At 40.6% G+C, this 72,089-nt stretch overlaps 1 protein-coding gene across 1 annotated transcript; it reads right to left on the bottom strand.

Annotated features, from left to right (window-relative positions):
- Window positions 1–45,744: 45,744 nt before the first annotated feature.
- On the bottom strand, window positions 45,745–67,678 carry LOC130706821 (UDP-N-acetylglucosamine--peptide N-acetylglucosaminyltransferase 110 kDa subunit-like). The gene is made up of 2 exons (XM_057539442.1): window positions 67,618–67,678; window positions 45,745–49,030 (listed from the first exon to the last, which is right to left on the bottom strand). Exon 2 carries the CDS (start codon window positions 49,019–49,021, stop codon window positions 45,881–45,883), a length of 3,141 nt encoding a protein of 1,046 aa, XP_057395425.1. The 5' UTR covers window positions 49,022–49,030; window positions 67,618–67,678; the 3' UTR covers window positions 45,745–45,880.
- Window positions 67,679–72,089: the final 4,411 nt, after the last annotated feature.

The raw sequence follows: 72,089 nt of genomic DNA, 5'->3' as shown, positions 1-72,089 counted from the left end.
AGTAACCACTGACACTGCAGAAATACAAACGATCATGAGAGTTTACCACAAGCAACTCTATGCCAATAAAATGGACAACCTGGAAGAAATGGACAAATTCTTAGAAATGCACAACCTGCTGAGACTGAACCAGGAAGAAATACAAAATATGAACAGACCAATCACAAGCACTGAAATTGAAAATGTGATTAAAAATCTTCCAACAAACAAAAGCCCAGGACCAGATGGCTTCACAGGTGAATTCTAACAAACATTTAGAGAAGAGCTAACACCTATCCTTCTCAAACTCTTCCAAAATATTGCAGAGGGAGGAACACTCCCCAACTCATTCTACGAGGCCACCATCACCCTGATACCAAAACCAGACAAAGATGTCACAAAGAAAGAAAACTACAGGCCAATATCACTGATGAACATAGATGCAAAAATCCTCAACAAAATACTAGCAAACAGAATCCAACAGCACATTAAAAGGATCATACACCATGATCAAGTGGGGTTTATTCCAGGAATGCAAGGATTCTTCAATATACGCAAATCAATCAACGTGATACACCATATTAACAAACTGAAGGAGAAAAACCATATGATCATCTCAATCGATGCAGAGAAAGCTTTCGACAAAATTCAACACCATTTATCATAAAAGCCCTGCAGAAAGTAGGCATAGAGGGAACTTTCCTCAACATAATAAAGGCCCTATATGACAAACCCACAGCCAACATCGTCCTCAATGGTGAAAAACTGAAACCATTTCCACTAAGATCACGAACAAGACAAGGTTGCCCACTCACACCACCATTATTCAATATACTTTTGGAAGTTTTAGCCACAGCAATCAGAGAAGAAAAAGAAATAAAAGGAATCCAAATCAGAAAAGAAGAAGGAAAGCTGTCATTGTTTGTAGATGACATGATACTATACATAGCGAATCCTAAAGATGCTACCAGAAAACTACTAGAGCTAATCAATGAATTTGGTAAAGTAGCAGGATACAAAATTAATGCAGAGAAATCTCTTGCATTCCTGTACACTAATGATGAAAAATCTGAAAGTGAAATTAAGAAAACAATCCCATTTACCATTGCAACAAAAAGAATAAAATATCTAGGAATAAACTTACCTAAGGAGACAGAAGACCTGTATGCAGAAAATTATAAGACACTGATGAAAGAAATTAAAGATGATACAAATAGATGGAGAGATATACCATGTTCTTGGATTGGAAGAATCAACATTGTGAAAATGACTCTACTACCCAAAGCAATCTACAGATTCAAGGCAGTCCCTATCAAATTACCAATGGCATTTCTTACAGAACTAGAACAAAAAATCTTAAAATTTGTATGGAGACACAAAAGACCCCAAATAGCCAAAGCAGTCATGAGGGGAAAAAACAGAGCTGGAGGAATCAGACTCTCTGACTTCAGACTATACTACAAAGCTACAGTAATCAAGACAGTATGGTACTGGCACAAAAACAGAAATATAGATCAATGGAACAGGATAGAAAGCCCAGAGATAAACCCACGCACATATGGTCACCTTATCTTTGATAAAGGAGGCAAGCATATACACTGGAGAAAAGACAGCCTCTTCAATAAGTGGTGCTGGGAAAACTGGACAGGTACATGTAAAAGTATGAAATTAGAACACTCCCTAACACCATACTCAAAAATAAACTCAAAATGGATTAAAGACCTAAATGTAAGGCCAGACACTATCAAACTCTTAGAGGAAAAGAGAGGCAGAACACTCTATGACATAAATCACAGCAACATTCTTTTTGACCCAGCTCCTAGAGAAATGGAAATAAAAACAAAAATAAACAAATGGGACCTAATGAAACTTCAAAGCTTTTGCACAGCAAAGGAAACCATAAACAAGACCAAAAGACAACCCTCAGAATGGGAGAAAATATTTGCAAATGAAGCAACTGACAAAGGATTGATCTGCAAGATTTACAAGCAGCTCATGCAGCTCAATAACAAAAAAACAAACAACCCAATCCAAAAATGGGCAGACGACCTAAATAGACATTTCTCCAAAGAAGATATACAGATTGCCAACAAACACATGAAAGAATGCTCAACATCATTAATCATTAGAGAAATGCAACTCAAAACTTCAATGAGAGTATCATCTCACACCGGTCAGAATGGCCATCATCAAAAAATCTAGAAACAATAAATGCTGGAGAGGGTGTGGAGAGAAGGGAACACTCTTGCACTGTTGGTGGGAATGTGTATTGATACAGCCACTATGGAGAACAGTACGGAGGTTCCTTAAAAAACTAAAAATAGAAATACCATACGACCCAGCAATCCCACTACTGGGCATACACCCTGAGAAAACCATAATTCAAAAAGAGTCATGTACCAAAATGTTCACTGCAGCTCTATTTACAATAGACAGGACATGGAAGAAATCTAAGTGTCCATCATCGGATGAATGGATAAAGATGTGGCACATATATACAATGGAATATTACTCAGCCATAAAAAGAAACGAATTGGAGTTATTTGTAGTGAGGTGGATGGAGTTAGAGTCTGTCATACAGAGTGAAGTAAGTCAGAAAGAGAAAAACAAATACAGTATGCTAACACGTATATATGGAATCTAAGGGGAAAAAAAAAGGTCATGAAGAACCTAGTGGCAAGATGGGAATAAAGACACAGACCTACTAGAGAATGGACTTGAGGATATGGGGAGGGGGAAGGGTAAGATGTGACAAAGTGAGAGAGTGGCATGGACATATATACACTACCAACCGTAAAGTAGATAGCCAGTGGGAAGCAACCGCATAGCACAGGGAGATCAGCTCTGTGCTTTGTGACCACCTAGAGGGGTGGGATAGGGAGGGTGGGAGGGAGGGAGATGCAAGAGGGAAGAGATATGGGAACATATGTATATGTATAACTGATTCACTTTGTTATAAAGCAGAAACTAACACACCATTGTAAAGCAATTATACTCCAATAAATATGTTAAAAAATTAAAAATTAAAAAACTACAATGAGATATCATCTCACACCAGTCAGAATGGCCATCATCAAAAAATCTAGAAACAATAAATGCTGGAGAGAAGGGAACACTCTTGCACTGTTGGTGGGAATGTAAATTGATATAGCCACTATGGAGAACAGTATGGAGGTTCCTTAAAAAACTAAAAATAGAACTACCATACGACCCAGCAATCCCACTACTGGGCATATACCCTGAGAAAAACATAATTCAAAAAGTGTCATGTACCAAAATGTTCATTGCAGCTCTATTTACAATAGCCAGGACATGGAAGAAATCTAAGTGTCCATCATCGGATGAATGGATAAAGAAGATGTGGCACATATATACAATGGAATATTACTGAGCCATAAAAAGAAACGAAATGGAGGTATTTGTAGTGAGGTGGATGGAGTTAGAGTCTGTCATACAGAGTGAAGTAAGTCAGAAAGAGAAAAACAAATATAGTATGCTAACACATATATATGGAATCTAAGGGGAAGAACAAAAAGAGGTCATGAAGAACCTAGTGGCAAGACGGGAATAAAGACACAGACCTACTAGAGAATGGACTTGAGGATATGGGGAGGGGGAAGGGTAAGCTGTGATAAAGTGAGAGAGTGGCATGGACACATATACACTACCAAGCGTAAAATAGATAGCTAGTGGGAAGCAACTGCATAGCACAGGGAGATCAGCTCGGTGCTTTGTGACCACCTAGAGGGGTGGGATAGGGAGGGTGGGAGGGAGGCAGATGCAAGAGGGAAGAGATATGGGAACATATGTATATGTATAACTGATTCACTTTGTTATAAAGCAGAAACTAACACACCATTGTAAAGCAATTATACTCCAATAAAGATGTTAAAAAAAAAAAAGGAATGATTTCAGTGAGCCCAGACTCTTGCATCTTCCCATACATAGAAAAGCGCTATATTCCTTAACTTGAGATACAGTAAGTCCCTGCAAACGACCCTTCAAGTTTCGAACTTTCAAAGATGCAAATGAGCGTTCCATCAACGTTAGGTGTGAGTGAAACTGCAGCTTGCTCTCCACCTCCTATTGCTGACGATCCTTCAGCTCTACCATCTCCCACCTCCTCTCCCTCCTCCAGTCAGTAACTCTTTTTGCCTGTTCACTCGATGCCAGCCCCTGTATGCCAGCTGTTGTACTGTACTACTGTACTTTTCAAGGTACTGCACTGTAAGATTAAAAATGTTTTATTTATTCTTTGTTTTTTTATGTATTATTTGTGTGACGAGTATTATAAACCTATTACAGTACAGTACTATTATAGCCGATTGTGTTAGTTGGATACCTAGAGTAACTTTGTTGGACTTACAAACAAGCTGCACTGATAAACGTGCTCTCAGAATCAGAACTCATTCTTATGCACGGGACTTACTGTACCTAGTTTTCTTTTATTAACAGTAATCTTTTGTTCCTACTACCTGCCCCTTGTTGCAAAACTCCTATATATCCTAGCTCCCCGCCTCGCCTCCTCAGAGCAGTTTTCTCAGGGTTACTTGAAATGCTGCCTCCCGGACTTGAAGTCCTCAGTATGTCCACTGAAGAAAACACAACTCTCAATTTTCAGGCTGTGAATATTTTTTTTCAGTTGACAATACCTTACCCCTTCTATAACTGTTATGGTAACCTACTGTGTTAGGTGGGTCCCTACCCTAGGTTTGATTGACAACACATTACTGCCAAGAACGTATGAAAGAGTTTATTACTTCCATAATGGAAGTGTCTGGGGAGGGCAGGGAAGGCCTCTTAAGTAGGTGGGAAGTGCCTTGACAGAACAAGGAAAGGAGCCTGGCCTGAGTTTTTTGTTTTTTTTTTTTTAAATTTTTATTGGAATATAGTTGATTTACAATGTGTGTTAGTTTCTGCTGTACAGCAAAGTGAATCAATTATACATAAATATATATCCACTCTTTTTTAGATTCTTTTCCCATATAGGTCATTACAGAGTCCTGAGTAGGGTTCCCTGTGCTATATAGTAGGTCCCTATTAGTTATCTATTTTATTTAATTTAAAAAAATTTTTTGGCCGCGCCACACAGCACATGGGATCTTAGTTCCCAGACCAGGGATTGAACCTGTGCCTCCTGCATTGGAAGTGGAGAGTCTTCACCACTGGACCACCAGGGAAGTCCCCCTATTTTATATATGTTAGTGTGTATATGTCAATCCCAATCTCCCAATTTAACCTTCCCCACCCCCCTTTCCCCCCAGTAACTGTGTTTGTTTTTCACATCTGTGACTCTATTTCTGTTTTATAAATAAGTTCATTTGTGCCATTTTTTTAGATTCCACATATCAGCGATATAATATACTTGTCTTTCTCTGTCTGACTTAACTTCACTCAGTATGAGAATCTCTAGGTCCATCCATGTTGCTGCAAATTTTGGCCTGAGGTTTTTTGTTTGTTTGTTTGTTTTAATTGAGATTAGGAGGTGGGCTAGTGTGAGATTTTGCACACAAAGGCAGGGGCTACCAAGGATTTAATCTCTTACCAGCACCAAAGAAGTAAGCACCCAGGGCTTCTTGTCATCTTGTACAGATGTGGGGCACCAGGAGAAGGAAGGATGAGGCTTTAAAAGTTGTCAGCAGTCAAACATTAAAAAATGGAGTCAGACTTCTAGATTCTCATCTGGCATGTAAAGAGCTTAGAAGGGGACATTCCTATAATCCTCACCAGAAAAAAGCAAACAAACTTAAAATTAACGACTCGGATCTATCAAACCATTAATCACAGGGCCGACTGCTGTCTCCAAAATTGGAGAGACAGTAAAATAGAAATTTTGAAATATGCCCACAATATTCTGCTCTTAACAATGCCTGTCCTCAAAAGATTCTGTTTTACCAGTGCCTAACTGACATGGTGGGAGGGTGAACTAGGAGATAGATGGGCCCCTGGGCCAGACAGCTGGTGTTTGTCAAGTGGAGCAAAACTGAAGTTTTGTCCTCAGCCAGACAAGAATGATGCCCGTTTCCCTTCCTCCACTGATATGGAGGGAATGAACTGGCAGTGGGGAATTTGTTGCAGCAAAAATAGAAATGGAGTTTTTCCTCTCCTGAGAACAAGGAAAGTAAAGGGAACAGTGATCAGCCTAGAGAAGAAACCAACAGGCCTGAAAGAGTTAATCACTCCTAGCTATATTTTAACTGTTACTAATCTGTAGTGTCTGTAACTAGATTCATCCTTCACAAAGCTAACCTATCACTACCTGACACTATGTGAATTACATCCTGCACCTATCACCCCCTAACTCTGTGTGATGTAAATTACATCCTGCACCTGGTGTTTAAGCTCCCTGCACTCCCTTGTAACAAGTCACCCCTTGTCGCTTTTTGCATTTCAGAAAGAAGGTCACAGGCCAATAAGCCAGAGACAAACAGGCCCAGTTACCGGGTCGGGCCGCCTGACGCCAGATGTGACTGTTTTGAAATAATGCAAGAAGAAGAAAAATGCAAGACCTTCATGACTTCGATCCTTATCATACACCCCCGGACTTTGAGCCCCACCTATAAGATCTCCTCTGATTCCTCGGGAAGTGAGGGCACAGTTCTTGAGGCACTAGCCTGCTGTGGTTTCCCCTTTGCCTGGCAAAGAATTAAAAGCTATCTTTCTTTTCCTCCAAAAACTCTGTCTCCATATTCCTGTTCAGCATCAGTGCACAGAGAGCCAAGGTTTTTTTGGCAACAGGGGAAATTGCTAACTTGAGTCTCCTCTAGCCTTTCTGCTTGACCTAAGTTGAGGGAGAGAGGGACCTCAGAAAGAGTTGTGAGGTTGAGAGTTTTGTTTTGTTTTGTTTAAACCCCAACAGCAAACGTGTGGTGTGTTTTCCGAAACCACTTCACCAGCTCTCCAATTCCAACTGGGTGTCTTACAACTCAATTCTACCACTAACCAAAATTAACACCAGATTCCACAGTTGAAGGGCCCAGTCCTGTTGTTGGGGGAACCTCTGACCATAACTGCCCACCCTGGCCAGACACGATAGTAACCACTTGCAATGAGTTATCTTACAACAGGAGGTTCTGGTAAGGAATACAGAACTAACAAGCTACCACCAACCGTAAGAATTCGGGAAAGGTCAAAAGGAGAGAAGAGATGCCAGTCCATATATCTTACCAACCTCCCAGAATCCTTCTCACTGGAATCCATCTTGGCTGAGCGATGGGCATGCCACCAGGAAGGACCCTGAGTCAGAATGATCGGCCAGAGACAACCCAGAAACAAACCCCATTACTATAAAACGTGAGACTTTGAGCTATGTGGCAGAGCAGTTCTTCTGGGTTCCCTTACCCTGCTGCTCTCCACCTGGGCGCCCCTTCCCAATGAAATCTCTCGCTTTGTCAGCATGTGTGTCTCCTTGGACAATTCATTTCTGAGTGTTAGACAGGAGCCCATTCTCAGGCCCTGGAAGGGGTTACCCTTCCTGCAACACAACAAGACTGCCCCCATGTCAGATGCCAGCTGCAAATGCAAGGCCCAGGCCACACACATTTCTGGATGGCTGACTACAAATTCAGAAGTTCCCTATAACCCCTCATGTTTGTTCATTTGATAGAACGACTATTAGAACTAAGAAAAATGCTTTACTTATTATTATCAGTTTATTTTAAAAGATACAAGTCAGGCACAGCCAAATGGAAAGGGTGCACAGGGCAAAGTAGGGGAACAGGGGTAGGAAGGTTCCATGCCCTCTCCTGGCATGACAGCCTCCCAGCACAGTGATGTGTTCACCAACCCAGATATCTCTGAATCCCAAAGTTTAGGGGTTTTGATGGAGTTTTCAACACTGGGGGCTTGAGGGTGGGCTGGGCTGGAAGTTCTAAGCCTCTAATCATAGCTTGTTCTTCCTGGTAACCATCCCCCATCATGAAATCATCTATGGGTCTGGAAACAGTTGCCTCATTAGAATGTAAGATGCTACTATCACATGGGAAATTCCAAGGGCTTTAGGAGGTCTTTGCTAAGAACCATGGACAAAGACCAAATATCTTTCTTATACCATAGAAGGTCACAGTCTATGGTCACATACTGAGACCCAATCATGGGACTATAAAACATTTCCTTTCCACCCTCAACGTACCACCACATCAAGAAGACACCTAATAACAGTATAAAACACTGACAGAACTGTATGTTTCAGAACTTATTTACAAGTCTCTATAGTACTCCTAAAGATGACATGGGAGACAAAAGCAAGGACACCTGAAGATATTTTAGCCTCTGACAGACACAGCAAATAATAAACAACTCCAAACCCTAGTCAGATAAACCTAAAATCTCATACTACAGGCCTAAAAACCTCAGTTCCTTTTCACGGTACGTCATGTCTGGTATTCAACAAAAGATTAAAAGGCACAATAAAAGACTTAAAAAACACATCTCCTAAAAAAATAACCAAAAAAAGGAGGGGAAAAAATGAGAGAGAAAACCCCCCCCCCAACACATCTCTGGGATTAGGACAAGCAAAAGAACCTGATTCAGATGTAGCAGATATATGCTGGAATTATCAGACCAGTCATTTAAAGCAACCATGATTCATATGCTAAGTGCTCTAATGGAAATAATGGATGACCTGCAAGAACAGATAGGTAACATGTGCAGAGCTGGAAACTCTAAAAAAGAACCAAAGGGAAAGCAAAGAAATTTTTAAGAAAACAAAAGAACAGAACAAAAATAAAGAATTCCTTTTTGGGGGGGACCTGACCATTACAGTGGAAATGTGTGAGAAAAAAGAATCAGCAACCTTGAAGAGCCGTCACTAGAACTTTCTGAACTGAAATGCAAAGATAAGAAAAGGGTAAAAAGACAGAACAGAAATCCAAGAGCTTTGGGACAATTAAAAAAGGTGTCACATATACAAAATGGGAATACATGAAGCAGAAGAAATAAACAGGATACGTAAAACGATGATGAGTGAGATTTTCCCCCAGATTAATAATGGATACCAAAATAGAGATGTAGGCAGCTCAGAGGTCACCAAACAGGATAAAAACCCTAAAAATGCACACCTAAAATATATATTCAAACTCAAGAAAAATCAAAAACAAAAAAAGTCTTGAAATGTCAGGGAAAAAAAACCTTAGTTACAGAGAAACAAGGATAAGAAGTAAATTGGACTTTTCTTTTCAGAAACCATGCAAGCAGGAAGAGAGTTTTGTGAAACACAGTGTGTTGAAAGAGAAACCACCCAACTAGAATTTTGTGTCAAGCAAAATTATCTTTCAAGTGAGGGAGAAATAAAGACTTCCAAAAAAATTGAGGGAATTTGTCACCAATACCCCTGCTTTGCAAGAAATGTTAAAAGAAATTCATCAGGAAGAAGGTAAATGATAAAGGTTAAGTGTTAGAGAAGGAACAAATGAAGGTAATAAATTGTTTGTTTTTGTTATTCTTAATTAATCTGACATAACATTTTGTTGAAAATAATAATAGCAGCAACATATTCATTAATTATAGCTTTTGGATGAGTGAAATGAATGACAGAAATGTTACAAGGGGCAAGGGAGAGAATTTGCACATCCAGTGAAATGTTATGGTATTACTTCAGAGAGGAGTTGGGTTAGTTGTAAATGTATACTACAAACTCAAGGGCAATGACTAAAAATGTAAAAAAAAAAAAAAAGTTATAATGATATGCTAAGAGAAGAGAAAAAATGGAATCAAGTAAAATGTCCCCTAAAAGGTAGAGAAGACAGAAGAAAAGTGGAAGACAAAAGAGAAACAAAGAACAAGGGCAACAAATAAAAAATGGTAAAAATATGGTAGATATTAATCGACCTATATCAATAATCACTTTAAACATCAGTGGTCTAAATACAATAAGTGAAACAAAAAAAACCTGTCACAGTGGATTAAAAAACAAAATAAAACTAAACTGGGCTTCCCTGGTGGCACAGTGATTAAGAATCCACCTGCCAATGCAGGGGACATAGGTTCGATCCCTGGTCCAGGAAGATCCTACATGTCATGGAGCAACTAAGCCCGTGCGCCACAACTACTGAGCCTGCGCTCTAGAGCCCGCGAGCCACAACTACTGAAGTCCGCGTGCCCTAGAGCCCGTGCTCCGCAACAAGAGAAGCCACCGCAGTGAGAAGCTCACGCACCGCAATGAAGAGTAGCCCCCACTCGCTACAACTAGAGAAAGCCCGTGTGCAGCAAAGAAGACCCAACACAGCCAAAAATTAATTAATTAATTAAAAAAAAAAAAAGAATACCAAGGGGGTCAGCATGGATGAGTGGCTGGAAGGCTGGTACCAGGAAGTCATGAGGACTCACACCAACCAGGGCTTGGAAATCCAAAAAAGGGCTGCAGACCCTACTAATTGCTCGCTAAATGCATCAGGAGCCTTGTACACCAGCTGCTTGGGATACTCTGCCTGCAGACGCTTCCAACTGGCCCATGGGCACACCCAGTGCACCATATACATCAGCCCACACCCTCTGTCTGGCTCCTCACGTGACCCCCAGATGAGGAGCGCAAGACTGCACAGTAAACACACACCTGTAGCTCATAAGCACACACATGTAGCCGGCTTGACTAGGTGGGATTGGGAAGACATACAAACATGAGCATTTCAGGGGAAGCAAACACAGCACCCAGCCTGGATGTGAGGGATCAGGGAAAGGCATAGAATCTTAAGAATTCTGTCCAAAAGAGGGAACAAGAGGCATGAAGTGGGCATCCACAGAAAAAGCCTGAGAGAAGCTCAGAATATCCATCTGGGTTGAATGGTGAAGGTGTTTCTCTCCCAAAGCCAGTCAGTAAAAACTGGAAGAGGTGACTGTTTCTTCAAATGCAAAGACAGCAACACAACACTTCGTGGAAAATGAAGAAGGAAAAAAAAATGAAGATTGTAAGGCATTCTGCTAGCTCAACAAGAAAAGCCACAACATGGACATATATACACTACCAAACGTAAAATAGCTAGCTAGTGGGAAGCAGCCGCATAGCACAGGGAGATCGGCCCTGTGCTTTGTGACCGCCTGGCGGGGTGGGATGGGAAGGGTGGGAGGGAGGGAGACACAAGAGGGAAGAGATATGGGAACATATGTATATGTATAACTGATTCACTTTGTTATAAAGCAGAAACTAACATCATTGTAAAGCAATTATACTCCAATAAAGATGTTAAAAAAAAAGAAGAAGAAAAGCCACAAGTATCTATTGATTCCAGAAAATAATGATGCTGGTTATTATTTCCATGGCAAGAAACTGTTTTGTAAACAATCATACTTGAGCACTTCTGCTCTGCAAGCCTAAGCCCTGGAATTATTGATACATTCGAAAACACCCAAAAGTAAGCAATAGACTTCAGAAACACCCGCTAAGGGCAGGAAAAAAGGGAAACAAATTTTAACACAGGCAATGTACTAATGTTATATTTTACTTTTCTGAAATTCACCTTTCTTTAGTTTACAGTTACTGTAAAACGGTGACTAAAAAGTGAATAAAACTTTTTAGGGTGACAAACCCATGGAGGAGCAGGAACATTTCTCAAGGGGTAGCTACACCCAAGGGCTTCCCATAGGATACGGATGTCTGTGCCCAGGAAAGACCCTGGGGGGAGACACCCAAGGATTTCATACAGCCTAGTTACAGGTGGTTATTCTCTGCTTTCCTCTCGTGGTAAAGTATCCACAAACCAAAAACTACACCTTTAAACATGAGCCATTCATTGGCTGTGGGAAAATGACAAAATTCCGCATCCCCCTCTGCCAAAGAGTAGCTGTGGGACCTTGTGTAAGAATTTAACTTCTTGGATCCTTCAATGTTTGCTTCTAAAAAGTGAGCTTAATATTTATTAGGTGTTAGGATTAAATGAGATCTGTGTAAGGTGTATGCACAGTCCCTGATATATGGTGAGCATTAAATAATTTTTATTTCCATTAATAATACTATTGATTTTATTACTAAATAAATGAACGCATAAATTTTCCGCCCTGGAAAAAAAAAATACCGCGTCTGTTTGACATGCACCACGGAGGACAAATATTTGATAATGATGCTGTGAATTAGAGACACAGTTGGCTTTGGGAAGGCGGGGAGGGACCTGGAATTTATGGATTTAATGCCAGCCCTAGGAAGAGCTAGGCTAGGGCGACAGGTTCGTGGATTTGAGACTCTGCTTCCCCAAACATTTGGAAAACTCCAGAGAAAACGGGTCCTCTTGGGGAGAAAGGTGGCACTGGGGTCCCCACAGACTAAAGCTCCACCCACACTTAAAGACCAGACACAGAGTCTGAAGACTCTACCCGAGGTCAATGCACAATCTGAGGAGAGACGGGTTGCGGGTGCAGAGCTGCCCAGAGAGGCTCTGGGACCAAAGTCACCACGCACAGTGATGGGACAGGACGCCCGAAGTCTCGGCTGCTGGCCCAGCCCCCACGCTGAGAGCTGGAGGGGGCTTAGGTCTGAGCTGAGCCCCGGGCGGACTTAGGTCTGCAGACTCCGGAGTTGACCGCAGCAGGGTTCGGGTCCCACAGTAGCAGGTTCCGACTCAACCCCTCCTCCCTGTCCTGGGACACCTGGCCCCTCAACTCACCATTTCCTGGCTTCTGGGGTCCCCCTGGGGTCCTCCCTTCCACTCCTGCCGCCTCTGCAGTTCACAGCATCATATACGCTGCAGAGAGACACCTGGGAACCGGGAGAGCAGATGAAACGCGACACTGAGCACCTCCAGGAGCCCCTATGTGGTCGGCTAAGTGTTGCCCCACCCACCTTCCCATGCTGCGCCCCTGATTGGACAATTCATGAGAACCCACCCCCTTTCCCTGAGTGACAGCAGGGCAGAAGGTCACGTGGTTGAACATAATGAGTTTCAGCCAGTGGGCTGGAACTTGCCCCCTCCAGGGAAGTTTGCTTTTAAACAAGACTTTTTCATAGGTGTTCCTAACCAATATTATGCATAATCACACAGTGAAAGCCACAGGGCTTATGGGAAAAATGGGATTGGGTGGGGTTCAACACTCAAAACTTGTCACTGACACTGAAAAAGAAAAGGAATCTAATAAAACAGCATCTTACCTATATTGAATGGTTAAGAAATACAAAAGCACTACAAGAAACAGAGCACCTTACCTTGAAAGAGGCCTGTCCTTTGCTTGTAGAAGTGATCATTAGAAGTATTGACACTTGTGAGTTACAATGAAGAGGTGGAAGGAGAGTTACCTAAAATCACACAGAAAGTCAGAACCCAGATGGATATGGGGATCCTTCATAACACCTGAGAGGCACTGAATGAGCTGGCAGTGTCTTGAGCTGTGCGCATGTGTTCTGTGTATTTCTGAGCAGCTAGGTTCACCTGGGTGCAGTTTTCTGCAGTTAACTCCAGTTTCTCTTGTGTGCCTTGCAGACGAAATTGCACATAAGCAAACATAAAATTTACATTATATTCAAATTGTTTCCAAATTTATCTATACCCAGAAAAATATCATGTTTTCAAAAAAGCATTATAGCAGAACTGACTGCATGTAGATATAATTTTTTTCTGAACCATTTGAAAGTTGAAAATATCATGACACTTCACCATTAAATATATCAGCATGAATCACCCAGAATCAGGACATTGTCCTGTGTAACCATAATACCAATACCACGCTTCAAAAGTTGAGACTATTTTGGTATCATCTAATATTCAGTCCATATCAAACCAAGCAGAACCTGTGGGGACTTTACAGGGATACCCCTGTATCCCCCACCTGATGTTTATATTGTAGAAAATCTTTAGCCTCCTAGGCCTTCCCGGAGTTCCAAAGAGCAAATTTAATAAGAGAAGGGGGAGAATGCTGAAACAAAGGAAAAGGGTCAAGCAAGACAAAATAATAATAGTTTAGCCAGAAAACAAAGTCAAGGACCTGAGTTCCTCCTCAAGGGTATATTTAATAATCTGAGCTGTATCTTTGAGTTGTTGTTCTGATAATAAAACTCCCACCAGGTGGAAGAAGTTAACTGTATGCTGACCACAAACACATGGACCCCAGAGTGGCTGGAACCAGAAAGTTGATGCTGTTAACTCCTGAAATACCACCCTGTTACCTCACCATCCACCAATTAGAGAATTGTGCAGCATGACCCTCTTCCTCACTTTGTCTATAAAACATTTCCCTTAAAGCCACTGGGGAGTCCAATTTGTTCATAAGTCCAACAAAGTTAGCCTAAGTACCCAAGTAACACAATTGGCTATGTAGTACTGTACTGTAATAGATTTATAATACTTTTCACACAAATAATACATAAAAAAACATCTTTTTGCCTCCACTTTCTCAATTATTTTCACTTTTTTTTTTCATTTTTATCCCTTGGTGCTTCTTTGCTGTACCAGCTACATCACTGCTGCTTTTACACTTGCTTCCAGACATCTGGGCTTGAAATAAAGATGCTGTGCTACTGTACTCGATACGGTACTGTACAGTAAAGTACACAAAAGCATAACCACTTGTAGAGGATGCACGCACGTGACAATGTATGCCAGACACGTGAACTAACTTACATGATTGGACATGCAAACCCATGTTCGTATCTTTGAAAGTACTCAACTTCAAGGTTTGTGTGTAGGGGACTTACCGTATTCCAACTGTCTTCAAATATTTCCTTTTTGTAGGTGGCTTTTTTCAAACTAGGATTCAATCCACCTTCCTATAACAATTAGGTTATTGACTTTTTAGTGTCTTTTGATTTAGTCCTACTCAGAACCTCACCTCCCCCCCCCCCCCCCCCCCGCCCCACTGTTTTTTATTATGTCATTGACTCTTAAAGACGCCAGAACAGAATCTGGCTTTGTCCGCTTGCTTGAAATATACTCTTGAATAAAACTATACTTGAAAGGAATTATTCATAGAGTAAGTCTTATTAAATGAGAAAATTGGGTAAATTGGAAAAAAATGTTAGTGGGCAAATTGCTCCTCAGGCAAGTTCTCAGATGAGGCATTGAAGGATAAACGTGCCCAGGAGTGTCCTCAAAGGTGCCCTGGTAGGAGGAAGAAACGGGCTCAAGCCAAGACTAGTTGTTCTTCCTGACTACCTATTTCTCGCATGTTCCCATGCCAATCCAACCCAGCATAAGGGTTTTGAAATATTTCAGGGTTGAGCAAGAAAAAAGATATGACCACACACAAGGTGGCAGCAGCACACACAAGGTTTACTAGGCAATACTTGGACCAGTATGCATGCAGGGGAAGTACCTGGGAGCATGACATTTTGAAGAGGTTATGGCATGGAAATCACTACTCAGAAGGGTAGAAGGGCAAGGGAACTCTCACTAGAGAGAAGGGAGGTGGTCAGTGAGGAAACTTACATGTCTAGTTGATGTCACTCAGCAGCCTCGTGGGGATCTCTGGCTTAGACAGCTCTAAAGGACATCAGGGATTAAGGCATTTTACAGCCACAGGGTTTATCTTTTTTATGGAATCACATGTTGTGTGCAGTTTCACAGGGTATGCAAAGCAGGCAGATTCTAAACGAAATGGCAACTTTATCAAACAGTAAGCCTCTATATTAACAAGGGATTGATTCTAGAGCCTCTGTATTCTTATTCAGTATTTTGGTTTTTTCCTCTGATAATGAACTCTGGAGATTATTTTGGTATATTACTATTTTCCATATTCTCTCTCATGTTCCCCCACCTAAAATGTCTTAGTTCTCCTTGAAAAATTCCCTTCCTTGTGAATTTGAGAATCTACATCTTTACTTTCTAAAAATTACATTATGGTTTTAACTATATTACATTAAATCAAATATTTTGGGTGAAAATCAGCTCTTTCCAATATTGTAACCATTGATAAAGATGGTATGTCTCTACTTAATCAGGGATTTTATTTCCTGTCATATTACTTCATCATAATATGTTCTCTTTTCTCTATTGTATTTGTTAATTTATTTAAAAATATTTATTTATTTGGTTGCTGGGTCTTAGTTGCAGCAGGTGGGCTCCTTAGTTGCAGCTCCAGGTCTCCTTAGTTGCAGCTCCAAGGCTCCTTAGTTGCAGCACATGGGCTCCCCAGTTGCAGCATGCAAACTCTTAGCTGTGGCATGCATGTGGGATCTAGTTCCCTGACCAGGGATTGAACCCGGGCTCCCTGCATTGGGAGCACGGAGTCTTTATCCATTGTGCCACCAGGGAAGTCCCTGTTGTATTTGTTTAGAATTCATTGATTTGTCATTATTTTTATGATTACCTTCCTTCCAATCCTCCAAATTTACTCTTCTCTTCTTTTTAAAATTTCCTAAGGTGGAGCTCAGATTATTGATTTCAGACATTTCTCCTCTTCTAACATAAGCATATAGTGCAATAAGTTTCCCTCTTGGCACTATTTTATTTCCATTCTACAAACTTTGAAGTGCTGTATTTTCATGTTCATTACTTTTGTCTATTTAAAAAATTTTTTTTGAGGGTTTCAATTTTTACCATAGGTTATTTATAAGTGTGTTGAATAATTTCCAATTATTTGGAGATTTTCTAGTCATTTTTATGTTATTGCTTTGAAATCGGTTCCATCATGGTCAGTGAACATCCTCTGTATGATTTCAATTCTTTTATATTTCTTGAGTGCTTTTTTAATGGCCCAGAATATGTTCTATTTTGGTGGATGTTTTATGGGGGCTTGACAGTAACGTGTATTCTGATGTTGTTGAATGGAGTGTACTATAAATTTCAACCCAGTGTTCTATAAATGTCAACCCAGTGTTCTATAAATGTCAACATGATACTGATGTTTGATAGTTGCTCAGTTTTCCTATATTCTTGCTGACTTTTTGTTGAGTAACACTGTCACTTCCTGAGGGGGGGTACTGAAGTCCCTAGTTATAACTTTGGATTACTCTATTTTTACTTTCAGTTATGTCAGTTATTTTTTTAGATTTTGATTTTATCGTGAATATTTTCAAAAGTACAGAAAACCTCAAAGAATTTTAGGTGAACACCTGCATACTCACAACATAGATTTTACCATTTTTAATACTTGCTTTGTCTCATAGCTATGAACAATATATCAATGAAACCATGTTATGTTTTGATGTGTCTCACTCTTTTTTTCCAGCTTTATTAAGGTAGGATTGACAAATTCAAATTATGTTACTTAGGTTGTACAATGTGGTTTCTTTTCTTTTTAAGATACACAATATCATGATATATCTTTTTTTGTTTCGTGTATTGGGTTGGCCGTTCGTTCGGGTTTTTCTATAAGAGCTTACAGAAACCCAAAGGAACTTTTTGGCCAACCCAATATTTTGATTCTCTGTTGTAATCACTATGTTCTTGGTGGATTGACTTTTTATCATCAGGTAATGTGCTTTTTTGTCCCTAGTAATTTTTTTTGATACAAAATATACTTTATTTCACGGATACAGATACTCGGGATTTTATTATTACTATTGGGTTGACCAAAAAGTGACTGGTTTTTAAGTAAAAATAAAAGACACATTTTTCATTTTCACCAAGGACTTTATTGAACAATGTATTCACCTTTTTGTTCCACTACCCTCTGCCATTTTCAGGCAACTTCATAATTCCATCTTCCCAAAACTTTTTATCTTTTTGAGCAAAGAATGTTCCAGGTGCCTTTTACAGTCTTCCAGGGAATTGAAATTTTTTCCATTAAGAGAATTTTGTAAAGATCGAAATAAATGGAAATCCAAAGGTGAATACGGTGGATGAATCAGAACTTCCCAGCCAAGCTGTAACAGCTTTTGCCTGGTCATCAAAAAAAATGCGGTCTTGCGTTATCCTGATGGAAGATTATGCGTTTTCTGTTGACTAATTCTGGACGATTTTCGACAAGTGCTGCTTTAAGTTGGTCTACTTGGGAGCAGTACTTGTTGGAATTAATCATTTGGTTTTCCAGAAGGAGCTCATAATAGCGGACTCCCTTACAATCCCACCCTATGCACAACATCACCTTCTTTGGATGAAGACCGGCTTCTGGTGTGGTTGGTTCATTTCGCTTGCTCCATGATCTCTTCCATTCCATGTTATTGTACAGTATCCACTTTTCATCACCTGTCACAATTTGTTTTAAAAACGGAACATTTTCATTATGTTTAAGTAGAGAATCGCATGTGGAAATACGGTCAAGAAGGTTTTTTTCGATTAACTTATGTGGAACCCAAACATCAAAGTGATGAACATAACCAAGCTGGTGCAAATGATTTTCAACACGTAATTTGGATATTTTGAGTATGTCGGCTATCTCCTGCGTGATATAACATTAATTGTTCTCAATTAATGTCTTGATTTGATCGCTATCAACTTCAACAGGTCTACCCAGCCGTGGAGCATCATCCAGCAAGAAATCTCCAGCACGAAACTTTGCAAACCACTTTTGACATGTTTGATCAGTCACAACACCTTCTCCATACACTGCACAAATCTTTTTTTTTGCATTTCAGTTGCTTTTTTACCTTTCTTGAAATATTAAAGCATAATATGCCGAAAATGTTGCTTTTTTCTTCCATCTTTAATATTAAAATGGCTACACAAAAATTCACCAATTTTGATAAGTTTTTTTTGAATGGACACTGATATAACAGCTGTCACAATACAATCTAACAAAACTGTTTCGAATGAAGTTAAAGACAACCAAGTACTACTAGAGCCATCTTATGGAAAAAACAGAATGAACATACGGCCAATCCAATATTATTATTGTTTACATGTTATAACTTTTCCAATACATACAGTAAATTTACACTTGTTAAAATTGAAATTAGATTTGAAGAAAACTACGTTCCATTTATTTTTGAGGGGTATCCCACTGTAGTAACGAGTCCTGTTGATTATCCATTCATGCAGTGAAGGATGTTGGAGTACCATCCAGGTTTTGGCAATTATAAATTGAGCTTCTAAGAAGCATTTCTACCTGCAGTTTTTCATGAATGTAAGTTTTTTTTTTTTTGAATGTAAGTTTTTATTCCTGAAAAGCAACTATCTTGAGTGGGAAAGTTGCATCAATTGTTGTGTGATATAATAGTATAAAAGAAAATACTGCACTGATATCTCAAGTGATTGTACTATTTTGCACTCCCACCAGCAGTGGATGAGAGATCCAGTTGCTCCATGGCTTAAACAGCTTTTAGTATCGTCAGCAATTTTCATTGTGGCCATTTTATGGGTATGTATTATGCAATTAATGTGCTTCTAATATGGAAGTTTGAAGGCATAAATAATATAATGATTCCATCCAGTAATCCCACTCCTGGGCATATATCTGGACAAAACTATAATTCAAAAAGACACATGTACCCCAATTATCATAGCAGCACTATTCACAATAGCCAAGTCATGGAAGTAACCTAAATGTCCATTCACAGACAAATGGATAAAGAAGATGTGGTACATATATACAATGGAATACTTCTCAACCATAAAAAGGAATGAAATAATGCCATTTGCAGCAACATGGATGGACCTAGAGATTATCATACTAAGTGAAGTCAGTCAGAAAGAGAAAGACAAATACCATATGATATCACTTATATGTGGAATCTAAAATATGACACAAATGAACTTATCTGGGAAACAGAAACAGGCTCACAGACATAGAAAACAGACTTGCAGACTTGTGGTTGCCAAGGGGAAGTGGATGTGGGGGAGAGATGGATTGGGAGTTGCGGATTAGCAGATACAAACTATCATATAGAGAATGGATAAACAATAAGGTCCTACTGTATAACACAGGGAACTATTGAATATATTCAATATCCTATAAAAAACCATAAGGAAAAGAATATGAAAAAGAATATATATATGTATAACTGAACCACTTTGTTTTACAGCAGAAATTAACACAATATTGTAAATCAAATGTACTTCAATAAAATAAATTAAAAAGAACATAATGATTCTACATTAAAAAGGAAGATAGGATAATATATTTTGAATGTTTCTATTTGTGAACAGCAAGGAACTGTAAAACTGTCAGAAATTCCTAAAATTTAAAAACTGCAATGAAGGTAGAAGGACGTGCTCTCACTCCCTCTTGTGAGAACACCAGAATCACAAATAACTGCTGGACAATCATCAACAGGAAGACACTGGAACTCACCAAAAAAGATACCCCACATCCAAAGACAAAGGAGAAGCTACAATGAGGCTGTAGGAGGGGCACAATCACAGTAAAATCAAATCCCATAACTGGTGGGTGGGTGACTCACAGACTGGAGAACACTTATACCACAGAAGTCCACCCACTGGAGTGAAGGTTCTGAGCCCCACGTCAAGCTTCCCAACCTGGGGGTCCGGCAACGGGAGGAGGAATTCCTAGAGAATCAGACTTTGAAGCCTAGTGGGAATTGATTGCAAGACTTCGACAGGACTGGGGGAAACAGAGACTCCACTCTTGGAGGGCACACACAAAGTAGTGTGTGCATCGGGAACCAGGGGAAGGAGCAGTGACCCCGGGGAGACTGAACCAGACCTACCTGCTAGTGTTGGAGGGTCTCCTGCAGAGGCGGGGGGTGGCTGTGGCTCACCATGGGGACAAGGACACTGGCAGCAGAAGTTCTAGGAAGTAATCCTTGGCGTGAGCCCTCCCAGAGTCTGTCATTAGCCCCACCAAAGAGCCCAGGTAGGCTCCAGAGTTGGGTTGCCTCAGGCAAAACAACAAGCAGGGAGGGAACCCAGCCCCACCCATCAACAGTCAAGTGGATTAAAGTTTTACTGAGCTCTGACCACCACAGCAACAGCCAGCTCTACCCACCACCAGTCCCTCCCATCAAGCCTCTTAGATAGCCTCCTCCACCAGAGGGCAGAGAGCAGAAGCAAGAAGAACTACAATCCTGCAGCCTGTGGAACAAAAACCACATTCACAGAAAGATAGACAAGACAAAAAGGCAGAGGGCTATATACCAGATGAAGGAACAAGATAAAACCCCAGAAAAACAACTCAATGAAGTGGAGATAGGCAACCTTCCAGAAAAAAAATTCAGAATAATGATAGTGAAGATGATCCAGGACCTTGGTAAAAGAATGGAGGCAAAGATCGAGAAGATGCAAGAAATGTTTAACAAAGACCTAGAAGAATTAAAGAACAAACAAACAGAGATGACCAATAAAATAACTGAAATGAAAAATACACTAGAAGGAATCAATAGCAGAATAACTGAGGCAGAAGAATGGATAAGTGACCTGGAAGACAGAATGGTGGAATTCACTGCTGCAGAACAGACTAAAGAAAAAAGAATGAAAAGAAATGAAGACAGCCTAAGAGACCTCTGGGACAACATTAAACGCAACAACATTTGCATTATAGGGGTCTCAGAAGGAGAAGAGAGAAAGGACCAGAGAAAATATTTGAGGAGATTATAGTCAAAAACTTCCCTAACATGGGAACGGAAATAGCCACCCAAGTCCAGGAAGCGCAGTGAGTCCCATACAGGAGAACCCAAGGAGAAACACGTCGAGACACATAGTAATCAAATTGGCAAAAATTAAAGACAAAAATTCTTGAAAGCAGCAAGGGAAAAATGACAAATAATATACAAGGGAACTCCCATAAGGTTAACAGCTGACTTTTCAGCAGAAACTGTACAAGCCAGAAGGAAGTGGCATGATATACTTAAAGTGGTGAAAGGGAAGAATCTACAACCAAGATTACTCCAACCGGCAAGGATCTCATTCAGATTTGATGGAGAAATCAAAAGCTTTACAGACAAGCAAAAGCTAAGAGAATTCAGCACCACCAAACCAGCTCTACAACAAATGCTAAAGGAACTTCTTTAAGTGGGAAACACAAGACAAGAAAAGGACCTACAAAAACAAACCCAAAACAATTAAGAAAATGGTCATAGGAACATACATATCGATAATTACCTTAAACGTGAACGGATTAAATGCTCCAACCAAAAGACACAGGCTTGTTGAATGGATACAGAAACAAGACCCATATATATGCTGTCTACAAGAGACCCACTTCAGACCTAGGGACACATACAGACTGAAAGTGAGGGGATGGAAAAAGATATTCCATGCAAATGGAAATCAAAAGAAAGCTGGAGTAGCTATACTCATATCAGATAAAATAGACTTTAAAATAAAGAATGTTACAAGAGACAAGGAAGGACACTACATAATGATCAAGGGATCAATCCAAGAAGATATAACAATTATAAATATATATGCACCCAACATAGGAGCACCTCAATACATAAGGCAACTGCTAACAGCTATAAAAGAGGAAATCGACAGTAACACAATAATACTGGGGGACTTTAACACCTCACTTACACCAATGGACAGATCATCCAAAATGAAAATAAATAAGGAAACAGAAGCTTTAAATGACACAATAGACCAGATAGATTTAATTGATATTTATAGGACATTCCATCCAAAAACAGCAGATTACACTTTCTTCTCAAGTGTGCATGGAACATTCTCCAAGATAGATCACATCTTAGGTCACAAATCAAGCCTCAGGAAATTTAAGAAAATTGAAATCATATCAAGCATCTTTTCTGACCACAACCCTATGAGATTAGAAATGAATTACAAGGAAAAAAACGTAAAAAAAACGGGCTTCCCTGGTGGCGCAGTGGTTGAGAATCTGCCTGCTAATGCAGGAGACACGGGTTCGAGCCCTGGTCTGGGAAGATCCCACATGCCACGGAGCAGTTGGGCCCGTGAGCCACAGCGGCTGAGCCTGCGCGTCTGGAGCCTGTGCCCCGCAACGGGAGGGGCCGCAATAGTGAAAGGCCCGCGCACCGCGATGAAGAGTGGTCCCCACTTGCCGCAACTAGAGAAAGCCCTCGTACGAACCGAAGACCCAGCACAGCCAAAAATAAATAAATAAATAAATAAATAAATAAATAAAAAAAAGGTAAATTAAAAAAAAAAAAAACGTAAAAAAAACAAACACATGGAGGCTAAACAATACATTACTAAATAACCAAGACATCACTGAAGAAATCAAAGAGGAAATAAAAAAATACCTAGAGACAAATGACAATGAAAACACGATGGCCCAAAACCTATGGGATGCTGCAAAAGCAGTTCTAAGAGGGAAGTTTATAGCTATACAAGCCTACCTCAAGAAACAAGAAAAATCTCAAGTAAACAATCTAACTTTACACCTAAAGGAACTAGAGAAAGAAGAACAAACAAAACCCAAAGTTAGCAGAAGGAAAGAAATCATAAAGATCAGAGCAGAAATAAGTGAAATAGAAACAAAGAAAACAATAGCAAAGATCAATAAAACTGAAAGCTGGTTCTTTGAGAAGATAAACAAAATTGATAAGCCATTAGCCAGACTCATCAAGAAAAAGAGGGAGAGGACTCAAATCAATAAAATCAGAAATGAAAAAGGAGAAGTTACAACAGACACCGCAGAAATACAAAGCATCCTAAGAGACTACTATGAGCAACTCTATGCCAATAAAATGGACAACCTGGAAGAAATGGACACATTCTTAGAAAAGGTATAACCTTCCAAGACTGAACCAGGAAGAAATGGAAGATATGAACAGACCAATCACAAGTAGTGAAATTGAAACTGTGATTAAAAATCTTCCAACAAACCAAAGCCCAGAACCAGATGGCTTCACAGGCGAATTTGATCAAACTTTTAGAGAAGAGTTAACACCTATCCTTCTGAAACTCTTCCAAAATATAGCAGAGGGAGGAACACTCCCAACTCATTCTATGAGGCCACCATCACCCTGATACCAAAGATAAAGATTTATTCCTCAGATAAAGATTTAACAAAAAAAGAAAACTACAGGACAATATCACTGATGAACATAGATGCAAAAATACCTCAACAAAATACTAGCAAACAGAATCCAACAGCACATTAAAAGGATTGTACACCATGATCAAGTGGGGTTTATCCCAGGAATGCAAGGATTCTTCAATATACGCAAATCAATCCGTGTGATTCACCATATTAACAAATTGAAGGATAAAACCCATATGGTCATCTCAATAGGTGCAGAAAAAGCTTTCAACAAAATCCAACACCGAGTTATGATAAAAAACTCTCCAGAAAGTAGGCATAGAGGGAACCTACCTGAACAGAATAAAAGCCATATATGACAAACCCACAGCCAACATCGTTCTCAATGGTGAAAAACTGAAACCATTTCCTCTAAGATCAGGAACAAGGCAAGCTTGCCCACTCTCACTACTATTATTCAACATAGTTTGGGAGGTTTTAGCCACAGCAATCAGAGAGGAAAAAGAAACAAAAGGAATCCAAATCGGAAAAGAAGTAAAGCTATCACTGTTTGCAGATAACATGATACTATACACACAGAAGCCTAAAGATGCTACCAGAAAACTACTAGAGCTAATCAATGAATTTGGTAAAGTAGAAGGATACAAAATTAAGGCACAGAAATCTCTTGCATTCATATACACTAATGATGAAAAATCTGAAAGAGAAATTAAGGAAACACTCCCATTTACCACTGTAACAAAAAGAATAAAATACCTAGGAATAAACCTACCTAAGGAGACCAAAGACCTGTATGCAGAAAACTATAATACACTGAAGAAAGAAATTAAGGATGATACAAACAGATGGAGAGATATACCATGTTCTTGGATTGGAAGAATCAACATTGTGAAGATGACTATACTACCCAAAGCAATCTACAGATTCAATGCAATCCCTATCAAACTACCACTGGCATTTTCCCCAGAACTAGAACAAAAAGTTTCACAATTTGTATTGAGACACAAAAGACCCCAAATAGCCAAAGCAATCTTGAGAAGAAAAAAAAAAAAAAAAACGGATCTGGCGGAATCAGTGCCCTGACTTCAGACTCTACTACAAAGCTCCAATTAAGACCATAAGTAATTAAGAGAATATGGTACTGGCACAGAAATAGAAATATACATCAATGTAAAAGGATAGCAAGCCCAGAGATAAACCCACGCACATATGGTCACCTTATCTTTGATAAAGGAGGCAAGCATATACAATAGAGAAAAGACAGCCTCTTCAATAAGTGGTGCTGGGAAAACTGGACAGCTACACGTAAAAGTATGAAATTAGAACACTCCCTAACACCATATACAAAAATAAACTCAAAATGGATTAAAGACCTAAAATGTAAGGCCAGACACTCTAAAACTCTTAGAGGAAAACATAGGCAGAACAATCAATGAAATAAATCACAGCAAGATCCTTTTGACCCACCTCCTAGAGAAGTGAAAAGAAAAACAAAAATAAACAAATGGGACCTAATGAAACTTCAAAGCTCTTGCACAGCAAAGGAAACCATAAACAAGACAAAAAGACAACCCTCAGAATGAGAGAAAATATTTGCAAATGAAGCAACTGACAAAAGATTAATCTCCAAAATATACAAGCAAGTCATGCAGCCCAATATCAAAAAACAAACAACCCAATGCAAAATATGGGCAGAAGACCTAAATAGACATTTCTCCAAGAAGATATACAGATTGCCAATAAACACATGAAAGGATGCTCAACATCACTAATCATCAGAGAAATGCAAATCAAAACTGCAATGAGGTATCACCTCACACCAGTCAGAATGGCCATTATCAAATTTTACTTAATTTTTAACTACTACAAAACTATATATTTTTTTAAAAAGGCATATTCAAGTGTGTCACATACAAATGTTACTACAGAAGAAGCCAACAACATGCTTACTGGCCTCTTCAGGTTAACTCTCTTGGTACAGCCCTCAGAACAAATGAAGCTCCCCCTTGTTACTTACAAATGGAATGGTATCCTTAGATCACAAGGCAACTTGTTTAAAAACTCTATTTTTTTACCATTTCCAACAGTTTATCATTGTAATCAAGAAAAATCTTGATAATATGCAAGAAGTAAGAAATCACAGAAATCAATTGGTTGCTGAAGCTCACGTAAGATAATTGTCATTAATCCCCTAATTTTAATTTTTGGCGTTCATCAAAACAGGCTTGTTTTTTCATTGAATTTGAATAAATATGATAAATCTGAACTAATACAATGTTTACTAAAAATATTCTTCCTATCTGTTTTATATATTTGTGATTCTTCATAAGATTCCTTCTGAAAAGAGGGTTCTACTCCTAAAAAAAGTCTTTTAAAAAACTGAATGTAAAGTGTTACACTCCTTCTTTTTCTACTGACTTTCGTTTCTGAGATTGTTAAGCAAGTCTTCAATTTATTGGACTCATTTAAGATTCTAAAACCATCTTTTCTCTCTTCTCACACACATCCATATTTTTCTCCCTGCTCCCCACTTCTCCCTCTGAGCTTGGTGTTTGTGTAAGACAATAACAGGAACAATCTGATTTGGCAGGATAATAATCAACCAAAATGTGTCTCTTCTGTTTCTCATTTTGCTTGATTACAAGATCAAAATGCTAGAATGGGTGAACTATTTTGAAGTCTGGGCTTTGAAAACACCTGTTTAGTGATGTGGATGTGTGAATTTTTCTATTGAACAATAATAGCAGCTTACTCTGTCACTTTCACACTTTGATTACAAAAACAGTGGTCTGGACATATCCTGGCAAAATATATTCGGAGGTTATGGTAGCAGTTGAAATTCTCATGGAAGAATAAAAATGTGCATTAGGACAATTTACACTTATTTTATTTGTTATACAATCTTATATAAGCAACGATCAACTCCTCTGTCCTAAGTAACTTTTTAATATGTTATGTGAACTTCATCAGCAGCCTCGTGATTGGGTCTCAAGCACTAATCAGGCCCCTCACAAGTACATTGGATGCTTAGACATCTTGCCTCCATCATGAAGAGTAAGTAGGATCATAGTGACTAATCACATTAGCATGATTTAAGAATGCAGAGCGTGAATAGCTTTTCCCCCCAAGATTTGTAATAAAAACATACGCACAATAAGACTGCAATAATTCATTACACCATTGGCTTGTTTATATTATAACATATTTATGTGCCCAGAAGAATGAAACCAGAAAACCACCGTTAACAAGCAGAGGAAAGAGATTGTCTTTTTAACTGAATTCAGGATGAACACGTAAAAAAAAATATTTCAAAGAAGGGAAACTGCTATCTTGTTATGTCCTCTAAGACATTACAAAACCCAGTCTCACTAAAGATCTTTTTAGTAACCTATATTTTGTACTTCCCACTAAAAACCACTTTCTGCCCATAAAGCCAAACAGTGAGTTCCAGGTGAAGTCACTGCAAATCACAGAAGCATGTCACTAAGGGAAAATTCATTCCCGTGAATTTTCATTGGAAAATTCCTATGTTTCCCATGAAAGCAAAAACCCTTACCTTCGGGGGAAGATATCCCATTTACAAATAGTATATTGCCACCCAAATGGATGTAAATTCACTGACTCCCTCTCAGGACTTGGGGTGTCTGCTTTAGGGCTGAATTGGTCTGCTAAATATTAGCTAGGTACTGAGCAAGGTGCCTTAGATGCAACTATGAAAAATGACAAACGGTTCTTGCCTTCTACAAGCTTACCATCTAGTGAGGAAGGCACTAGATACTAATGATAGTATCAAGAGTTCTGTCCTGGAGGGTGTAATGACAGTGTTGATACCTGGAAGGTAACAGGAGTTCAGGGGAAAGGACATAATGATGTAAAGTATTCCAGGCAAAGTATTCCATTACAAGGAATGTTGAAGGAAATGAGAATAGTTTGTGATCAAATGATTATTGAATATTTGTTGAGTGCATACAGCTAACCTATAGATTACAAGGGAGAAAGTGGTGAAAAACAAAGCTAAAAGGGATTCGGGGGGCCAGATTTATCAACATAAACATTCAGGGGCCAGGGGCCTATCAGTGCAAAAGATAGACATGGTATCTGCCCTCAGGGAGCTAATAGTTTAGTAGGAGAAAAAGATTTTTAAAAATCAACACTAATGTCAAATTGGGATCAATACAATGAAGAAAACAAATGGGTGTGAGGAGAGAGTAACAGGAAGAATCTGCTTAAGATGGGCTCAGAGGAGACATCTCTGAGGAGGTGAGATTTGCAGGATGAAAAAGGGTCAGATCATGAAGGGCCTGGTGAACCTTATTAGTGAGTTGTGGGTTTTGTGGGGGTTTTTTTGAATTTTTTTTTTTTTTTATACAGCAGGTTCTTATTGGTTATCTATTTTATACCTATTAGTGTATATATGTCAATCCCAGCCTCCCAATTCATCCGACCACCCCCTCCCCCTTTCCCCCGTGTGTCCATACGTTTGTTCTCTACCTCTGTGTCTATTTTTGCCTTGAAGACTGGTTCATCTGTACCATTTTTCTAGGTTCCACGTATATGCGTTAATTTACGATCTTTGCTTTTCTCTTTCTGACATACTTCACTCTGTATGACAGTCTCTAGGTCCATCCATGTCTCTACAAATGACCCAGTTTCATTCCTTTTTATGGCTGAGTAATACCCATTGTATATATGTAGCACATCTTCTTTATCCGTTAGTCTGTCGATGGGCATTTAGGTTGCTTCCATGACCCGGCTATTGTAACTAGTGCTGCAATGAACATTGGGGTGCATGTGTCTTTTTGAATTATGGTTTTCTCTGGGTATATGCCCAGTAGAGGGATTGCTGGGCCATATGGTAATTCTATTTTTAGTTTTTAAAGGAACCTCCATACTGTTCTCCATAGTGGCTCTACCAATTTACATTCCCACCAACAGTGCAAGAGGGTTCCCTTTTCTCCACACCGTCTCCAGCATTTGTTGTTTGTAGATTTTCTGATGATGCCCTTTCTGACTGGTGTGAAGTGATAGCTCATTGTAGTTTTGATTTGCATTTCTCTAATAACTAGTGATGCTGAACAGCTTTTCACATGCCTCTTGGCCATCTGCATGTCTTCTTTGGAGAGATGTCTATTTAGGTCTGGGAGTTGGGGTTTTATCTTGATGGTTATCCATGTTTAAAGGTTTTAAGTAGAGGAGAGATGCAATCAACTTGTATTTTAGACAAATCATTCTGGCTGCTATGCAGAGTCTAGAAATGAACAAAGCAGAAGGAAGAGGTAGGGAGGTCAGCTGGATGGCTTTTCCAGTGAACTGGGTGAGAAAGAATTTCCTAGTGCCAGAATATTTTAGTAACAGTGCTATTAGGTAGACGTCATATTAAACTATTTAACAATCAGTTTGGCATGAGCACTAACTCATCAGGATGGATGGTAGCTTCAGCACTGAGCAGGGTCTGCAGACGTCTCTCTGCTGGGCCAGGCTGGATAGACAGGTGGAACCCAGGGGTGAGGCCAACACAACTGGGGCTTAGACTAGCAGCTCTATGCAACCAGTATGGAAGTATTTCAATATTTCACCACCAGACGCAACTGTAGTAGTCTGGGAATTTGGTATAGAGAGCCAGGGAAAGATTCAGGAGATGGTCAGGAAAGAGAAGGCTTACATGTGGGGAATGCGTGAGGTGAGCAAAAGGGAGGGGTTAGCGATTAGGCTCTGGGCTCTGCTTGGGCAACCAGGGAAACTCATTTATTTATTCAGCACTTTATGTTTAAGACACCTGAGAGATTTGAAATGTCAAGAGGGCCGTTGGATATGTGAGGCAGGAACGCGGGAAAGATGTGGGCTGCAGAAATAAATGTGGGAGTTTTCAGTACATCATTTGAAGCTAAAGAGTGGATGAATCCCCAAAGGAGAGACAATAGAACCCAGGATGGAGGCCTGAGCAACTCTGCCATTTAGAGTTTGTCAAGAGGAAAAGGAGCCTTTGATGGCAGAAAGAGTGGCTACTATTGTACAAGGAAAACGAATCCTGTGAGGTTTCGGAAGCTAAGAGCAGAGAGTGTTTCCAGGAGGAGGGAGTGGCCGGCTGTGTTCTAAACTGCGGAGAGAGTGAGTAAGAAAGAGAGGACTGGAGACTCTCAGGGATTTAGCAGCACAGAGATTGTTGGTGACCTCGATAAGAGCAATTTCAGTGGGCGGTGAGCACAGAGGTCAGACTGTCTAGCACTGGAGGTGAATGAGAGGTGGGGAGGTAGAGATGGTGTGTCCAAGACAACTTCTTGCAGTGATGTGGGACTTGGATTTTTTTTTTTTTTAAAGGGAAGAGGCTTAAGCAAGTTTAATTGCTAGTAGGAGAAGCAGTAAGGTATTTTAATAGATTCCAGGGGTCAGCAAACTAGGGCTACTGCCTGTTTTTATAAATAAAATTGTATTGGAACCCAGCCACTCCCATTCATGTATGTATTATCGATGACTGTTTTTATGCTGTAACAGCTTACTTACTTTAGTACTTGTGAAAGACACCCTGTGACACAAAACCAAAAATATCTACTCTCTGACCCCCTTACAGAAAAAGTTTGTTAGCCCCTGGTTTAAACTAAAGTATTACATGCCCTTTTAATTTCCACAGAAATGCAAATAAATACAGACCATATATAAATGCATACATAATGACATACACTAACAATTTCCCAAGTCAAAAGTGCTACAGAAATTCTCCTTCATTCGTTTACAAATTTATCAATTAAAAAAAAAAGACAAAAAGACATAGCTACTGCTCTTCTACGCATACTACAGTTCTGTTGTTGACAATATAAAGTAAACACATTTTATTCACTACAGCACACCTAGTACCTGGTGCTGAGCCTGACATGTGGTAGGTGCCCAATAAACACTGGTTGAAGCAAAGAAGAGAAGGAACCAGGTGCTGTACTAGGGAATTGCCTGGGGCAAGGGGTAGGGGAGCTTTTGAGATTGGGGTAAATAGCAGAGGATTCCCTGTGTACATGAACTTAGAACCATCCCAGTGAGGTTTGTGGGGGCTGGAATAGATCACACTCCTCTAGAATTAATCTGGAAAGTGAGGGGGAAATGGCCTGGAGAGATCTGGCTAAAGCTGAAGAGTATCCTTGATGTGAAAACAAAATCACAAAGTGGCAGTTTGTAGTTTGGCAGCAGGAAAGGGCAGTCTGCACAGTTCTTTATTTGTTGTGATGAAACAGAAAGTAGAGATGAGCTGAATTTATGTACAGTTCAAGCCACCTTATTCCTCAGGAGCATGTGTTGCTCTGTTAAAAAGTAGGTTAAAGTAACAAGTCAAAAAATGAAAATTTCCAAAAACATTTTGTTTAACTGAAAACAAGCATATACAAGTTGCCCAATCTTTTGACACAGGAGCAAGGCTTTTGAGCACAAGGCATCACTCTTGAATAAAGAACACCCATAACATTAACTGAGATTTAAAGTATGGGTGTCTTTAAAGGAGAATGAAAACTTATAGATAAAGGGGAAGCGATCTGAGTGCAGAATTCTTCTAGAGTTTTCCCACAATCTTTTGCAGCTATATCGCTCACACTTTAGGAAGCTTTTGACTTGTTCACTAGAAAAAACTCTTTTCTTTGTCTTCATATTTCATCTATTTATGTAATATTTAATGATATCACATCATTAAAATAACAAAATGCAAGTGTCCTAAACAGACGTAGGAAACAACTGCTTCACAGGGAGGATACAATTCATATCAGAAGGTAACCTACTAACCTTGTTCTGTGGTGGGAACGCTGGGGTACAAAGGGAATAGGCGGTGATTCTGGTGACTCCAGGAAAAAGAGGCAAGTTAAGAGGGTTTCTCAGGACTTCCCTGGTGGCGCAGTTGTTGAGAATCCGCCTACCAATGCAGGGGACACGGGTTTGAGCGCTAGTCTGGGAAGATCCCACATGCCACAGAGCAACTAAGCCCATGTGCCACAACTACTGAGCCCATTTGCCACAACTACTGAAGCTTGCATGGCTAAAGCCTGGGCTCCACAACAAGAGAAACCACCACAATGAGAAGCCCATGCACCACAACGAAGAGTAGCACCCGCTCTCCACAGCTAGAGAAAGCTCACGCATAGCAACGAAGACCCCACGCAGCCAAAAATAAATAATAAATAAATAAATTTATTTTAATAAAAAAGACTGTTTCTCTGTGAGTGTGGTACAAGCATGTTACAGGGCCCCAGCTGGTGCTGCTTGAGTCACTGACAGGCTGCCAGCATGGCTGGGTCCCCTGAATGTTGACTTGGGGCAGCTGTCCCAAGTCATCACACTCTAGGGACTGTGCAGTATTGTGCCCTGGAAAGCATGCATTAAACACTTGCTTTAGCTTCTTCTGGAATGTAGTATGTGGAATAATAGATGACTCCTCTTAACAATGCAACTACCAGAGAATTACAACTGATGAGAGACCAGCCTTATATATCCCATAGCAGATTTAGCTTTGCAAGGCACATTTAACGTTCTCAAACTGCTGAATCTAGAGAGAGACAGTAAAATCTCTGTAAGCATATTCTGGCAGCAAGTCACCGGATAACTAACAAAGAACACCCAAAATAGCAGGCAAAGATGACTGAACAATATAAAAGTCGAGAATCTAAGCAGTGGTTACTATATTACCATGAACTGAGACTCGGGAGCCCACGTTTTGCAGCAAAGGCCAGCCAGCTTTCTAATTTATTTTATGCTAAAATTGGGTTGATAAAAAATGACCCTATTCTCTGCTGTCAATACTTTGGAAAAATTTTCCCATAGTTTGGAAAGGAGGGAAATAAGATTTCCCTGAGAGAGTTAACTGTAAAACCAAGAATGTCATTGATTACATATAGATATGCAGTCACTCAAGAGATCGAGTATTTCCAATATGAAACCTTTTCATATTGTTCTCTATCAAGGCCTTAATTAATGGTAGAACTTGAAGGGGCCTAAAAGGTTCAAATGTTAGGACTCAGAAAGGTTACATGATATGTTCAAGGTCCTAAGGTCAATTATGAGTTAATCCAGCCTATGACCTAGGTCTCCCAGGTCCTAGTCTAATGTTTTTCTCATTATAACACCCACCTTCTAGTTGGAATTTTCTGATTAGCTGGGGTCACTGTATCCTTAGAGATATGGTTACTATAGCTGAGGACCAAATTACCCTACAAATCAATGAGGTAAAACAACTGTTTATAATGCTTATTGGGTCTGTGGGTCACAATTCAGACAGGGGCTGTGGAGATGACTTGGGGCTAAGATCCCCTGAAGACTCACTCACTCACTCACTCACACGTCTGCTGACTGATGGTGGCTATTGCTGGGACCTCAGCACCTACAAGCAGCCTCTCTATGTAGCCTGAGCTTCCTCACAACATGGTGACTGGCTTCCAAGAGTGGGCATCACGAGACAGTCAGGCAGAGGCTCTATTGCCATTTATGACCCAGCTGGGAAGGCATGCAACATGACATCCACCCCATCCTCTTTTTGTTGGGGCAGTCATAAAGTTCTACCCCAGTTCAAGGGGAAGGGAATAGACTTCACCTCTTGACGGGAAGTGGCAAGGTCCTGGAACAGCGTGTGGGGTCAGAAATATTGCTGTGGCCACTTATGGAAATGACAATCTGCTACAACTAGAATTAAATGCCTTCTTTACAAGAAAAAATTAGAGGGAGAAAAGAGGCAGCAGCAGAACAACTAACAAATCACACCTGAAGTCTGAGTATGCCTGCTCCCATTTCTCTCCCTCTGGGGAACTTTGCAATCTGTGCTTACTGCAAATTGAATGGGAATAAAGCATGTTAACTCAACATGATTGAAGCTTTTATTTCATTTAAATGTCTAGTTTGGTGTGTTGGAAAGTATGTTTCCAGCTTTTATGCTAGGGATAAGATGTATCCTTCACAATGAGGAAAAGGGGAAAAACTATTTTAATTGAAGAACTTATTTTTTAAAATAGATCATGTACTAGACTATAAAGAAAACATCAACAAATCTCCTAAAGCACAAAGTGCACAGACATTCTCTGACCACAGAGCAATAAAACTATAAATTAGGAACATTTAAACAAAAATTTCCCACCCACTTGGAAATTCAAAAATACCCTTCTGTATATCTCTTGGGCATAAAAGGGGAAATATGATTGCAATCATAGAATATTTAGAAAATAAAAATAATGAAAACACTACAAATCAAAACTCCTGGGATACGGCTAAAGCTATATTTTAAGAGGCACATAAATCAGTAAGGAATGAATAATGACAAAGCCAGCAGGAGCAGCAATGGCTAACACTTTCTATTCTAGGAGCTTTATATGTATGGACTCATTTAATCCTCACAGCAACCTACAGGTAGATGCTATTATTTTCATTCTCATTTTACACAGGAACAAATTGTGACACAGAAGGGATGAGTGATTTGCGCGAGATCATGCAACTAGCCCTGTCATTCCAGGCACTGGGGTTACACAGTGACCTAGAAGGCAAAGTCTATGCTCTCTTACAGCTGTGAGCTCCTCATTACTGCTGGGCAGGTGTGGGAGTGCCAGCTTCTCACGAGGCCTTCACAGATGCCTTCCTGGATGGGAGGGGCAGAAGTGCCTCGTTACTGCCGGTTGGTGGCAAAAGCCCTGAAGCTCCCCTAGGCCTTCTCTGGCAGTACCCCATCTGGGATGGGAAGAGAGGCCTTGTTACTGCCAGTGGGGGTGGAAGTCCAGGCTCCCCGTGTGGTCTCCACTGGTACTGTGGAGAGGGGAGGGAGGAGAGTGTGTATCATTCATGCCTGGTGGGGATGAAAATCCCAGCTCCCTATGTATCCTTCTCTGCCACCACCTTGGAAGGTGTGTTGGGGTGCCTTGGTACAGCCTAGCGGAAGGCTGAAGTCTAGTCTCCCCTCTAGGACTTGGCTGGCATGGGTGGGAGTGGGGCCACAGTTTTGTTTTGTTTTTTTTCTGTGGTTTTTGGCTGGAGTAGAGCTGCTTAGATAATTCTAAAAGTTTTCTATTTCACTAGGCTGACCTATTCCTGGTTCTCTGGCTAAGCAGAGCACGCTTTGGTTGAAGGTTTTTTTTTTTTTTTTTTTGTCTGTGCCTGTTGGCGCTTGCAGGTTGCTAGCTTCTTCAGCTCCAAGTCTGGGATATATGAGGTAAACAAACAAATAAGGTAGGAACTAGCCATGTGTCATTCCTCAGGTCTCAAAGTCCCTAGCTGATCTGCCTTCCTCTCTCTACCTTTCAGCCTTCTTATGTTTCTTTTATATGTAATGTCCAAGGGTGTTCGTTTCACTTAGCTGGAGGAATATGGGAAAGTACATCAACTTCATCTTCACAGAAGAAGTTGTCTCTTATGTTAAGAAAAAAAAAAAATCTGACAGGATGTGTTCATTCTCAGAGCAGGAGGAGAGTCAGAATGACAGAAAACCACTGATAGGGGTGGAGGGGAGAAAAAGGGGGTGGGATCCTGTGCACAAGTGGAAAGGATGGCCCTAGATGTGAACATGGAGAGTTCATCTGAAGTCACAAGAGGAAAAGATGAGCATCTATTAAACGTGCAGGGAGATTGGTAGTGAGTGGATGAGGATGTCTCCATGGAATAAGGGAAGCCATCAACTGAGAAAAGGGGCTGGGGTCAGGGAAGGCTGGGGATTTGCAGAGAGAAGCTGCTTTGAAAGGTGGTGGAGAGAACTGACTAGAGGAATACAGAAGGATTTCTCTACATCCTGAAGCCACATAAATTTAGAAGGAAACCAGTTAGCCTAGTTGCTTGTTTTCCTCCAGAACTAGGTACAGAGTAGGCAGATAAATGTGGGTTTAATCAATAACTGTGCCAGATCAGATGAGAGAAGCAGGAAGAAAAAAAAAAAAAAAAAAGACATGGAGGGTGAGAGGGCAGACAGCAGAAGCAAGAAAAACAACAATCCTGCAGCCTGTGGAACAAAAACCACATTTACAGAAAGATAGACAAGATGAAAAGGCAGAGGGCTATATACCAGATGAAGGAACAAGAAAAAACCCCAGAAAAACAACTCAATGAAGTGGAGATAGGCAACCTTCCAAAAAAGAATTCAGAATAATGATAGTGAAGATGATCCAGGACCTCGGAATAAGAATGGAGACAAAGACCGAGAAGATGCAAGAAATGTTTAACAAAGACCTAGAAGAATTAAAGAACAAACAAACAGAGATGACCAATACAATAACTGAAATGAAAACTACACTAGAAGGAATCAATAGCAGAATAACTGAAGCAGAAGAACGGATAAGTGACCTGGAAGACAGAATGGTGGAATTCACTGCTGCGGAACAGAATGAAGAAAAAAGAATGAAAAGAAATGAAGACAGCCTAAGAGACCTCTGGGACAACATTAAAAGCAACAACATTCGCATTATAGGGGTCCCAGAAGGAGAAGAGAGAGAGAAAAGACCAGAGAAAATATTTGAAGAGATTATAGTCGAAAACTTCCCTACAATGGGAAAGGAAATAGCCACCCAAGTTCAGGAAGCGCAGAGAGTCCCATACAGGATAATCCCAAGGAGAAACACGCCGAGACACATAGTAATCAAAGTGGCAAAAATTAAAGACAAAGAAAAATTATTGAAAGCAGCAAGGGAAAAACGACAAATAACATACAAGGGAACTCCCATAAGGTTAACAGCTGATTTCTCAGCAGAAACTCTACAAGCCAGAAGGGAGTGGCATGATATACTTAAAGTGATGAAAGGGAAGAACCTACAACCAACATTACTCTACCCGGCAAGGATCTCATTCAGATTCGATGGAGAAATCAAAAGCTTTACAGACAAGCAAAAGCTAAGAGAATTCAGCACCACCAAACCAGCTCTACAACAAGTGCTAAAGGAACTTCTCTAAGTGGGAAACACAAGAGAAGAAAAGGACCTACAAAAACAAACCCAAAACAATTAAGAAAATGGTCATAGGAATATACATATCAATAATTACCATAAACGTGAATGGATTAAATGCTCCAACCAAAAGACACAGGCTTGCTGAATGGATACAAAAACAAACCCATATATATGCTGTCTACAAGAGACCCACTTCAGACCTAGGGACACATACAGACTGAAAGTGAGGGGATGGAAAAAGATATTCCATGCAAATGGAAATTAAAAGAAAGCTGGAGTAGCTATACTCATATCAGATAAAATAGACTTTAAAATAAAGAATGTTACAAGAGACAAGGAAGGACACTACATAATGATCAAGGGATCAATCCAAGAAGAAGATATAACAATTATAAATATATATGCACCCAACATAGGAGCACCTCAGTACATAAGGCGACTGCTAACAGCTATAAAAGAGGAAATTGACAGTAACACAATCATAGTGGGGGACTTTAAATATATTTATTTATTTATTTATTTTGGCTGTGTTGGGTCTTCGTTTCTATGCGAGGGCTTTCTCCAGTTGCGGCGAGCGGGGGCCACTCTTCATCGCGGTGCGCGGGCCTCTCACTGTCGCGGCCTCTCCCATTGCAGAGCACAGGCTCCAGACGCGCAGGCTCAGTAGTTGTGGCTCACGGGCCTAGCCACTCTGCGGCATGTGGGATCTTCCCGGACCGGGACACGAACCCGTGTCCCCTGCATTGGCAGGCGGACTCCCAACCACTGTGCCACCAGGGAACCCAATAGTGGGGGACTTTAACACCTCACTTACACCAATGGACAGATCATCCAAAATGAAAATAAATAAGGAAACAGAAGCTTTAAATGACACAATAGACCAGATAGATTTAATTGATATTTATAGGACATTCCATCCAAAAACAGCAGATTACACATTCTTCTCAAGTGCACACGGAACATTCTCCAGGATAGATCACATCTTGGGTCACAAATGAAGCCTCAGTAAATTTAAGAAAATTGAAATCATATCAAACATCTTTTCTGACCACAATGCTATGAGATTAGAAATGAATTACAGGGAAAAAAACGTAAAACACACAAAGACATGGAGGCTAAATAATACGTAACTAAATAACCAAGACATCACTGAAGAAATCAAAGAAGAAATCAAAAAATACCTAGAGGCAAATGCCAACGAAAACATGACGACCCAAAACCTATGGGATGCAGCAAAAGCAGTTCTAAGAGGGAAGTTTATAGCTATACAAGCCTAACAAAAGAAACAAGAAAAATCTCAAGTAAACAATCTAACCTTACACCTAAAGAAACTAGAGAAAGAAGAACAAACAAAACCCAAAGTTAGCAGAAGGAAAGAAATCATAAAGATCAGAGCGGAAATAAATGAAATAGAAACAAAGAAAACAATAGCAAAGATCAATAAAACTAAAAGTTGGTTCTTTGAGAAGATAAACAAAATTGATAAGCCATTAGCCAGACTCATCAAGAAAAAGAGGGAGAGGACTCAAATCAATAAAATCAGAAATGAAAAAGGAGAAGTTACAACAGACACCGCAGAAATACAAAGCATCCTAAGAAACTACTACAATCAACTTTATGCCAATAAAATGGACAACCTGGAAGAAATGGACAAATTCTTACAAAGGTATAACCTTCCAAGACTGAACCAGGAAGAAACAGAAAATATGAACAGACCAATCACAAGTAATGAAATTGAAACTATGATTAAAAATCTTCCAACAAACAAAAGTCCAGGACCAGATGGCTTCACAGGTGAATTCTATCAAACATTTAGAGAAGAGTTAACACCTCTCCTCCTCAAACTCTTCCAAAAAATCGCAGAGGAAGGAACACTCCCAAACTCATTCTATGAGGCCACCATCACCCTGATCCCAAAACCAGACAAAGACACTACAAAAAAAGAAAATTACAGACCAATAGCACTGATGAATATAGATGCAAAAATCCTCAACAAAATACTAGCAAACAGAATCCAACAACACATTAAAAGGATCATACACCACGATCAAGTGGGATTTATCCCAGGGATGCAAGGATTCTTCAATATACGCAAAATGTGATACACCATATTAACAAGTTGAAGAAGAAAAACCATATGATCATCTCAATAGATGCAGAAAAAGCTTTTGACAAAATTCAACACCGATTTATGATAAAAACTCTCCAGAAAGTGGGCATAGAGGGAACCTACCTCAACATAATAAAGGCCATATATGACAAACCCACAGCAAACATCATTCTCAATGGTGAAAAACTGAAAGCATTTCCTCTAAGATCAGGAACGAGACAAGGATGTCCACTCTCACCACTATTATTCAACATAGTTCTGGAAGTCCTAGCCATGGCAATCAGAGAAGAAAAAGAAATAAAACGAATACAAATTGGAAAAGAAGTAAAACTGTCACTGTTTGCAGATGACATGATACTATACATAGAGAATCCTAAAACTGCCACCAGAAAACTGCTAGAGCTAATTAATGAATATGGTAAAGTTGCAGGATACAAAATTAATGCACAGAAATCTCTTGCATTCCTATACACTGATGATGAAAAATCTGAAAGAGAAATTATGGAAACACTCCCATTTACCATTGCAACAAAAAGAATAAAATACTTAGGAATACACCTACCTAGGGAGACAAAAGACCTGTATGCAGAAAACTATAAGACACTGATGAAAGAAATTAAAGATGATACCAACAGATGGAGAGATATACCATGTTCTTGGATTGGAAGAATCAACATTGTGAAAATGACTCTACTACCCAAAGCAATCTACAGATTCAATGCAATCCCTATCAAATTACCAATGGCATTTTTTACGGAGCTAGAACAAATCATCTTAAAATTTGTATGGAGACACAAAAGACCCCGAATAGCCAAAGCAGTCTTGAGGGAAAAAAACGGAGCTGGAGGAATCAGACTCCCTGACTTCAGACTATACTACAACACTACAGTAATCAAGACAATATGGTACTGGCACAAAAACAGAAACATAGATCAATGGAACAAGATAGAAAGCCCAGAGATAAACCCACGCACCTATGGTCAACTAATCTATGACAAAAGAGGCAAAGATATACAATGGAGAAAAGACAGTCTCTTCAATAAGTGGTGCTGGGAAAACTGGACAGCTACATGGAAAAGAATGAAATTAGAATACTCCCTAACACGATACACAAAAATAAACTCAAAATGGCTTCGAGAACTAAATGTAAGACTGGACACTATAAAACTCTTAGAGGAAAACATAGGAAGAACACTCTTTGACATAAATCACAGCAAGATATTTTTTGATCCACCTCCTAGAGAAATGGAAAGAAAAACAAAAATAAACAAATGGGACCTAATGAAACTTAAAAAAAAAAAAGACATGGAGGGTGTGTATAAAGGAGTGATTATGATGATGAAACACAAAGTCAGTACCATAGCATGGCACAAGTACAGAAGGCACTATTTTTATTGTATTTTGCAACACAGAGACCCAGCGTAGACTCTAATGTGGATGAGGAAGAACCTGAGTAAAGGGCCAGTGAATATTTGGGGGTGATTGAATTGGGAGTCCTAATAGGGCTGGAGAATTGTTAAGGTGGGACTGGTAAATTAGAGGCACCCAAAGATAGGAGATGATGGCCATAGAGAAGATATTTGAAATTGAGATTTAGGAGGTGAAATAGATATTGGAAATGAAAGATCTAGGATATGAGAAGGTGTAGCTGAAGTGAGGTGGGGGGTGCTTAGCAAACTACATGCCCTTAACAAACTTCCCATTGAGAATAACTAAAAACAATGAATAAAATATAGAAATATATATATTTTTAAATGCATCAGGGACCTGCTAATAAAGTAAGGCCAAAAGGAATTCAAAGCAAGGCCCAAGTGAGATGACCCAGGCACTGCTAATGGCCTTTGCACTGAGGACTTTTGACAAATCAGGGGATCTTGAGATCCAGTGTTCACAGCCTTGTGAAATATGGATGATAGTTGACAAAGCCTAGGTCCAGCCCAAAGAGGGCAGCATAAAAGACAATCCTACATAAAGCTCGAAAGGGTATACTAGAAATAAAATTGCCCCCATTGCAGACAACAAGGACATTTGCTTATGTTAAAATTTGGCGCTGGTAAAGGAGAAGAAAAATCTTTCCTGAAAGTTTCTAAGTACAAGCTAGCCCTCACGTGTGAGTTTTGTTGCCAGAGTTGCACTACCTGGGTGGTCTGGAAAACCTTCAAGCTGAGAATTTAGTTTAAAGTGGCCCTCCTTCAGTAGTACCCATGAGCATCTGGCAGAAACACATGCAAATCCTTTTTAAATGAACTCCCTTCTATCTAGGCTTCAAAGAATTCCCATAGAAATATGAATTCACAATTAGAAAAGAAAAGCATCATGAGCGAGACCCAACAAAATAACAAGCAACTCACATCACCCACAAAAAGTCAATCAGGTGTTGGAAATATCAGATAGTATAAAATTTATATACAGTTTATAATGATTAGAGAGCAGAAACTAGGGAGTCATCTGCAGGAGATAAGATTTTTACATATACATAAAAATACATATTAAAGTTGGGGACTTTGCTGGTGTAGTCTTTTTATAGGTTTTATAAACCACTTGAGCCTATATCAGTCATTTTAGTGTCTGACATGTTTGGAACTATCAGTGCTTTGTTGGTTTCTGGCTTAAATTCTTTTTCTGGTCCGTTTCCTTCTTCCCTTCCCCCCACTTTAAAAATTTTCCTATACATAAAAATAGAATTAAGATTTTTTTTAGTAAAGTTGATACTTATAAGGTCAATATTTTAAAAATGCATTTCTATATACCAGCAACAAAAAATTAGAACGTGTAATAAAGACAGATGCCATTTACAGTAGTATCAAAAATATTAATTACCTAGGAAGAGATTTAACAAAATATGAGTAAGACCTATATACAGAAAATCATAAAATGACTGAGAGAAATCAAAGGAAATTTAAATAAATGGGAAGAGATACTATGTTTATGGGTAGGAAAATTCAATATTATAAAGTTGTCATTGCTTTTCCAAGTGATCCATAGATTTCTTTTATTACATTTAAAATCCCAACAAAGTATTTATTTTGACTGGTGGGCATTGAGGAATGGATAGTGGAACTTGGCAAGTTGATTCTCAAGTGTATCAGAACGGACACTGAAAATCAGTTGAGAAAGTATGAGCTTTAAATAACTGATGCTGAGACAACTGGGTATTCATATAGAAAAGAAGGTATCTGAACCCCTACCCCACACCACATGCCAAAAATCAGTTCTAGGTGTCTAAAAGACTCAAAATTAGGTAGAGTTTTTAAACTTTTTGAAAGTAATAAAAGAAAATGCCCTTTTCAATTAACGGATGAGAAGAATCTCTGAAGCGAGACAGAAAAACACAGGGAATAAAGTAAATTACTATTAAAGTCAATTACATTAAAATGAAGAACTTCTGTTCATCAAGATATACCATAACAGAAGTGAAAAGATGAGTCACACACTGGGAGAGGGTATTTGCTATACCCATATGACAAAGGGTTAGTATCCAGACCATATAAAAACTATAAGCCATTCAGAAAACTACAACCTAATTTATTTTAAAGGGGAAAAAGATTTGACTGGGCATATCACTGAAGAGAGAACACAAATGGTAAAATAACATATGAAAATATGTTCAACTTCATTTGTAATCAGGGAAATGCAAATTAAAGCCACAGTGGCATATTATTTCAATCTCATCAGCTTGACAAAAATTTTTCAATGTGGAATACCAAGAATTAGAGATGTGGAACCACTGAATTCTTATACAGTGTTTGTGGGAGAGTCAATTTATTTCAACCATTTTGGAAGATAATTTGCATTATCTATTAGGTTGAAGGTATGCATGCCTTTTGACTCAGCAATTCTACTCTCTGATGTTTGGCCTAGAGAAACTCTTGTACACATGTAGTGGGCGGTAGGTACAAGATGTTCATAGTAGCATATCTGTAAGAGCAAAAACTAGATATAACCAAGATATTCACCAACAGTAGAATGCAGTAAAATTCTGGTATATTCATATAATTGAATACTATACAGAAATAAACATGAATAAACTGTAGTTATTTGCAACAACGTGGATGCATCTCAGGAACATGTTATTAAGTGGAAAAAGTATGTCCCAGAAAGACCCATATGGTAAATTCCAATTATATGAAGTTCAAAAGCATGCAAAAATCATATATACATACATATATATGTATATATACATACACAAACAGATGTATATATAGAATGATTAGGAAGGATGGGATTGGAGAGGGACACATAGGGGCTTAAATGTTCTATGTCTTAAATGGGACAGTAGGTGCACAAGGTGCATGTCCTTGTTACTTTTTTTGTCCTTAAACATTTATTTTATAAATATTCTTTTGTATATATCCGATACTTAATAAAATGTCAAGGCTCTTTGGAATTGAGGAGGTAAAAAGAGCTTTATCACAGAATGATTTCATGCTGGAAAGTTAGAAACAAGAACAAAGGTCCCCAGTAAAGGTCTGGTTAAATAAATTAAGGTACATCTGTATAACAGAATAGCATCCAGCAATGAAGTGCATACACTGACATGAGATGTTCCTTGTACAGTAGATGAAAGAAGTTACAGAACAGTATGATATCTCATTTACATAAGAAATATAAAAATACACATACATAAGAATATAAAAAGCATTTAGTGAGTACACCAAAAAGTTAACTGTATTGGAATCTGGGTGTTGACTATTAGAATTATATTTAGGTTGTTTTCTCTTGATTTCTTCTCATTTTTTTCTACCAGAAACATATATTACTATTATACCAAAAAAAGTCAGAGAAAGAGTAGCAAAGAATATCTAAGAAACATCAGAAAGAAGAATGTAAATATAAAATATTTGGAAATGACCTTCACAAAATATATTAACATATTATTTGAAGAAAACGGTTACACTTTTATTAGAGTTAAAAATGAGATATGAAGATAAATGGATTTATCTATCTATCTATCAAGTTTCTGGCTAAAAGGCAATATAATAAAGATTTAACTTCTTTCCCATTTAATTTACAGGATTAAAATAATCCCAAACAAAATCACAATGAAGTTTTTTTGGTTTTTGTTTTTTGTTTTTAAGGGCAAATCATTCATTTATTGTTTAAAGATTGCAAGACAACATCTGAATTTCTGTAGCACAATGTAAATGTTTTACTTTTTTGATAAAGCAGAGTATAATAGAAAAAAACAATTAGTTTCCAGTAATATCTATATCTCTATTCAGAATTAAGTCTTCCACAGATATGTCACCTGGAAACAAAAGCCTGTTACAAAAAGCAAAGCTTCAAGAAGAGCGGCTACTTTTCGGGCAGGGAAAGGTTCATCCCTCTAGGGGGATGCTGTGCTATGTAAAATGGCTGCAAGGTCACAGCCTTGAGGGCGCTGGAAGTCTATTCTCCTATTCCACATGAAGTAGTGTGGTGAACTTCAAACGTCCGTTCATCTGCAACCAAGCTGGCAACCTTTAACTGATTCTTTCAAGCAGGTAAAAAATAAATTAAAAGAAATCCCTACACTGATGTTCCTTGATTTACACTGTTAAATCGTTCATTAACATGTAATTCTGGCTAAGAATTACATTTGAGACTCCTTGTTCAGATTTTGGTTAACAGTACAAATCTTTCCGAAATTCAAGTTCTTATTAATCAATCATTTGTCAGCTAGGATACATTCAGGCATCAGCTGCAACTACAGAATAGATGCACTGCCTCAGCGCTTGGGAAAGACAGAATCTAGAACACTACTAGCAGACAAAATATCTGTTACTAGACAGCATATGTGCAGTACAGCAAGATAAAAACATATATTCATATGTTGGCTTGTTTAAGCCTCAAGCCCTCAATCCTTTGTTGAAATACAATAATTTCATTCCTATGGGTTTTTTTTTTCCATTCCTATGGTTTTTAATACCAAAAACTCAACCTCCAGGAGGGCTAAAGTCTAATTTATACTCCAAACCAAGTAGCAGTGCAGTTCGCTACTACTGAGGCTGAATCCATAAAGACTTCAAGACCACGTCCAGAAGACAAGTTATTATATATAACACCCTAGAAGGTCTGAAACATAATAATCATATACATAGCAGGTCCTCCAGAGCTTTTTACCTATAACATGTTTTTTGATGAAAGTTATTTAATGTACTGGAGATAACTGTGACTTACTGATCAAATATTTGAGTACTTGTACTTACCTGGGATTTCATTTCTGGTGAAAGAAAAAGGAAGAACAGGACTCACTTAAAAAAGAAAACAAACTTTATAAGTGAAAGTAAAAATCTTATCACACACTATCACTTTTGGAAGCAGCATAGAGGGGCAGTCAACGGTAAAACACTGGTGAAGTAGGTCAAAACTCTAGGCCAAAAATCCATTATTATTATCATCAGTGACAGTACCACAACTGTGCCCTTCATAATTAATAATCACTCCTAAGAATCTTCATTTGGCACCAGATGATGCGTTTAAGAGAAACACTCTGGGAGGTTTTGAATCAGTCTTGGTTTTTTGTTAGCCAAGTTACAGGAAAATGTTTAAAGTGGGGGGAAGGGAAGAAGGAAACGGACCAGAAAAAGAATTTAAGCCATAAACCAACAAAGCACTGATAGTTCCAAACATGTCAGACACTAAAATGACTGATATAGGCTCAAGTGGTTTATTAAACCTATAAAAAGACTACACCAGCAAAGTCCCCATTTATCTGTAGAGTTCAGAAACTAAAACAAGGAATATTTTAGCTTGAAACCTTATCTCAAGAGAATCATATACACTTCACATGAATAAAAATACCTGAACCCCCAAAAAAAAAAAATAAAACCTGAAACCAAACATTTTTAATTGCTCCAATACCCCAAATATAAAGAAAAAATTAAGTCAGAAGACTGGGCAATCTCTATCTCCCCTCCACACTAACCACCCATCCCATGGAAGACCAAGGGAGATCAGACTTTCCAGACTTCTAACACCTGGCTGCTGCAAAATTCTACGGAGACTCCTTGTGGAACAGCAGTCTCCCATCTCTTGTGTCTCTCCCTGTCATGATCATGCAGGAAGCAAGTCTGGCTGTGCTATTTGTTATCACTGTCTGTCACCCATCTGCAACATGATATTGCTACAAAGGTAAGTACAAAGTAACGTATCTAGTTCCCTTTCCCCCAGAAGGTTGAGGCTCAGGTACAGGGGTAATTCTCCTGTGCACAGTCATAATTTAGGCCGACTCAGTGACTTCAACAGGCTTCATCATGTGATCAGGTTTGTTGCCAGCTGCATAATGCTCCCACATCTGTAGATAGAGCTGCTCTAGTTCCATTGTGTATTGTTTGGTGTTGAACAGAGGGCTAGATATTCTCTGCTTCCAGACTTTGCCACGAATTCTCTTCAGGTATTCTAGATCAGTTCCCAGTTTCACAGCTATGTCTTCATACTCTTGTCTATTTTTAGCAATAAGCTCAAGACAGCCTAAACAAGTGAGCTGGGAAGCTGCAACTCGGGAAGCAAGAGTCTCTCCTGGCATAGTCACCATGGGTGTCCCCGACCAAAGGACATCCATCCCTGTGGTGTGTCCATTACAGAGTGGAGTGTCCAAGCAGACATCAGCCAGCTGGCCTCTCCGAACATGTTCCTCTTTAGGAGCAACAGGTGAAAAAATGATACGGTTCTGGGGAAGGCCCATATTTTGCACGTACTGTTGAATATTAGGTTCTCCTACTGCTGGGAAACGCAACAGCCACAGTACGCTATTGGGAACACGCTTCAGAATATTTGCCCACATCTGCAAAGTAGATGGGTCAATTTTATATAACTGATTAAAGTTACAGTACACAATGGCATCTTCCGGTAACCCGTACTGAGAACGTGTGGTTACAATAATGGTACGGGGAACCTCCTCTCCAGTGGCAGCCTTATTGTTGATCTGGGTAGTTGCCAGTCCATTGCTAATACTGAATCCATTAATTGTTATCTGAATTTGTCCTCTGTTAATCATTTCAATAACTGCTTCTGCAATCGTATTCATAGGAATGACAGGCATATTGAGAGCTATATTACTGCTGTCTGTTTTGTCTCCTCCATCAGGACATTTCATCTTGACAATTTTCACGTCTGGTAGACTATCAAGAAATGCTTTGAGGTCGATGCCATTCAGCACAATTCGATTGTCATAAATGTGCCCATTGGACTTAAAATCGATGACTGCTTTTTCCTTCAGGTGAGGGAACATATTAGCATGATCACCAATAAAGAAAGTATGGGGCATATAAGCCAGTTTCTCAGAATACTGCTCAGCAACTTCAGCAGGTGAAGTTTCCTGATCAGTGATGATATAATCCATGAAAAGTGCGCCACTAGTCCCAGGGTACCCCAGCCACATTGCCTGAAGAGGAGCTGGCCTGAGAGCAAAGAGTTCATTTCGAGCACCCCTGGTATAACCATTCATATTTACAAGGATGTGTATACCATCTTGATGGATGCGATCAGCTGCTTTTCCATCGCATGGAATCTGAGAAAGATCAACGAAATGATCGGCTTCTGCCATCACCTTCGCTCGGAAGTTTGTGCCATCATCTGGGCTCAGGGCATAACAGAATACCTCAAATTTATCACGATTGTGCATGCCTGGAATAGACTGCATAAGATGAGAAGTAGGATGGTTCCCAAAGTCAGAACTCACGTATCCTACACGCAGTCGACCAGCACTGAGCTTCAAGTCCTTTGGATGTTCATACGGTGGTTTGTGAAGGACACTGATGTTATCCAGGCAGAGGTGCCCATGCCTCTCGGCAATAGCCTTCCTGACGCCGTGAGGAAGAGGATATAACATGCTGTGATGAGGCTGCACGGAAGGCAACCTGTTCTTCTCTAACTGGTCAGCCACAACGCTGACCAGCCTCTTCATGCGCTCATCATAGTCTGTCCAGTCACAGACAGTCTGCAGGCAATGAGCCAGATTACAATACGCGTCAGGAAAATCAGGTTGAAGCTTCAGAGCAGTGCGGTAAGAAGCAATTGCTTCTGGAATATTCCCTGAATCCTGGTGAATGGAAGCCAGATTGCTGTGGGCTTCCGCAAATGCAGGGTCAATCTGAATGGCACGGGTATAACACTGCAAGGCTCCCTGAACATCCTGCATCCCCGTTAGAGTGTTTCCCATATTACAGTAGGCCTCGGCAAAGGTAGGACTGATTCGAATAGCCTCCTTATAATGCATCAGAGCTTCCTGCACTTTTCCCTGCTGCTGCAATACACTTGCTAAATTTGAATGGGCAGCAGCAAACTCTGGGAAGACTTCTAATGCTTTACAATACAAGCGAACTGCCTCTTCAGTGTTTCCCTGTTCTCGCTTGGTATTGGCTAGGTTATTCAGAGAGTCTGCATGGGTGGGACACAGCCAGAGAGCTGTATTATAACAATCTTCTGCTTCGGCAACACTGCCCTTCTCTTTGAGAGCGTTGGCTAGGTTGCAGTAAGCGTCCGGGAAGTGTGGTTGCAATTCAATAGCTCGCCTGTAGGTGTCTATTGCCAGATCTATCAGGCCTTGCTCATAGTATACACAAGCCAGGCTGCCATGTACCACTGCATGATTTGGACTCAAGCTTAGGGCACGAAGGTAAGCTGCCACAGCTCGTTCAAAAATCCGTGCCTCTTTGAAGACATTTCCTAAATTGATATAAGCATCCAGAAAATTGGGGTCATGGGTGACAGCCTTTTCAAAGTGATGAATTGCAAGCCAAATCTCCCCTTGTGCATTGAAAACACAGGCAAGATTACTCCAAGCTACTGCAAAGTTCGGTTGCGTCTCAATTGCTTTCAAATAACATGCCTTGGCTTCTTCCAAGCGACCCAGGGCTTTGAGCAGGTTCCCCAGGTCACTGCAAACAAAGTACAGATCAGGATTGTACTGAAGAGCAGAGGCGTAAGCTTGTACTGCCCCTTCCATGTCGCCTGCTGCTACCAAAGCGGCTGCCAGGTTAATATAACCATCGATGAAATCTGGTTTGAGACGCAACGCATGCCGGTAATGCTCGATTGCTTCCTGCAACTGCCCGCTTTCCTTGTACACATTCCCCAAATTTGAATAGGCTTCTGCCAGAAGAGGGTTCTTTTTAATTGCCAGACTACTAAAGCGGGCAGATCCGTCCAGCCTTCGACACCGGAAGTGTATAGATGAAAGTAATAAAAGTACACCAGTATTGTCTGGCTCTTGTCTCCAGAGCTGCATGCAGTGTCTCTCAGCTGCCTCAAAATCTCCCGCCTGATAGGCTCGCTGTGTCAACTCTGCTAACCCTTGGAAGGAAAGCATACGTTTCGTTGGGTCTGTGCTGTCGGCCACGTTGCCCACGGAAGACGCCATCTGGAGCTTCTGGAGGGAGTGTGAAAAGAGGGTAATTGAGTCCCGCTGCTGCCACTACTGGCAAGAATGTTTCTAGAGGTAGCAAATACAAGGGCAGCAGCCGTACCACTGCTTTGGCAGGCTTAAGCGGCGGCAACAGTTACATACACTGAACCTTAGGAACTCTGGTTGGCCATCTATGTCTCACGGTCTTGAAAAAAATCACAATGAAGTCTTTTTTAATTGATAAAATGGTTCTAAAGTTTATCTGGAGATGCAAGAGGGAAGAGATGTGGGGACATATGTATATGTATAACTGATTCACTTTGTTATAAAGCAGAAACTAACACACCATAGTAAAGCAATTATACTCCAATAAAGATGTTAAAAAAATATAAAGTTTATCTGGAAGAATAAATGGGGCTATTGATAATAGAATTCTGAAAATTAAAATTAAGAGGTCAGACTTGTTCTAATGGATACATTTTAAAATGAATGCTAAAGAGACAACCGTTGAACCACTATGATACAGTCAAATAGAAAGCTCTTATACATCTAGCAGAAAGTGCTCAAACATCTCTTCATATTTTTGGAAACAGTGAATGTTGGAGGAAATAATGGTAATAGAGAAAGTATAAAATAAATAATGTTAGAATAATGGTTAAGGAAGGGTAGTTAATTTTTTACCTTAAAATACGTTCTAAAACAAATTTGACTGTATTTACCTAAAATCAATTATAGAGAAGTTAATGTAAAAAAAATTAAATCATTGTTCAGAGGGAGCACAGAAAATATGTAACAGATTCACGATGGTATAAGTCACTAAATCCAATGACTTTGCAGGACCAACTGATAATCTTGACTACCAACACTCTTTTTCTTCCCTTTGCTTCCTTTGACTTCTATGACACACACTGCCCCGATTTTTCACCTCACTTTGGTTGCTACTTCTCCAATTCCTTTGCAAGATTATCGTCCTTTGAAAGCCATTACATGTTTGAGTTCCTCAGGGCCCATTCCTTCTCTACACTGTCTCCCAAGATATTCACATTTACCCACGGCTCCAATTACCACCTCTACTCAGGTGACTCAAATGTAACTCTCCCCCAGGCATTTCTTACCTATCAGTATAAGTCAGAATCCCTGAAAGAGAAAGGTGGCACACTCAAATGTACCGTAATTAAGGAGACTGTAGTCAAGAGATCATTTGCAAAGGGTTTGGGGAAAACAACAGAGGACAGTAGTCCAGCATCTCAGGGAGCTTTTACTGCCTAGGCTTAAAGGAGGAGGTTAGGGACTTCCCTGGTGGCTCAGTGGTTAAGAATCCACCTGCCAGTGCAGGGGTTCAAGCCCTGGTCCGGAAAGATCCCACATGCCACGGAGCAACTGAGCCTGTGCGCCACAACTACTCAGCCTGCACTCTAGAGCCCGCGAGCCACAACTACTGAGCCCACGTGCCGCAACTACTGAAGCCCACGTGCCGCAACTTCTGAAGACCGGGCACCTAGAACCCGTGCTCTGCAACAAGAGAAGCCACCGAAATGAGAAGCCCACTCACTGCAACGAAGAGTAGCCCCCACTTACCACGACTAGAGAAAGCCCGGGCGCAGCAAAGATCCAACCCAGCCAAAAATTACTTAATTAATTTTTAAAAAAAGGAGGAGGTGGAAATGATTACTGGATTCGAGAGAGAAAAAAAGAGGAAGAGGTGGGAGGAAGAAGAGCAGGAGGAGCAGGAGGCAGAGGAAGAGGGTTTGAAGGAGGCAGGGTGGAAAGAGGAGGAGGTGGGGAAGAGGAAGAGATGATGCAGGATGTATATCGTATCGAGTAAATACTCAGCCTTCACGCTTCTTCCTTCATGTACCTCCTATGGGCTGAACGCAACTAGAAGGCAGAGCACACGGGAGCAGGTGCTGGGGATACATGGAATCTTGACATCCCACACACGTCAATGTCTCCAGGCAGGGATCAGCGTAGAGATGGGTGGAGAGTGGCTCTAGATGGGGAGGCAGAAGATATCTACCTAACAGACACCTCCGGCTTGGCTTCTTCTCTAGGACATCCCAGGGATATTTAAAACTCAGCAGGTCCAAGATTAAACTCATGAACTGCCCACTCCACAACCTCTCAAGAACAAGACTAATGAAAAACAAACTGGTCCTCTTTCAGTGTTTTCTGTGTCATCAAATGGTATCAAGGTCAGGCCTGTCTTCCCATAACTGTGCAGGAATGGATTGGAGTGGGGCAAGAGTAGGTGCAAATAGATCATTGAGGACTCTATTCCCCTAGTCCAGACACAAATGATGATAGAATGGGCTGAGGAAGTGTTGGTAATGATGAACAGAAGTGGATGGATTGAAGTGGATAGATTGAAGAGATATTTAGAAAGCAAAGTTGTTAGGACTTGTTATGAGATTGGATGTTTGGAGGTAAAAGTAATGTGGTTGTCAAAGATGACACCTTCAGTGATTTCCCATAGATCTTAGGAAGCAGACACAACTCCTTAACATGGACTTACTGGCCCTGCGTGGTCAGCATCCCCCACTTCCCACCCTTCAACCTTCCGCCTTCACTTACGCCAGGCCCCTCTGAGGATGTGGACCATGTTCTACATTCTTTCCGTCCTTCCTGTTTCCTGTGCTTGCCCCTGAGCAGGACATTTGGACCTGCTCTTTCCACTGCCTGTAATGCTCTTAGCCCACTACCTAAGTCCTCTTTATCATTCTTAGCTCAGTCACCACTTCCCCAGGAAAGCTTCCCCTGACTTCCCTAACTAGACCTAACCCTCCTATGAAAGTGCTCCTAGACTGGGTCCTTCCCTCTGTAGCCTCTATCCTTTAGTAGCTTACACACACTTGTGTGGCTTTTCAGTGAACGTCTAACATATTCTCAATCCCCCACCAGGATATGAACTCCACGAGGACAGGGGCTGTGTCTTTCTTGTCTCACAGTAAATAGTCTTATTGCCTCTCGTAGTACTTGGCACCTTGTAGTACACACACACACACACACACACTCTTTAATGAATGAATGAATAAAAGTAAAAGCAATGGAATACATCATGCAGAAACACACTGATGGATTTAATAGACTTAAATTATAATCTTCTCTATATTAAACAAGAGTAAGGAGTAAATGATAAGTGATAAACTTAGAGATATATTCATAATATAAAGACAAGAAGACTATATCTCAGTAGAGTTCTTGCCACATCAACAATACAAATAATACCCAACAGGAATTGACAAAAACAAAACAAACAAAAAAAACCCCCTAGAACAGAAAGAGTTATGACAACTTTTCACTGTAAAAATTGAAACTCCAAATAAAACTGGCCTAAACAATAAGGAAACCCACTGTATCACGTAACCAGAAGGATAGGATGGCTTCCCTCAGGATCATGAGACGGTACCCAACGATCACCGGGGACAGCATGCTTTCTTGTGCACATTCATCAGAGGAGAAATGCAGTCTCTTTGTTAGCAATACAATACAAATCCTGGGCTTCCCTAGTGGCGCAGTGGTTGAGAATCTGCCCGCCATTGCAGGGGACACGGGTTCAAGCCCTGGTCTGGGAAGATCCCACATGCCGCGGAGCAACTAGGCCCGTGAGCCACAACTACTGAGCCTGCACGTCTGGAGCTTGTGCTCCGCAACAAGAGAGGCCGCGATAGTGAGAGGCCCGTGCACCACCATGAAGAGTGGCCCCCGCTTGCCGCAACTAGAGAAAGCCCTTGCACAGAAACGAAGACCCAACACAGCCAAAAATAAATAAATAAATAATAAAAAAATAAAAGGAATTCCTTTAAAAAATATTTAAAACGTGAAATTTTGATGACGTTTTAAAAAAAAAAGCATATTCAAGGAAATATAGAAACCTGTGATCTTTGGTGGAATTAGTTTACCTAGCTGTGTACTGAAAGGTAATGGTCTTTTGAGCCCCCTCTCTCACACTATCCTGCCCCCTGGGGCCACAGATAAACCTGTTAGCTAGAAAGCAAGCTGGTTGAGGCTGGGCAAAGATTTATGTATATCACCCAGGGCAAACTTTTTTCTGAAAAGGTGGGAAAAGCCTCAATAGTTATGAGGAAGGTGGATTCCAGAAGGCATGAATTAGCAATGGTCCTGAAGGGAATCCTGCAAGGGAATTCGGAGAAGATGGTCAGAGAATGAGGGCCGAGCTAGGAAGGGGCAGGATTGATATATGAGCCATAGTCCTTCATTGCGTTTGGAAATGGCTGCATTTGGCAGAAGACATCCTTATTCTTCAACGAACAGAAACATTTGCTTCCAAGTCATCTGGATTTTTTGCTCCCCTAAATAAATACTTCTGGATTCAATCAGAGTGGGAGACAAACAAGTTTAGTTGTTTAAAATCCCACTCATATTTCTGAGCCGTTTTCTTATCAATTATCATTGGAGTATCTTTCACTTAGTAAGTAACTGAGGTGCTAATTCTTGGTCTTGAAATGTGATACCAGACCCAAGCCATATTCTTTGAAATCATTGGGTTAATGTGTCTTCATCTAGAAATGTGACTCCTCCTAAAACGATTTCCCTTAAAAACTGCGGGACATTGAACCATTCCAATTACCATTGGGCTCGTCAGTGATACAGATGGTGGGAAATTCCACCATACTTTATATATTATCTCATTGCCACTATAGCAAGAACTTGCTGAATTCTTTAGAGATTATGATATTATTAACTCAGGTTCCATTTATAGGCCAGCATGACAAGGACAACTGCTTTCCTGTGTTGCATTTATTTCTTGATACTGATTCTTCCTCTTGCTTAGAAGCAGTTCCTTCATTGTTTCAAGTTAGTTACATTAATTTGGATCCGTTTTCCAATGTCAGACTATTTGCTTTTAATCATATGGTCTTGTCATCTGCATGTGTACTTTATGCTTAAGTTACTGATTACATTTAGAGGTAAATGAGTTAATATGCACCCTCACAGATCAACAAGAAACCATTACACATCTAGGCAGTAGTGACATAGAAATAAAGGCTACCTCTTTTGTAAGCAGTTTTTTTTAAATGTGAGTCCAGTAGCACTGAAACTTTCTTCAGCCTTACATATGAGTAGATTTTAGTATGTCATCTGTGTGGATTATGAGTTTGTAGGCTTTGGCTCTGAAAGCTGTAATTACCAATGTTTGAAAGACATCTGTGAGGGTGAGGATATGGAGAAGATAAGCCAAAAGCAAGATATATAATTACCACACCCTGTCTTCCTATTGGGCACTCTGGATGTTTTAAGCAATTAGGACGTTTTAGACAGGTCCTTCTCCTATCAGAGTGCAACATCAGGTTGCTCTGAATGTAAGTCATCAATCTTTCAGGCAGGAAGTGTCCTCTCTCACATACACTATCAGCTCATAGGTCCTTCAATGACTAGGGGTGGAAAAGATCCATACTTCTCTATTACTGAGTGAACATATCCCTGACTGTCCTGCTATAAAGGCAATTTTTATAGAGGGAAAAACACTGGGCCTGGAGTCAGGAGAGCTGATTCCCAGCTCTGAATCTCTCATGTGCTGTGACCCTGGCCAAGGCTTCAAGCCTCAATTTTCCCATCTGAAAAATGGAAATAGTATAACTACCTCACAGAATGATCACAAGCAAAAAGGTCATATTTATGAAAGTGCTTTAAAAATACTATGAAATTTCTATACAGTTCAGGATATAGAAAATAAAAAATCATGTAGAGTTGCACCATTTCTTTGGAATGTTAAATATTTGTTTCTGTTTTCATCTCTGGTTAAATACTGAACATATATGCTTTCAATATTTAGGAATGCATTGAATGCATAGCTCCGCTATGAGTAGCTATGACTTGGAAATATTGGGAGAAATGACAAGATTCCTTGTTATTGATAATTAACAAAGGAACCCTTTCTTTCAAAGGTAAGGGTAGCTTAAACCTGACTCACAGTACTTTGCTCTGCCTGATTTTCTTTAAGGAAAACTGCTGAAAAGTTTTCTAAGAATAAGTGAGGTGAGATTGGCCCTTGAGTAAGGAGAGTGGGCAGCTAAAGCCTAAAGCTTCTTTCTCAATAACAAGTTTAAGTGCCTTGTTTATTTTCATGGGATTAAGTGACACTTGTATAAATACCTTACTGAGTAATGGTGCTGTGGCAAAAGTGAAGTTTATTTAAGACACTGCTCCACCCAAGGTGAGCAATTAAAGCAGGTATGTAAACTAAGTCACCTTTGGCTTCTCTACTCAACCCGATGAGTAAGTAGTACTAGAAAGGAAAAATGGTGTGGGGTATATGGCATGGCTGGAGGTGGGAAGAAATAGGAAGGCAGAGGAAGCCTCCCTGAAAGAATGAAGGAAGTGTGAACGGTGGTAGGGAAACTATAACAATTGAAAATTGATTCTGACTATTGATATCAGTCTATCAAGTTAATGCAAATTAAGGTGGCATGAGATTTCTTTAAAAAAAAAAAAAAAGCCTTTTCCCCATACAGTGTAATAATAACCACCTTATTTTAAATGTAGCCAAGAAGGGCTGTGTTTGCTCATGTGATAGGGTTTCCGTACGTCCCACACCTGGGGAAGTATCAGCTAATATTGATTTAGCACTCATTTATACCTGATGGTCAGGACCAACTAGAATAGAGGAAAACTGGTACAAATTAGTGAGGCCCTGTGGTCCCAGTAAGTGGTCTGGGGCCCAACTGTTGTATATCAATACAAATAACTCTTCCTGGGAAGGAATGGAAAAAATATTTTAAATGGATCTGAATCTGCTCTCAGAAGCTCTAGTGCTATCAGGCTAAAGATCTCCTCTAAGAATGTTAGGAATGGGTAAGATCAAGTTACATTCTTAGATTTTTATTATGTTTAGCTTATTAATTTGGGAGGTAAGCAAACTAGAAGCAGAACAGGCTTTAAAACATCTGAGTTTGTTATTATATTATGAATAATAACTGTTAGCTGGTCCATTCCATTTACCTTTTCCTCAATGAAATTCTCTATAAAGAAATATCCATAAACTAGTCTTACATTTTAAATATCGCTGCAGATTATTTGGAACCATAGAATTAGATACCAATCCACTGAAAACTGTTTTCTTTGGGTAATTTCCACGAATTGACATCAGTTATCCACAAATCTTTGTATTTGGCTAAACACTGAGAAAATATGTGGGGCCTGCAATTAAACTTAGTGAACTTTTAATCATTTCTAATCCACTGTTTCCCAAATTGGCCAAATCATAAACATCACCTGGGGAACTTGTTAAAAATTGTACAATCCTGCCCCTCCTGCTCCCAGACCTGCTGAATTAGACTCTCTAGGGAATGAGGCTGAAATCTGTATTTTTAGAAGGGCCCCAAGAATGCCTGCTGAGATATATGTTTGGGAAACAATTCTATGTCCTTGTCGTATTCCTCATGATGTCGGAGCCCTTCAAACCCCAATATTCCCTTCTGACTACCCCTCTCCTCAGTGATCGCAGGCTTTTTTTCTGTTCCACCCCACCTAAGAAAGGCACATTCCCACCAACCACTGTGGCCCTCAGCAGCAGTGAGTCTCTGCGGCAGGTGCAGTGGAGAGCGTCTACCATCTTGGGTGGGGAGGTCATGGAGTAAAGGGATGGAGGTGTGGTCTGGAAAAGTCTTTCCAGAGATTCCCCTTGACAACCAGTTGTAGATGACATTGCTACCTCCTTAAATGGCCACGCTCAACTTCCTTTGCTCTACATAAATTTTTTCTTTACCTTCACTCTCTTAACGTCCCTTCTTCCTGTAAATGGAGGGGGAAACATTGTCCCGTTTTGTCAAACTTGTGCTCTTGATCAAATCCTCTACTGCCTCATGGAAACTAAATCTATTAGTCCTCCTCATTCCAACTTCATTTTTTTCTCTTTTGGCTTCTATTGGCATATCAGTAGATGTTTCTTCCCTATTCTTTTTAAACTAAAGCAACATATACTTTCTTGGACTCTGATGAACCCCAAGATCCCATTTGACTTCATGCCTTCTGTTTACTGTCAAATTTCTCAAAAAGAGAATTCTACATTACTTGCATTCATCTTCTCACCCTTCTCATCAACCCAACTGTACCCTGGCTTCCACAGAGCCACATTTTATGGACACTATTGGTGTGAAGATTTCCAGTGATGAGATCCAATGACTTTGCTTAGCCCTTAACCTTCTTCCCCATCTAACAGCTTTTGACATTGCTGATCACCACATCCTTTTAAAGACTTTATCAACTAGTGATCATTTAACTATAAGAACAAAAACCTATTCAAATGATTGAAACAGCAAGGGGGAGGGTAATATAAGACCAAAGAAACTCTCTCACAGAAAGTATAATAGGGCTGCACAGGGATTAGCATCAGGAACTAGGAAGCTATCAGTAACCAATAAAGTTTTAACAAATAATTCTTGGGCACCTGCTATATTCCAGGCACTCCTAGGTGTTCAGTGACCAAGTAGTCAACAGAAGAGACAAGGTCCCTGCCTTGAGAGACTTTATAATCTAGTGGGGAAGGCTTACATAAACAGGTAAACAATTGTGTATTTACACCATATAATGAGCACTACAGATGAAACAAACTGACCTAATGATACATTATTATAAGTTATTAGTGATAGGCAAGGACTCAGAAAGGATACTCTGAAGACAAGACATTTAAACTGAGATCTGAAGAATGTGAGGGAGCCACTCAGGGCAACTGAGGATTGGGGCTGTGGAAGGAGTGTTTTAGGCTGAGGATACACCTGTGTGCAGACCCTGCAGTGCTGTTTCGGGGGAAGTGAAAGGAGGCCACTGTGGCTGGAACTTAAAGGGTGAGGGGGAGAATCAAGGGAGGTAAGGTTGGAGAAGGAGGCAGAAGCCAGAGCAGGCCAGGCCTTTTAAGTATTTAAAGGAATTTGGATCTCATGGCAAACTAATTGGAAAACATTGAACTGATTTAAGCAGGAAACAACAGGGTCCGATGTATTTCCAGGTTTACCCTGACTGATGAGCAGAAAATAGATGAAAGGAGGCAAGAGTAGAAGGTAGAAGACCAGTTGGCAGCTACAGCAATAGCTCAGGTAAGAGATGATGGCAGTTTGATTTAATGTAGTAGCAGAGGAGATGGAGAGAAGTGGATGGACTACACATCTATTCACGAGGAGCAAATAAGAGGACCAGCTGATAGGTTAGAGTTGGGGAGGGAAGGAGAGGGAAAAATCAAGAATATTGCCTGGGTTGTCCTGTTTACAATAACTGGGTGAATGGTGATAACATTTACTGAAGTGGGAAAAAGTAAAGATAGAATTTCTTTTTAATAGTGAGGGGAGGAAAGCAGGTTGATAGAAATTGAGAGTTTAGTTCTATTTCAGATACATTAATTTCAGATATTCACGGAGACTTGACATGTCATACAGACAAATGAATATCTGAATACAGATTTTGGAGGAAATGTCTAGGCTAAAGAGATTAATTTGCGAATTTGTTACCATTTTTAGTATTTAAAGCTATGGGAATGACTGAGATTACCAAGAAGGTGAGTTCACAGACAAGAAAGCAGAGAATAGAGCCCAGTTTTTAGAGGGCAGTAGAGGAGGAAAAACCCCTGAAGGTCACTGAGCAGCAGTGGTTAGAGATTTAGGAGACAGACCAGCCAATAGAAGAGATTTGGTTTTCAAGAAGTTGAGCCTGACTAACTGTGTTGAAAACTGCTAAAAGTTGGAGTAGGATGAGGTTCAAGGAACATCCACTGGGTCCAGCAATATGTAGGCTGTTGACAACATGGATTAGCAGTTTTCATTGGCGTGGTGGGGGTGGAAGTCAGATTCGAGTAGATTGAATAGGAAATCAGAGTTAACCTGTAGACATCTCTCTCAAGAAGGTTTGCTGTGAAGGGATCAGAGAATTAGTATTACAGATGGAAAGGGATAGCATAAGAATCTTTGTTTTTTTCTAAATGTTAGGATGGAGCATGTTTATACATATTGAGGATAATCAAGAATTTGATGATGAACAAGAGGAAGGGAATAACTGAAGAAATGAAACCCCTAAGAAGAGGGGAAGGAATTTAAATCATAAGTAGAGGAATGGCTTTTGACAGGAGAGGAAGAAAGAAAGGAGAGATGGGTCCAAATGCCAAAAGATTTGTAGATTTGATGGTAGGAATATACTGGAGTCGCATCAGGGTAGGCAGGTGTGGGGATGGTTTTAGAAGATTGAAGAAAAGGGATAAGACAGAAAATAGTCGTCATGGGAAAATAAGCATACTCTCAGTTTCTCTCTCTCTCGCTCTCAGGTCATCTGTTCTCATTTTGATTTTCTGCAAGTCACTTCATTCGTTTCTTTCAGAAGGCAGGTTTCCTCCACTTTTCTGTTTCTGTGACAGAAGATGGCCACCCCATACACAGGTTTCTGTGATCACCCAGTTCATGCCCTTAATAGAATAACATTGTATTTCTTAATTCCAAATTCCCAGGGGAGAAAACCTGATTGGTGCAGCTTTGGTCAGTTATCGAACTCAGGTCAAACCAACCATGGTCAGAAGAACAAGGTCAAATTGTACAAACATAGCTGTCAGGCCCAAACCCTCTGTGTGTTGGCGGAGGATTAGATCTTAGAGAAGGGGACGTGAGCTCCCAGATATACCACAGACATCTACCAAACATCCTCTGAGACACCAAATTCTTTAATTAAGAAGTTCTTCCCTTCTGCCTTCTTTCCTAGTTTTGTTTTCTTTGGATTGTTTATGTGCTTACTTTTCCTCCTCCACTAATGTATAATTTCTCAAAATTTTCGCCTTGATCCTCTTTTTCTTTATTTCTATATTTTTCTCCCTCGCCAACTTCATTTGTGCCCATGGCTTCAACTATCATATGTACATGGATAACCCCCCAAGCCATACCTATGCTCTTCTCAACTATCATTTAAAAACTGCTCTTAAGGGCTTCCCTGGTGGCGCAGCGGTTGAGAATCTGCCTGCCAATGCAGGGGACACGGGTTCGAGCCCTGGTCTGGGAAGATCCCACATGCCGCGGAGCAACTAGGCCCGTGAGCCACAATTACTGAGCCTGCGCGTCTGGAGCCTGTGCTCCGCAACAAGAGAGGCCGCGATAATGAGAGGCCCGCGCACCGCGATGAAGAGTGGCCCCCACTTGCCGCAACTAGAGAAAGCCCTCGCACAGAAACGAAGACCCAACACAGCCATAAATAAATAAACCTAAAGTTTAAAAAAAAAAAAAAAAAAAAAAAAAAAACTGCTCTTAAAAACTCCAAACGAGTTTTTTTCTCTTTTTTCCCCTTGTATCAAAATCAGATGATGAATGTTTTTTTTTTTTTTTTTTTTTTTTTTTTTTTTTTAAAAGGATTTTCTTATTTATTTATTTATTTATTTATTTTTGGCTGTGTTGGGTCTTCGGTTCGTGCGAGGGCTTTCTCCAGTTGCGGCAAGCGGGGGCCACTCTTCATCGCGGTGCGGGGACCGCTCTTCATCGCGGTGCGCGGGCCTTTCTCTATCGCGGCCCCTCCCGTCGCGGGGCACAGGCTCCAGACGCGCAGGCTCAGCAATTGTGGCTCACGGGCCCAGGTGCTCCGTGGCATGTGGGATCTTCCCAGACCAGGGCTCGAACCCGTGTCCCCTGCATTAGCAGGCAGATTCTCAACCACTGCGCCACCAGGGAAGCCCCCAGATGATGAATGTTAACTCAACTAGTTACGGTAAACATTTCATACTATAGGTAAGTCAAGTCTTTACGCTGTACACCTTCAACTTATACAGTGCTATATGTCAATTATATCTCAATAAAACAAAGGAAAAAACTGTCTCCACTTGAATATCCTCTGGTTCTCTTATTTATAGATGAGCTCATTATCTTCTCCCAAACCTGCTCCTTCTCTTGGCTCCCTATTCCTGTTAAAGCCACCACTATCCTCTTAGGCATCCAAGCCTGAAGCTTCAGAGCTGTCTGACGTCCTACTTTCAAGGTCCATCAGCTAAGAAGGAGTATCACCTGCATCTTTTCCTCCCCTCCATGTCCCCTATCATTCTCCTAACTCTCATTACCTAAACTCCATGGACTATTCTCAAAGTCTACTAAATCATCTTCCAGTTTACAGTCTCCATCCAGGTTGTAAACTATTCTTGCATGAATATTCAAAAAGCCCAGCTCCATTCATGTTCTCCCCACCCGCTCAAGAATCTTCAACAGCTCCTCCCTGCATACTCGATAAAGGGCAAGCCTTGCCTGGCAACCTCCATGACATGTCATCAACAGACCAAGACTTATCTTCCATTTACCATCAGTCGAGGCACACTGCTCGATCATCTCCTAACACAGCCTGTGTATCCCTAGTGACAAGATTTCCTCATACTCTTCTTCCCTGAAGCCTTTCCTCAAAAGTGATCTTTCCCTCCCATTGCTTCCATTGGCTTTATTTGCATCTCTCTTATGGAAGACCTGTGTTTAGACATGGTTTCTACCTTTATCTGTAGAAATTACCTTTTTACCTCTGAGAGACTACAATTTACCAAAGTATGAAAACAAGGATCTCTTACAGAGTATACAAGAGCGTCGCACTTTGAAGGCATTTAATAAGTGACTTGATGAGGAGTTACTAAGGCCTGATGCTAGTATTATTGCTATTAAATGCTCATGTAGGCCTATTAAATATATTAATATGAACCTTTTCAATAGGATGCTTGGTAGGACACTGGAAACCTTCTCAATAGGATGCTTGGTAGGACACTGTGCTATAAAAAGTTTAAAATAATTTTAATAACTTCTCTAGTCAAGCGCTGCTGATGAGTTGATTGCACCTTAACAGCAGTCACTCAACACACTTATATGGTAAAAAGTAAAATTCAGTCACAGAGGAGGAAATTAATCGACACAGTTTAATCACTCCAAACTCTCACTTAAAAAAAATAGTATTATGATAATCAAGCACAGTCTCTTCATAGGACCACTACTGCTCTCATGTACTGTTGACACCATGTTTGGAACTAAAACAAATGAAATGTCACAGCAAAGAGAGAATATTTGTAGGTTTCTGGTCCCCAAATCTTGATTTAGCCTCGGAATGTGTTGGCTTTGTTCAATACAGTCTTTTAGTTAAATGATAAAACTCTACTTATGCATCAGCCTAGGGGATGTGCCCCTGGCATCATAGTTGGCAATAGGAACTGCTGTGGAGATGAAAGCTGAACAATTGGTGGTCCTCATCACTATTTTCTATCCAGGCAGGAATAATTGCATGCATACTCTTTTGATATTTATCACTTAAAAAACAAGATACCCCCTCTTTCTCTTGCCTCTTCTGAACTTCTTTTAAAAACAAAGCATAGGGACTTCCCTGGCGGCGCAGTGGATAAGAATCTGCCTGTCCATGCAGGGGACACGGGTTCAATTCCTGGTCCGGGAAGATCCCACGTGCCGCGGAGCAACTAAGCCCGTGCAACACAACTACTGAGCCTGTGCTCTAGAGCCTGTGTGCCACAACTACTGAGCCCACGCGCCGCAACTACTGAAGCCCACACGCCTAGAGCCTGTGCTCCTCAACAAGAGGAGCCACCACAAGGAGGAGCCCGTGCACCGCAATGAGGAATAGCCCCTGCTCGCCACAGCTAGAGAAAGCCTGTGCACAGCAACGAAGACCCATCCCAGCCAAAAATAAATAAAGTTAAATCTTTAAAAAAAAAAAAAAAAGCATAGGGAAAAGCTCCTTGACATTAGTCTTATCAAGGATTTTATGGTTCTGACACCCAAAGCATCACAACAAAAGCAAAAATCAACAAGTGAAACTACATCAAACTAAAAAGCCTTCTGCACAGCAAAAGAAACAATCAACAAAAACGAAAAGACCACCCACAGAATGGGAGAAATATTTGCAAACAACATATTTGATAAGGGGTTCATATCCAAAATATATAAGCAACTCATGCAATAGCAAAAAACCAAAACAATCCCATTAAAAATGGGCAAAGGATCTGAGTAGACATTTTTTCCAAAGAAGATATTCAAACGGTCAACAGGTATATGAAAAGGTGCTCAACATCACTAATCATCAGAGAAATACAAATTAAAACCGAAATGAGATACCACCTCACACTTGTTAGAATGGCTATTATCAACAAGTTAAGCAATAATAAGTACTGGTGAGGATATAGAGACATGGGAACCCTTGTGCACTGTTGACGGGATTGTAAACTCGTGCAGCCACTATGTAGAACATTATGGAGGTTCCTCAAAAACTTAAAAAATAGAACTACCATATGATCCAGCAATCCCACTTCTGGGTATATATCTGAAGGAAATGAAATCAATATCTCAAAGAGATATGTGCATTCCCATGTTCATTGCAGCACTATTTACAACAGCCAAGATATGAAAATAACCCAAGTGTCCACTGATGGATGAATGGAAAAAAATTGTGGTATATATACACAATGGAATATTATTCAGCCATAAAAAGAAGGAAATCCTGCCTTTTGTGATGACATGGATGAACCTTGAGGGCATTATGATACGTGAAGTAAGTCAGATGGAGAAAGACAAATACTATATGATCTCACTTACATGTGGAATCGAAAAAAATCCAAACTCATATGAACAGAGAATAGGAGCAGGGGCTGGGGAGTGGGAGAAATGGGTGAGGGTGGTCAATGGTACGAACTTCAAGTTATAAGATGAATAAGTTCAGGGACGTAATGTACAGCATGGTGACTATAGTTAACGACAGTATATTGTATATTTAAAAGCTACTAAGAGAATAGAATTTAAAAGTTCTCATCATAAAAAAGGTTTATAACTATGTGAGGTGATGGATGTGTTAAGTAACCTTATCGTGTTAATCATTTTGCACTAAATACCCATATCAAATCATTACATTACACGCCTTCAACTTACACAATCTTTTATGTCAATTACATCTCAATAAAGCTGGGGGGAAAGAAACAAAGTAAAATATTTATTATTTACATGAAATGTTCCTTTCTACTTAATTAAATATATATATTTTTCAGTTTCCTTACACAGGCCTCTTGAGAATTGCTCCTAACAGAGAGAGAGAACTAACCACATACCAGCAGATGTCACTCTGTAAGGGATCCTCCTCAACTGTCCTTCTCTGTCAGTTCCAGTTGGTTATTTTTTTTTTCCTGCAAATTTCAACTGCCTTTTCTCCATTACCAATTTCAGTTTCCATTTTCAACATCTGATGAGCCTCCAAGAGCCACTAGGACTAGTATTTTTTTTTTTAAATCTTTATTGGAGTCTAATTGCTTTACAATGGTGTTAGTTTCTGCTTTATAACAAAGTGAATCAGTTATACAGATACATATGTTCCCATATCTCCTCCCTCTCGCGTCACCCTCCCTCCCGCCCTCCTTATCCCACCCCTCTTAGGACTAGTATTTTTCACTTTGCCTGTATAAGGATCATAATACAAGATATGCTTCCCTTTTGAATGCTGGCCCCAGTGCGAATATCTGTTTAGTTTAAAAAGCCACATGGAACATTTTTCTACTCTGTGGCTATGTCTTTGCAACAGTGATATACTTCTTATTATCCTTTTTTTTTTTTTTTTCTGATGAAAGGCACAGTTTAGTTCATGGGACAAGCACTGGTTAAAATTTGCTACTCTTTTCAACAACATTGAGCAAATATTGTCTACCAGGTACCAAGCACTATTGTGGAGAGTCAGCAGTAATAAAACAGATAAAAAGTCTTGCCTTCATGGCTCTTACATTCTACACGGACAGAACAAAAAATAATTAAAATATACAATAGGTAGGTGGTGATGTGTGCTCTGGGGGAAAAAAAAGGAAGAGAGTAGGGAACATCTAGGGGGTGCTTGCAATTTTAAAAAAGAGTTTTCAGAAAAGCTTTCATTGTGAAGGTGATGACATCTGAGTGAAGACCTGGAGGAAATGAGGGAGCAAGCCATGTGGGTAACTGGGGTAGGAACTGCTCAGGCAGAGGAAACACCTAGTGCAAAGGTGCACGTAGCCTGTCACAAGCAGTAAGGAGTTTTACTGTAAGCATCTGCCAGGGACAAAAATTCAGGCAAGGCTCTTTTTGTTGCTGCTCTAAAGAATCCACCTACAAGAGAGTTTAATCAGCTGAAGATGAACATCAGTGCAGATCTGTTTAGTGTTCTCTCTCAGCCGTGACCTCATTTCTGATACTGACAGCCTGGACTGCCTCTTAGATTTGGTTGGGGCTTGGATGCATCCCCTGGCAAACCTGGATGAAACTAGAAGAGGCAGGTTTTGGTAGCTCTGTAGGCCCGTTAGTTATCTCATTCTCTCTTCACATGGGGCTACATATTAATCAGAGGTAGCCAATGATTCCAAGTTTTAATGCAACCTAAAGTATAGTCCATTACCATACATGAACCAAGAAGTAAGTGTAATCGTTCTACTTCAGATTAGCTAACGGTGGAATCTTGTTCCACAAACAGCCAAGACACGGGTTACTGAGAACAAAGGTATTTCCCATGCCACCAAATTGCGCTTTCAGTGTTGTCTTCTTCTAGGTAGGTCAACATAGTAAAGAGGTCATTACCAACATTAACATATATAGAATTTCCAGGGATTATGTTACACTTGTATTCAACAAATAGAGATAATCTGCACGGGACCTAGCCATCCCATAGCTAGCACAGTCGGGTATGCTCTTCTCGCCCAGCAATCCACACTTCCTTCTAAGGGGGGTCCCAATTTACTGAGGGGTATGTTTTCCTAAAGCTTCTTTTCATACCCTTGGAGCCCACTCCCAAACTCACTAAGAATAAAATACTCTTAAGAACTCAACAAATGGACATTGGAAAGCCGATACTGGGTTTAGTTGATTTTAGCCCACCTTTGATTTGTTTGGAGACTGAATTCCTTACACATAAAGATCAGTATTTATTTCATGAGAACAAAGGTTTAAGAGGCAACCAAGATATATTTAGTAAAGAGAAGGTGATTGAACCTCCAAATAGGTCATGGTGACTTATGAGCAACTGAAAATAGTATTTTAAGATCATACTAGTTCTCTGTGTGCGTCATTTAGATTTGTTTTGGTTGTCTGATTTAAGTTGGCGTTGGCAGTTTTGAACAAACACAGAAAGACTTTAACACATGGCTAGGTAGGTTGTTTTAGATCCAAATCAGGTATTGATCATTAGGACTGTGGCTTGGTATAAATTTAGAATTACTGTAATCTAAAGTGTTGGGGTCGTTACATACTTATATTTAGGAGTGGCCAGAGATAACATTTCTATTATGAAACCATGCTCTAATCAAATCGACAACTTGGCAATTTACCAGCATTTTTAAACACTTCACATATTTTAATCCGTCAATTTTTGTTCTTGATATTCTGAAAAAGTCATCAGAAAGAAGCCATTTATCATTCTTTTTCCCCATGAAGGAAGGCAATTTCCTAATGAATGAGGAAATCTTTCATTTCAGATGGAAAAAATAACACAATAGGTCAATTATACTAAATTTAAAAGAGTAAAGTTTTTACTACATTTATATTTAATATATGTTATTCTGGAAAGCAAATACATGTGAACACAATGGGGATAATAGTAGTATCGTACCTTGTGGATTATAGGAGGATTGAAGGAATTAACACATAAAACATTCTTACAACAGTGGCTGACACATGAAATGCTCAGTAAATGTTAGCTGTTATTCTACTATGTGATAAAGTGAGGAACTGTCACTAGTATTCATGGGTGCAATTCTTGCATTTTACAGAAAAAGTGGTTTCATCCACTTTTTACAGAACCTAGTATGCTTTCTGTTCTGAGGGCACAATGAAGCTGAGAGGGATGGCTCCTCTAAGTGAAACTGACCCCTGCATTTAGTGCCTGAAACCAGAGGAAGCTTGTCAGTGTGGGCAGACACCAAGAGTAGACCAATCTGATCTCCCACTTCTTTTTTCTCTCATGGAAACGAATGGAGGGTATCTGATGTGGACCCTTCAATCAATTGTTCCTGCTTAATGTTTCAAACCTTGGTTTACTGTGGGGTAAACTTCGGTTCCTGACAGTCATCCAAAATCTTAGTTTCTCTTCAGTTCCACTGCAGAATAAAAACTAAATTTACCCCAGTGGATTGTTACATCAAGTCTGGTATTATTTCTCCCAAGAGGCCATCTGCTTCTGGGAAAAGACAACAGGGCGTGCCCTCCATTACGCCTCCATTTAACTGACGGTGCAATGATGGACAATTCCTTGTTGACCCCTGCAATTCAGAGTTATTGTCTTGGAACAGAAGATTTGATGATCTCTTTTCACTCCATAGGATAACTGTAAAAGTATCCACCCAGTGTTCAATCCAACCCCCAGACATTGCTTCTGATGGCCTTACATTCTTTTAATTAGTCTACTCAACACAGAAACTCAGATTCCTAAAATTAGTGGGGAAGGGATGGATTCTTCTCAAACATCCCACCACCAGAACAGGTGTACTTGGAAAGTCAAGTTTGCCTGACGTATCCTCTGTCTCAAGTGGTACAAACGGCCCTGGAGGGTGGAGCCCTCACAGCCTGCTTCCCTGGGCGTGCGCGTCTGTGGGTGTCGGGGTACGCGCAGGACACACACGGACCCACTGTCCCAGGGCAGCCCAATCACGGTCCCCCTCTCACCTCAAAGCCTGTCAACTCTCACGCCCCTCCTTGAACGCACAGCCCCTTTCTCCGCCTTCGCTCCTTCGTATCCCGCCTCCAAAGTAGGACGCCCACTTTCGTTGGCAGATGCTCCTCTCACTCCTACCCGGAAACCAATCACTCGCGTTCTGGTGGAGAGTGACGGAGACAATGGGAATTCTCGTTGCGTCATCTGCCCGCCCCGAGCGCCGGGAGGCGGTGCAGGGGGCGGGGTACGGGTTGCGGGGTTAGGTGCCTTATGGAGTGAGGAGCGGGCAGAGGAGGCGGTGGCTCGGCTCCGCGTTCAGCCAGGCACCTCGAGGCCCTTTCCCCCTACCAGGTCCCCAGAAGCAGGGATCCCGGCCCTCCCTGCAGCTGCCGGGCTCTCCTGCGCGTGCAGCCCCGCGAGTCTGCGTGATGCCGGCGGCTGCCCCTTTCCCCTGTCAGCGCGATGCCTGTGGCGACGGCGGCGGCGGCTCCCGGCTCCTCGAGGCCCCGGCCGTAACCGCCACCCCGAGCCCGGTCGGGTGGTTGGGGCCGTTGGACGTTAGTTTTCGCAGCCTTCCCCTCCCCCCCTCGCTGAGGCGGCGGGGGTGCGCGTTGCGCAGGGGGAGCCGAGAGACTCCTCCCCCTCCACGATCCCCCCGCCCCTCCCCCTTACACGCTCGCACGCACTAGCGCGCCGGCTCCCACACGCTCGCGCGCCTCCCGCTCCGCGCCTCGGTGTTGGCCGGCATCGTCCAGGGCCCGCGGAGCCAACATGTGCACTGCCTCCTCCTCTTCCAGTTCCTCTCAGACTCCTCATCCCCCGCCGCAGAGGATGCGGCGCAGCGCCGCGGGTTCCCCGCCCGCCACTGCTGCCGCCGGGAGCGGGAACGGTGCGGGCGGCGGTGGCAGCGGCGGCCGCGGTGGCAGAGGCGGCGGCGGCGGCGGCGGCGGCGGCGTGAACTGCGCCCCGGTTGCGGGAGCCGGCCGGCTGCTGCAGCCCATCCGCGCCACGGTGCCCTACCAGCTCCTGCGGGGCAGCCAACACAGTCCCACGCGCCCGCCCGCCGCCGCCGCGTCGCTGGGCACACTCCCGGGGCCCGGCGCGGCTCGCGGCCCCAGCCTGCCCAGCCCGACGCCGCCGCCGACCGCGGCCCCAACCGAGCAGGCGCCGCGGGCCAAGGGCCACCCGAGACGGTCCCCAGAGAGCCACCGGAGGAGCAACTCACCTGAGCGCCGGAGCCCCGGCTCGCCCGTGTGCAGAGGTAGCGAGCCCAACCCTTGCGTCCTCCCGGGCTGCGTCTCCCCGACGGTGCCCTCCGTGGAAACTTCAGCCTCTCCGGGCTTCTCTTTGCTAGTGCATTATCGAAGGTATGAAAGTGGCTTTGGGAACCTCACCCCCCTGCGGTCGCTGCGGGGCTTGGATGAGCGAACTGCGGAGCAACTTTTATTTGACCCTCCTGCCGCCCCTCAGCTTTTATCTTCCATCATTCGCCTGGATCGAAAGGTTTTTCAGTTTAAGAGCTGATTAGCTCACTCATGTGTTTGCTGTTTGTAGTGGGGGAAGGAGGAGCTGGGCGAAACACTTAAAAACAACACGCACACAAACTCTCCGGCAACAGGTAAGGTGGTGGTTGTAATCTCTACAGCCTCTTTGTGCTTTCCTACAAAGTTCCTATAAAGTGTCTGTGCCTATCGGGATAATTTTTGTTTTCTTTTTTGGGGGTGGGGAGGTGGAGGCACCAGTTATGATGTAAGGATATCCTGTTGGGTGTGTAGAGGGGACAGTTTTGGATGTGCAATTGAAGTGTACAGTGTTTGGTTTGGCTTTTTTTTTTGGGGGGGGGCTCCCTCTTTTCTCTATATAGTCACATGCATCACGGCGGTACTGCACTGGAAACAGTTTATGCCCAACTCAAGACTTTCATGGTAAATTTCTAAGGACCTATTTGTGGAGTGTGCTCCCCTTTTCCCTTCTATTCGTTTTTCTTAGGTGTCAAAGGTAATGGTGAGCTGGTGGATGCTGTCGGCTTCCCTTAATGTTTTGTGTTTTGGTGTGGTTTGGTTTATGTTTAGGGACACGGTGAATGATCTAGTTTAGTCCTGGGGGAGAAGAGGAAGTTTAGCCAAAACAGGGATGTAAAGCTCCTAAGGGAGGGAGGAGGAGCTCATGTTATTAGATGCCACGCTAGGGCTACAGATGCTGCTGCTGCGTTGTGCAGAGAACCGATCATACCGAGGGGGAAACTCTCTGCTTGGAAGGGAATCACTGTGGAGCCTGTGCAATGTTTATGGGGTATGTGCAATTTTTTTAATGGAGTTTTCTTGATGAAGGTCTTAGACTTGGAGAAAGTGATTGTGTTAAGATAGATTGCAGTTTTGGTGTTTTGTGTTAATATTTCTGACGTGTAATTAGCATGTTGCTAAGGCCCTTGTTTTCAGACCACCTGATGGTGAGGCAGGGTAGGATGTAGTGCAGTGGTATGTGTCCAGGAGCACCGAGAAATGCATCCTGTAATCAGTATGCACCGGAAGGCATTTGCTCCCCCACTCCTCCCCCAGGTCCAGCCCGCTGCAGAAACTGACATCCTCCAGCAAATCCTGAATGAATGAATGAAAACAACGTGATCGCCCTAATAATGACCACAACTGAACACACATCTTTGGCTGTATTTTATAGAAAAGGCCACCGTTTTCTAACAGATTAATGCCATATGCAACTCCTTTGCACATTTTCTAGAACTGTATGAAATGAGAGGTAACAGAATGAAAAGAAGGCAGCAGTTACATAAATTTTTGAGTGATTTAGTTTCAACAGTACATAGATTGAGTTTTGGGATTTTCTTTTAGGGACTAATGTAAGAGCCATAATATAAGCACTGCAGAAAGACTGTGTTCAGAGGGTTTGCGGGCATAGTGAGTAGTTTCAGCAATTGCTGCAACAATATATTGCTCATCTAGTACCTCCTCCCCTTTGTTGATAAACACATCTTACAACAGATTGTAGTACAACTTGTTTTTCTGCATCCTTCAGAAGTCTTAATTGCTTAGGAATTACAAGGTCCATCATCAAGTAGTTTTAATGAAATTTGTGACCAGGCTTAAACCGTCCTCTTTGTTGTAGTATGTCACATCTGAGTTGAATGCAATTTTAACGCAATCATGAGGAAAACACTTCTCTGAATCTGGTTGTTCAGGAGACAGATTTGCATCAGAGAACTTGTATTGGGAATAGAAGAGGCCTTTCTGCTGTTTTTAACACCAGGTGGTTTTGTCAGTTTCTTCCATTGAAATGATTTTGAATGTAGGCTCTTCTGCCCCCGGTTCCCTGATGATATTACCTTTCTGTTACTTCTCCACATCCCACCTTGCTCCTCTCTACCTAAGTTAAAACGATACAACTAATCTATTCTTTTTACTTATCTATTTAAAATTCATGCTATGAACAGTTGAACAATTTTTCAAACAATTATCTACTCAGTTTCTTTTGAATTCTGCAAGGTTCTGACTTCAGTGGATTGTAGCCTCCACAGGTCAAGGCTCCTGTCGCTGCTGCAGACACTGACGTCACTATACTGCATGAATGAAAAACAACAACGTGCTCCATTTCTGGCTCTCCCCCTCCTTCCTTTTCTGCACACTCCGTGTGTGTGTGTGTGTTTAAGATGGTATTACGCTGCATTTGAAACTACATTTAAAACTGTTAAATTAGGTAGGTGTTGGCTCAGGGATATGTGTTTAGTATAGAAGCATATTGCTTACAAAAAGCTTCAAGTGCTATGAGCATTTGGACTAGAGGTGACATAACAGCATTCGGTATTTTTTTTATCTGGACTGGTGGTTATGGAAGAAAATACAGAAGATGTAAACAATTTTCTTTGTAATTGCTTTACCAAGAAGAAGTTATGAGACAGTGTAATTTCTGAACATGTTAGATCATTATTATCTCCCTCTGAAACATTCTTAATATGCACATTTATAGGGTTAAGTCTAGAATAATAAAGAAATGATACTCAGATTGTTTCACAAGGCTGAGGAAAAGCTGAATTATGTAAATAGGCACAATTTTAATATGATATTTATAAAATCTAGCAAGAAGATGGTAATTTTCTTTATTTTTGTAGCACAGTTTTAGATAATTTCAATGGGTATCATAATAGAAGATACATAAATCTCCAAACACCTTGCTCTGTATAGAGAACATGGAGTTTTAAAAATTGAAATTATCTTGTTTATGCATATGATCATATTTTTGTTTGCATTTTTAAATTTTTCTTTTCTATTTTTAAAACTTCAGAGTTTCTTATTTATATTCATTTCTTCTGCCTTTAGCAAAATGTCACCCTCCCCCTTGTTCAGTTCTGAAGGTTCTCGAAGTGGTGAATGACAAGCTACTGAATGCATCCTCAGGCTCCCTGTGATGTGTTTTTAATAGATGTAAAATCATGAAGTATTATGCAAATAGTTATTGTTTTGTAATGGTAATA

This window comes from Balaenoptera acutorostrata, unplaced genomic scaffold, assembly GCF_949987535.1.
Source record: "Balaenoptera acutorostrata unplaced genomic scaffold, mBalAcu1.1 scaffold_921, whole genome shotgun sequence".
In the NCBI taxonomy this organism is placed as follows: domain Eukaryota; kingdom Metazoa; phylum Chordata; class Mammalia; order Artiodactyla; family Balaenopteridae; genus Balaenoptera; species Balaenoptera acutorostrata.
Note: the sequence above shows the minus strand (reverse complement) of the source record. Positions and strands in the feature narration are given on the sequence as shown.

Bases quoted from the DNA above. Each gene is read 5' to 3' on its own strand.
- LOC130706821 (XM_057539442.1), bottom strand. From the start codon at position 49,021: ATGGCGTCTTCCGTGGGCAACGTGGCCGACAGCACAGACCCAACGAAA.